The following is a 72,089-nucleotide window of genomic DNA, read 5'->3' on the forward strand; positions in this document are numbered from 1 at the left end:
TCATCGCAAAAAGTTTGGACACCCTGCCTTACACAACACAGGTCAAAGCTGCTTTTGCACGATTATATACTCCAGAAGAACACACTTTATATTAAAGGTCCACATCTTCTGCTCAATCGGACAACACCATCATAAAATGCGATTCCATGCAATCCCAAATACACACATTTCTGCAAGATTAACAAATAACCTGTATAAATTAATTTGGCAGCTACTGACCACTAGAAATAATCTGAGCTGGTGTCTTTTTAATATCAGTGTTGAAATAGGAGTAAACAAATGTAGAGATAATACAAACAATATTACCAACTCAGATTTTTAGATACGGTTCTATTCATCTCTAAATATAAAGTGCACTTAACTATTTGTCCACTCATCTTGCACTAGACCTGCATTCTATATTGAAGAAAAATAAAACTTAAGTATTTTGCATTCTAGGGAGTTAAAATCTATTAGGGTTGAAAAACTAATCTCTTGGTTGCCACCCAGACTACCAGGTTGATATTCATAGTGGGGGCCAGGGATAGTGGCATCCACGAGAGCTCCGTCCAATGTCGGAGCTCCCATCCCTGGTTCTGGACTCTGGGGAGTTCAAGGGAAATTACATATTCAAAATCGTCCAATGTAATGCAGCATACACACAGGGCGATCGTAGCCCTATTTCTAAGTGATCTGACTTCATTTTACCAATTTTCACCTCAAATCGGCAAGAAATCGACTGATCTAAATCAGTAGCACGCTCCTGTGGATCTTTTGCTAAACCTTCTGGTCTTACATGCTGCATGAAAGATCATAAGATTTAGCAAAAAGATCTTAAGATAAATCTTTGGTGAAAACGTGCGTTTGCCTGAACGGACAAAAGAGATTTCAGGGCACATTTATGTGCACATCTTAAGATCGCTAATCTTTCTAGTTGGGCACCTTAATATCTCATTTATTTTATGATACTAGTGCAGTAGAGTAGTGTGACAGCTGAGGTGTGTACGACGCTCGATGAACAACCCACAGGCACATGCATTGGATCGTCCGCATGCCCACACACGGTAAGTTTTTAAATGATTTGTTGTTCCGATCGGGCGGAAACCTCTACTGCAGTAATAAGCTGAAGCAACCTCAATCAAAACAGATATTGCATTTTCAAGTCATAACTGTAATATTTGAATAGTAATGTGTATAATACATTTTAGTTATTTTGGTATTTACTTCCTTTTGTTAATTTTATATATACACACACACACACACACACACACACACACACACACACACACACACACACACAGCAAGTACGTGTAGCTTTGTCATCAAAATTCGTTTTTACTGTATTTATTAACCACACACACAAAAAACCCCACTAAATAAAAGTTGTCAATTATTTTATTAAGTTTAAAGTTCATAAAAAAAAGTATTAAAAATACAACTTGATACACTGGGTTAGTTAATAACAACTGCATAAAGATCATGTGTAGATCATATTCAGCTACAAAACTGTAGCACTGGGGTATTAAAATGTAAATTAGGTTGTGCCGGAAGAGTTAAAACAACCACAAATATCGGAGAGAATGACTCTGTTGGAGAAGAATTACTATTCTATAATCCTGTCTATGACGACACACTATTCATGTTAGTCTTGCCAAGAGTATAAGGTTAAGATGGGATGTTCACTGGACTGCAGATTCATGGCTACGATGTCCTTTGACAATCGTCTCCAAGGTGCAGTCACTATCCACTTCTTCTCTGCATTGCAATTAGCTGTATCAGCTATTCATGACATAGTAAGCGGAACATTGTTGATAACTGCACCATGGAGAAATATCAAGGAACATGGGAAAAAAAAGTAATCAGTAGTACACTGGACTGTATGGAAACACACAATCTCCATATGTTAGGAATGATTCTAGACTGTCTCTCTGATCAATCCATGGGTGACAAAAATACAACAAACTGATTGTTTTCAGTAAAAGGGAGCTCAGTCCTTCCGGTCTCCTTCCTCTGCCACTTGGTCTGTAGGGGGTTCTTCCACTGTTCCACTGTTGCTCTCAGAGCCAGTGTTACTGTCACTTGTTCCTTCATCAAGTGTACTATCCACTGCCTCCTGCCCACTTTCCTTGTCATCAGGTGTGGATGTACCCTCCTCTCCATTCTGCTGGCTCTCACTGGTCTCCTCTGGAGGGGGTATAGATGGAGTGTCCGCTTGAATAAGAAAACATATGTTATATTGTGTGTTGGAGTCAGAAATAAAAGGAGTTTAAAAATGTAATTATTATATCAAATTAGAGCCTGATTCAGTACCACTCGCTAAGCAGAATTCACTGCTTAGTGAGCGGCTTCTTTTTCTTTGAAGACGTCAGGGGCCACAGGGATAACTCTAGTGACCTCACTCTATACCCACTGTTATCCCTGTGGCCCCCGACATCTGCCGCAGAAGAAATATGTAGCAACAACATACAAACCTAACAAGCAGAAAATCAGCAGTAGCATTAAGTCTATGGCTCGTATAGGTATGTTACATTTCCTTACCAAGAATGCATCTGGGTGCACAATTTACACTAAACCAGACAATTGTGTTTTAGAATCACATTTTCAGTATGCAGATAAAAAGTTGGTTACAGTGGGTTAGTGCAAACCTTAAACTTAATGAAAGGTTAGCACTGGGTGATGCAGCGGAAGTTGTAGCTCACATTTATAAAATGAAGTGCCGCTTTGGTAAAAAAATGCAACATTCACTGCTATTTGTTGGCAGTACATTCCATAATGGAACAAACTAGCAAAATAACTGCCCCAAGGCAAGATATTAACCCTTTGAGTGCCAATGCTGCTGAAAAATGTGCTAAATACCTTCTAAAAATACCAGGGCCGTAGTCAAGGAATATGAATCACTTCAATTATTGCCGGCAAATGATCTGAAGTCAATTAATTGAAGTTTAGTTAAAATATTGCGCCCTCCAAAAAAGCCTCACTGAGCGAGGCTGGCACGGCAACATTAGCCCTCAAAGGGTTAAACCCATACCTTGCACACAGACCGAAGCACCCAAATGAAGTCTTAAAATAATAGACTCTAGAATTTGACTGCTCATTATCCCCTTCAGTGACAATCCCAAGAATTTCCCGGGCTGTGCACAGTCTGGCAAGCCCGGAAAATTCTCGGGATTGCCACTGTTTAGAGTCGGGCAGCGCTGCTGAGTTCAATCACTGACAAACTATGACAAGCCGGATGCCGGGGACAGCGGCGCTGCCCGGACCCAGGGAGATCGTGGTGTTTTTTTTTTTTTTTAAAGGAGTGCTCCCCATAAAAAAACTCGCCCAGTGGGGAGCGCTCCCAAAAAAAAAAAAAAAACACCACTGAAGGGGTTAATAGAGAAAATAGTTCTTGAATTAAGAAAATACATACAAACAAGGAAACAGACTGCACAATATTTAAAATTTCAAGATTCCATACTATGTTAAAGATTATTTACAACTACTATGCCAAGTCACACCATGAGTCTTGTCACAGCCTTTTTTTTCTTTTACAAAAATGCCTATTTGTTGCACAATAATTGTGACAAAATGACTCAAAATGCATGGGTTGGACAATGGCATTGCACACAGCAGCTGTGTACAAGTGAGAGGTATATACCTGTGTATAAAGGCATAAGACCACTAAATATACACTGGCTGCATCGTGCTAATGCCGAGCATCAGTACGATTAATCTAAAACTTTATACCAATTTCTTGGTGCTGAAAATACTAATCCTAAACAAAATAATAACACTTTGTATGAATTTTTTGGAAAAAAATATATGAATGTCTTTGAATAGCTAATGGAGCATTTAAGTCCTGCTATGCCGATCATATTGGGTGAAAAAAGGATGGGTGTATGAGGACACAACTGTACTACTGGTACTAAATTCTGACATTTCAGAAGTATAGCAGTATACATTTGGTAATCTGTACTGGATTCTACAACATACCTATTGGTGTGCACACACCTGTCTCCATCGCAATCTCTTCCTCTTCATTTTTCTCCTCAGACTTTGCAGATTCCGGCTCTTCATCAGCCACAGCCGCAGCAGCAGCAGCCGCCGCTGCGGCTGCTGTCTGGTTACGTTCAGCTTGCTCTGCTGCTTCCTTCTCTCGCTCCTCCTGCCGTTTGCGAGCCTGTTCCTCTGCTTGAGCTATTTCTGCTGCTATTTTATCCATGTCAACTTCCACTTTGAGACTGCACAACTTTAATAAGAAAATACAAGCAAAAATTTACAATGACACAAGTTTGCAAGAGTAAAAAACATATCTATCTATCTATCTATACATACACATACATACAACTGTATCTTAATATATTGTTAAGAGATCACAGAATAAAGCTAAAACACAAACTGGGGGAATTCAAATGTTATTGTTTGGGCGATTGTTATTGCTTCCCTTACAGATGGGTGGCCTTCACTTCAACTAATGTTCTTGCACGCTATTCATATGGGTTTTTTGGGGGGGTCATCTTATCACATGGAGGATGGCTTTATTATCCAAGCCTTTCTATCCCTGTTATTTTTAACCCCCTACCTTGAGCCACCCAGCAGGATCAGCGCTAGCCATTTAGCAGCTCCCAGTGCCGGGAGGAGTCAGGCTGAAGAGTTCTCCCTGTACTGACACTATTTTTGACGGGTGCCGTCTGTGCTGTGCCGGGCCTACATACAGCAGCACCAGCAGCACTGTAGAATCCTGCTGCTCTGTCACATCTGCGCTAAAATATCTGACAGACTGAATATAAGACGTGTTATAGACAAAAAAGACATCTAAACCAATATCTGACACCTATGCATCAATTGAAAGCACCATTAAAAATCACTGGGATATAAAAGACGTTTAAAAAAAATAAATAAATAAAGAACCTGACAACTTCGACAAGATGTGAGAATTGAATATAATGAAACATAAATTGGCACAAAAAAGATAGGGAGAATAGTCATGAAAAAGGGAAACTCCCCACACAAGAACTGAATACCCCCCATTTTAGTGAGGCATGTCTAAGAACTACCAATAAATGTAAGTGTACATATACTTTCTCCTCTCATGAACAACAATTACCCTTTTTAGTTCGTTGTTGAAGGACTCCGTACTCTCCAAGAACTTTCTCTTCTTTTCCTGGTGACGATCTTCAATCTGTAGCAGCTCAGCCTCCAACTTGCGCTAATGGAAGATGAACATGGATCAGAAGACGCTAACTTGGTTATTCCTAGTAACACTTTGTCATGGAAGAAACCGCAACCATAAGCACTATACATTCAACAACACCGCATGCAAAGAGAAAGCAACAGCTGATAATAGGACCTAACAGAATGTAAGGGTAGTTATACAGGTGGTATATGAAATGGTTTTCTCTATATAAAGAAACAGTTGCAAACACAGTAGTAATAAACAACCTATTCACAACTATTCAATATTAGATCAGTTTGTATTCTTATATAAAAACATGCACATTTAAATATATGGAGGTGTCCCCATATATCAATGCTGCAGCTGTACCAAACCACCCCTCTTGGCACGCCAGGTCCCATGAGACTAGCACCGAGGAATTTTTTGGGCTAAAATGCATCTTGGTTACAATGCAATGTGACAACTTCATACAAGGAAACTGTGCTGATTAATGGGTACTTATGTATTATCTGGGCTCCCATGTTAAATGCACCCCATTTTTTCATACCCCTACTATCCAACTACGCATGGAGTTGATTTTATATAGTGTGGCGAGCGCAGCGAGCCACCGTGCCCGAAGCGTGGCGAGCGCAGCGAGCCCCGTGAGGGGACGCGGTCTCATAAGAAAAATGGGAGCCCAGATATTACATAAGTACCGATTAATTTAATATACTACACTATTTCATGTGTGTGTGCAACAGAGTGTTTGAATCTGTATACAGTGTGTTAGGATGCAGTGGCTTCTTCCATGCCAAGTTCCTTTTTGTGCTTCATATACAGACTCAGACGCACAAGTGTTACATATAACAATAATCAACCAAGTTTCCTGCTGCATCCGATTTCCATTACATTGCAAAATACATTTTATTGCTGGGAGACGCCCAATGCTATTGCAGCTGCACAGGACCTCCCACTGTGTGGCAGATAGAGACTAGAAGGGGTGATTCTGATTGAATTGGTTCCCCCACACATTTGAACAGGGACTGATTTTCAGTGACTGCGCATATTTATTTATGTGCATGTGCAGCCGCTGTGTGCAAGCGGCCACAGCACTTGCACACAAGTCCGGGCAGGGGCATGGGTCGGGGGAGTCACCCACGGGAATGCCCAGTATTTCATAAGCATTCCCATGATAATGCTGGGCATTCCCATGGAAGTTCCCCAATGACGCAGGTGTGGGGGACGGACAGCTGATGTCAGCTGCCCGTCCGGTTCCCGCACAGGATGTTGGGAGATTCGAGACACCTCTGTGAGCGCTGGAGAAATCATAAGAGGGATTGCGGGTGCGAGGTGGCGGAAGCATCTGGGGAATTCGCAAGCCTGCGAAATTTGCAGCCTTGCGAGTCAACCAGAATAAGGGCCGAGATGTAGTAGGATAAATCTGTAGATGGCCATTGTCGGACCTTGTTTTAATGGAATATAGTTAACCCGTTGAGTGCAACATATCTGCTAAAAAATAACAGCATGTTCTATCGTTTAAATAGAAATATAATAAAAAAAGATGTCCTATATAAAAGGTAAATATTACAGATCATTATGGTGAATAAAAAGGTTTGCTTGGTAATTTTCAAAGCTATTTTGACAAATTCACTTGGCACTCAAAGTAAAAGAAGGCCTGGGGCCTGGAGAGTGGTGGAGACACTTTAGGAGATTTGTTTATATAAAACCAAGAATTTTTTTTTCACATTTAACTCCAAGGGCTGGAGGTTTAATGAAAACTTAATTTTAATTAAGGGAAAAAAAAACAAAAAAAAAAAACAATTTACATGAATACATTTTCAGTTACGATTATGCCAGGAAAAAACTGCCATTTTACAGCGACAGCAGTTGAAAAAGGGAGAGAAGAGATCGCTACGTATAACTTCCACTGCTGCGAAAAAAAAGAGTTCCGTCCTAATTAATTTAGCATTAGAGACTTTCAGATGCACACCCATTCGCCACACCTGTGGATTTGGGCGAGGTTGGTTTCTAGTTAAGCTCATCCTGTTCTGTCTGGATCCCATACCTAAAACAATCACGACAACTAGGAGTCTAGTAGCATCATTCTACCCCTCCTATGTTCCCCTTCTCAACAAAAGACACAGCATCCCCTACCAGCAAAATAGACTGATGCCAAGAAGGGTGTGGATAACTAATGAACCTTAACCACTTAGTGTTATATTTATGCTTGCTCCCTAAAAGCACAGACAACATTATGTTATCAGCTTTATATAATAAGAAGGAAGTGGCTGGGTTGACATATTTGGCTACTTAGTCAACAGAGGCGTTTAACATCTCAGCAAATTCAAAGAACATATTTCCTTCTTCTGCAATTGCTGGACCCCGATTATGGCCAGAGATTGGCTGCAATACTGAAACCTGGACTCTTGTAGTGGGGGTCCTAAAACAATGAAATAGCATCTAAAGCAAAAGCTGCATATTGCAAACACAGCAGGGGAATTATAACGTGCCCATGGAGCAGACAAGAGCTGGATCCCACTATTATCTGTGCAATTAGATTAAACATGTATCCTGCCCATGACTGGGTATTTTTGAAGAAAAAGGGAGACAACAGTGTAAACAACTGAGGGAAAATAGGTTAGAAATATTGTGATCACTTTCCTAGCTAGTTCCAGGTGTATAGTTAAATATAGGGAAAACATCATTTAAGGTTGTATTATTGTCATTTATTTTCATTACATACTAATTAGCATATCTTATGTGTAAATTGTAATGGACTGCAACTGCCAGGTGTAACATTTTGAGTCTTATGGTGTGTACACACGGTGCGATTCCTTTACTATTTGACTTAAGATTCGAGTGCTGTGCCATCTTTGCTATCTCTGTACTTTTTACATACAATCTGCATTCGATTTGCACTATATAGTCATTGCTGCCCTGTCTATCTGGGTTTCGATTTGTGCTGTCACGGGAGCGCAAGGTAAAAAAAACCTGTGCGATCTGTATGAGATTTTGACCATATAGTCAAAATCTAATGTCAAATCTCACCGTGTGTACACAGCATTAGACACGGAATGACCAGACTTTAGTGCAGTTGGTCAGCTTATCAGATCTTGCAATATTTCGAAATTCAATGCTTTTATATATATTAAAGTTTGCAGTGATCTTAATAAACAGTATATGGCAAGTGCAGTGACACTTGCACCCCCTTTCAGATTGCAAACATGTGTCGGATCCTGGATCAATATCCCGAGTCTGACGCATTCAAATTGAACCCGGGTTGTCCATTATAACCCAGGTCAAATTGTCGGGTTGCTCAACCCGGGTTATAAGATGTGCTGCTTTCACACCGCATGTCGACCCTGGTTAACCCAGCATCAACCCGGGTTATTTTGGCGATGTTAAAGGGGTATAAGTGCCCATTATATTCACAGAGCTTTGCAATACAACAGCACTTTATGTGACACCAGTAGAATGGAAGAGAACAATGTACATCTGTTAGAATTTGTCCTCATACTAACCTGATGGACCATGAGAGACTGAACTTGTCTTTTAAGAACCTGCATTCTGGCTGTGGTGACCACCGATCTCACGTCAGGCACCACGCTTTCACTCAAGATCTCACTTATTAAACGGTGGTTCCGCTGAAAACGTGCTGCTGCGCTGTGTTTCATGGAGAATCCATCATCGTAGTCTAGAAGAAAAAAAAAATCACCAAGTTAGGATAATATACTTAATACCTATTTTACAAAGTGTTTGTTTGAAGGCTGTTTTCTTGACAAATACAATATGCCACAATCTCGCCAGTATGCCCCATTAACTCTGTGCACTACTTGAAGATGCTCTACCATGCCCAGATCATTGGTTCCCCTAACATTAGCAATGAAGGATAGTGAACTTGGAGTGGCTATATGCAAATTCTTATACATATCTAAGGCATTCTTGTACAGCAGAATATATAACAAAATTGAGGACTATGGATTCAAAAAACCCTATAAAAATAATTTTAGAACCTAGAACTAGTTTGGGAAATGATCCATGTGAACAAGCATTAAGGGCTGCTGAAAGTACTTACAGACAAAGTTAGCAAAATAAGATTGCGAATGAAAGAAAAGGGGTTTACAATGGAGTTAAGTGAGGACAAATTCACATACATGCCTTTCACAGGGAACCTACAAATCAGACAGTTCTCACAAAATCATGTGTTTATGAACATGTAAATTAGGACAAGAGTCTATTATATAATGCATCAGCATGGTCATGTCCATTCAGCCAGAAGTGGCAGATCATTGAAAGCAGCGTTACAGTGGCTTTTATCAATGCAAATCAGATATGGAAGCACCTTAAACATAGCTCGTCTGTATTTTTACATAATATTTCAACACTCCATATTACAGCCAAAAAATATATTAGTAAATTATTTTATCTTGCTTAAAGGCTTTTAAAAAGTGAAGTTCACTAATGAAAAGAGATCCATGTGAAAACATGCTACAACACATAGCCACCAGGCAAAATTATGGCGCAGTTTACAGAAACAAATTTACATTTATTTTTTTGGTACTTGTTTCCTAGCACGGCCACAATCGCGGGCATCGCGGGTCATTTCTAATGGTATGCGATGCGACCGACGCGATGCCCGCGATTTGCCATTGAAATGCATTAAAAAGGTCAAAATTGCGTCGGTCGCATCGCATGCGGCCAAAAAAAGCATGCGATGCTACCGACGCGATGCCCGCGATTTTACATAGGGAACAATGTAAAATGCCTCAATTGACCCAATTAAACATAGGGAACAATGTTAAATGGCCCACAGACCCCAAAAATCCCCCCTGAAGTGTGAAATGGCCCCCAAAAAAATTGTTAACGCCACCCCACGATCAACCCGAAGCGTGGCGAGCGCAGCGCGCCCGCGAGGGGCGGCGGTACGCGTCCTCCGACAGCGGTATCTGCGTCCCCTCGCCTCGCTCGCCACACTTTCTATTCTCAACTCCACGCTGACGTGGATAGTGGGGGTATGAAAAGGTCGGAGGACGCGTACCGCCGCCGCTCGCCACGCTTCGGGTTGACGTTGATCGTGGGGTGGCGTTAATTTTTTGGGGGGCCATTTCACACTTCAGGGGGGATTTTTGGGGTCTGTGGGCCATTTAACATTGTTCCCTATGTTTAATTGGGTCAATTGAGGCATTTTACATTGTTCCCTATGTAAAATCGCGGGCATCGCGTCGGTTGCATGCGAGATCCAAATCGTTGTGGACGTGCTAGGAAACAAGTACCATTTTTTTATTGGTTGCTAAGGGTCGTCTTTCTTTATATTTATAGTTATCCCACTGCAATCAGCATTATTATGTACGTTATGTAATTCTGCATGATTTGGGACATCGGAAAAAAGATCATCCTTGAATGCAGTATCATACAATGCAGTGTTGGCATGAGCAGAAAAGGAGAATATCGCATGGTATTAAAGTGTAAGCTCTACATGAAGAAATCCCATTTCACTAAGTCGACAGTACATCTCTGTATAGTAGCTTGCATAAGAAGAACATTTTTAGTGTCGGTCCTAATTTAAAGTGCCTTTGTGGAGAACATGATTGCACAAGGGGGGAGGGGGGCGTTGTGGCCTTTTTCCGTGCTGTTAGGGTAGCAGCACTTCTATAGAACCTCGCTGTTAATAGAGGCACAGGGGATAGAAATGGAAAAAGGAGTGAGAGAAAAAGTGCACTCTAACACCTAAAATCAGCAGAAATGACCCTAAACGTTTCGTCATCTTCAGGAGTGGCCAGGATCAAATTTGGATAATGTAAAAAGGACTAGTTCTACTCGGTGGTTAAAGACAAGGTTTGGGAAATACTGACTTCAAACTATGGAGTATAGTATTTTGTCCCCTGCTCTCTGACTGATGACATGATTTGCTTCTAAGTAGCTGAATGTACCATTAAGTACTTGTGCTGTGAAGAAATATCAGTCAGCCAGCTGTTTAATCAGTAGCTAAAGCCTGTCTTGATATCTGGTTGCTAATGGAGCTGCATCATTCTGTATGACAAAATACTATACTCCATAGTTTGATGTTGGTATATTCCATACCTCGTCTTTAACCACCGAGTAGAACTAGTCCTTTTTACATTATCCAAATTTGATTCTGATCACCCCTGAAGATGTCCTCATCGGACGAAACGGTAGGGTAATTTCTGCTGATTTAAGTCGTGTTGGATTAAAATCTTATGAGAATCACTGAATATCTATCTCTCTATATCTACACATACATATCTATATATCCACACACACACAGATATAGCTATGTAAAAAAAAATGACAATAAAAAAAAATATATATATAATAAATGAATGTAATAGGCATTAGTACTTCAGAAATGAGCAGTTAAAGCAATACTATTCTATTCTCAGCAACCTTTTTCACTTTCAGAACACTAGGGGGAGCTAGAGCATATATTAAGGAGCCATGGGTTTACACTCGAGAACAAAAATAGATAAAAAAGGAAAGGAAATGGTGCAGGGTTATGAACAATTACACATGCAAAATATCCAAGCTACAGCAATAGTTGTACGTTTGCTTCTAATCTGTTCTATAAACACATTTGGTTCTTTTATATCCTATTTAAAAAACACAGCCTGTAGCAGCAGGGAATTTCCTTTGTGCTTGTCAAGTTTTCCCAAGACTCTCAAAGTGCTGAATACAATAAAAAGGACAAGGCTGTGCATTAAAAAAAAAAGTGTAACCAACAGGCAAACATTGTGAAAGAGAAACTATGTTAGGAAAGAATAATAGCCCCTACCATATGATCCAGAAAATGTGTAAATAGAATTGTGTTTATCTTGGGGACCAACATATGGAAACACCAAACATTTACAAATGTCCCTACTGGAACACTACGGTATACTGCTAGAACTATAGGTGCATACATACGGTTCAATTCCGTTTTCGATTTCTATTAAATATGGACTATGGACCTGCTCTGAAGTTTTTCTACTCCTTCTCTATTTCCACCGTTTTCTATTTGATGTGCATTCGATTTGCTATTAGATCAACACTGGCTTCAGGCAGGAGATGGACATCGAATCGAACGCTGCAGTGAACACATTAGACTTATTGCATCTACTATTAGATTTCCACTATATAGTCTTGGCTGCCAAGACCATTTTTCTGTTCGATTTACACTACACGGAAGCACACATTGGTATAGAATCTGCATTGATTGTAGACAAACAATTTGATGCCCATTTGATTTTCTATTCAATTATGCTTCTATAAGCAAAATTGAATAGAAAAATAGTGCATATCTCACCATGTGTATGCTCTATATGAACCACAAGGGGATAAATCGCTGAGTGCGCGCTCCAGTTTTCAGCCCCCTAATTGTCGCTGGTCGGAGGAGCTTGCTTCCCCTTTTTTTTAGCGATGAAAGCAGGACACTGAGCAATATGATTGCTGAGCAATATATTGCCAGCGATCATATTGCTCCGTGCGTATAGAGATAGATAAAAATAAAAGGGTTTGAATGGGGCTCTGGATTAACAATTTTCTAATTTGTTAGTAAATATAAAGTATAACACTTTACAGTAAAGTGTTCTAATAACAACATTTCCAAATCTGTAATACCCTCCCAACAAACAAAAAATAAATCCTTGAATTACAATGATAAATAACAGAAGAGTTGAATCAATAATCTGGTAAATCGCTGTGAAAATCACAAAAACATTTGCTTGTATTCTACATTAGTATCTTCTGAATCTTGGCTACATGAAAAAAAATTATAAAAGCTAACTTAATTTAAAATAGACCTAGCAATTCCATCAGTGTCTGAATAGCTGACTTTTCTACAACTAGTCTGTTTTGATACCTTTTTCATAATTTACAATCAATAGTGGATACAAGAAATTAAGGGGATAAAAAAGAAAAAAAAACAAACACTGAGTAGATCTTCATTTAATGCCCTGTACACACGAATCAAGTTGGTCGATTTTTCTATTCAATTTTTGTTATGTAAGCAAAATCAAATAGAATGGACATCGAACAGTTTTCAACAGCATTCGTCATTTTTTCCATCCTGATGCACGGCATCAAAACCGAATAGAAAAAAATTTGACTGTGCAAGAAAGACTATATAGTGCAGATATGTACTATATAGTCCAAGTCGACGTCTGTTGACAAACACAAAACAAAGGTGAAAAACTGATGTCAACCTTTTCCATGTCGAAATAATGTGTCGACATTAGGCACGTCAATCTTATTCATGTGTGGACCTTTGGCCTGTCGATCAATAGTGGTCAATGTACTGACTGTCTCCCTTATTACCGTCAATCTTCTAACCCATACCAAACATGTTGGAACCCCAGGTTGCTGTACTAACCATCAGGATCCTCAGCCGGCTGAATACTCATATATGGTTCTCCCTTATCAATGCGCGACTGGCGCTGGCGACTTTCTTCTTCCAGGGCAGCCTCAGCTCTACTTTTGGCATTGATGTAAGCAAGATAAGCAGGGGAGTTGTGGTAAGTCTTCATGGATTCATTGTACTCTATCTGCAAAGGAAACACAAAAAATAAATCTGCAATTATAATTTTATACAAATAACCCATTATCATTACTAGGATATCTTAAATCAAATTTCTACATCCATTATTCTTATAGAACCGCTATTTTAAAAAGGCACACTATTGGTACAGTACTTTATGCTCATGTCATGAGAAAATTAGACTCCTACACAGAGGTTAAAAGCCAATGCCATGTTACAGCCCTCCTGAGCATTGACAATATATGAACAGGCGCTATGATTTTATAGCATATGTAGAACTAATACATGGAATATCGGTAGTGAAAATCATAATTATGCAAGAACTGTACTCAAAAAGGTGTTTACGCATTGAGATATTATGCTGGCAAATTTAAAAATGGACATGATTTCAGGTTTATATGTAAAAGCACCAATGGGCTACAATCAGGCATTAAAAACAAACCCCCTCCCCCATTAGATTGCAGACATGACCATAAAATACCATGTTTCGTCATGTACAAACATTGCAAAAAAAATAAAAAATAATAATTATATACACACACTCTCTCTCTCTCATGCGACTAGAGCACTCACCACATTGCAGTTAAAATCTTATTTATTTTGATCCAGAACAGGACCTTAATCATGGTGTTGTATACATCTCCTGCACCAGACTCCAGATGCTGTCTGGTGCAGAAGATGTATACAACACCATGATTAAGGTCCTATTCTGGATTGAAATAAATAGGATATCCATCGGTGATTTGATGGATACAAATAAATAAGATTTTATCTGCAATGTGGTGAGTGCTCTAGTTGCTTTCTGAATAAATACCACAGAAAGAATGCTAATTTTGTTGTTGTTTTGATAACAGCACTACTGGGGACAGGATATATAACTGCCACTAAATATGTACAGTATGTAAAAGGATGGTTTGGCATTCAAATTCACTGCCTGAGAAGGTTTAAAAATTTGAAACAAAGTTTGTGTCCTATTTCACTCGCAAATGTAATATATTTGTGTGCATTTCATGGGTTTGATGTGTATAGGCAACATAAATGCATGATACCTCAAAATACCTAATAGAAATAAAAAATATTTTGAAATACGGAATAATCCGTTATCCAAAATTCTTTTGGTCCCGAGCATTTTGGATAAGGGATACTCAACATGTACTGCATTCGGTGTATCAACCGCATTGGATGCAGTTTGATAGCTGGAGATTGCCTGCATGAGTAAGTAGGGATAACATTGCACAAAGTTTGTAGACACTAGCTAACAAGACTTGGAAACTGAACATATCTGATTGGTATAAAGTTTTTGGATTTCCATTTGCAGATGTGTCCTAATATTGTACATCTTTGGTTCAGTTGTGCCAAGCAGCCCCTATTGGCATGGCAGGTCCCGTCCCATGAGTTTTGCTAGCATTGGGCATTTTTTTTGCCTAAGCCACAGGTTCTCAAACTTGGCCCTCGGGAACCCAGACACTGCATTTTTATAAGGTATCCTTAAAGAATCACAAGTGAAATAATTTAGCTCCACCCGTGGATCATTTAAAATGTGTCAATGAGTAATAAGTGCAACTGCCCAGTGACCTGGAAAACGTGAACGGCGTAAGGTCCGGAGGACAGAGTTTGAGAACCCCTGGACTAGGATATACCAAGAGACTGTACTGATTTAAGTGGATATGAGACTCCTGTGCACAACAAACTCTGAATCCGCACTCAAAAGCAGCAGCTTTTTTCCCATGGTAAATTCTGCTGTGCTTTATATAAAGATTCCCTCGCAACACAGGGGGTATGCAGACCTGATCACTGCAGTGCGGATTTGCCGAGCCCTGCGGATCAGATAGTTGCAGCCTAGACAGAGTTAATACCTGCCACGTGCACGTCTGGGAATGTCTGGCAATCAGCAAAATATCACTGATCGCCAGTCTGTGCAAGTGTGCGCAACACTGAACCTTTCACAACTCTGCGATAGGCTTATTGTGGCCGAAGCCATCGTCACACACCAACCCTGAAAAACACTTTGGAACGGCTGTATTTTTGTGTACACTCCCCCAAAAACATCAGGTTATCACCCTGAAACTAAGGGCGTCCTGCAGTCAGGTTGCGCAGGTAATGTGAAATAAATAATCGTTGATTGTGGTCACACATGCACGCTGCACAGTCATTTGATAATCAATTGGCTTGTGAATTCGCACAACAGGGATCAGGTCTGAATAAACCCATCAGTCTCCCTGTGCAACCTTGTCGCATTGCTACCAAGGTGCATTTCTTGGCAAGAAAAGACGCCCAATACTAGCAGAGTTGCACTGGACATGTCAGCACACTCACAATGGGCATCTCCCGCTCTTTGGCGTATTGAAGATTTACATTGTATAATTTTTTGTTTAAAGATCATTAACAAAGAAAAACCAAGGAAACACAAATGGCTCAAAACTGATTGAACTACCAAGTTCAAAACAGGCCAAAATTGAATGACTATGGGCAAGATTCAGATCTGATCGCTGGACTGCAAATGATCAGAGCCTAGGGATCAAGTAAACGCCGGCCCGCCATACTCCTCCAGCCCCTGTGCACGACTATGTTCACAGCTGTGCACACAGGGGAAAACCATTCGCAACCACTCACCACTGAATAGTTTTCCACCTGTTCGCAGGTGCCAAGTCTAGACTAACTCGGCGCTGCGAGAGAGATGGAGGCCGCTGCTGATGTCCGTTGCCCTCCTTCTGCGCGGCCGGTCCAGTCTGCGGGTTATTAGGAGAAACTCCCAGAAAATGCTGGGGTGCCCCCCAGCTGTGACCACCTTGCGAAAAGCCAGCAATGGCTATCCATTTTCAGCTTTGTCCGCATGGATGGACCACGCATGTGCGCTGCAGACTATGCACAAGCATGGTCATTTGATAAACTGGGCTGCAAACTGGCAGCAGAGTGCGGGTCTGATTCAGGCCCTATACGAGCACAGATCTCTCGCAAAATTCACTGTGCCAAGCATTAAAAAAATAATAATAATAATAATCCAGTGGGGAATACCTGAATACTGGGGTACAGAGTGTGATGGCAGGTATTGGAACACTTAAAAATTACTAGTTTCTCTAGAGAGCAGTACAAAGAAGTGTCAACTGCGATAATACAGGCTCTATTTGACAGTTACATCTAAGCCTGCCATGTCTTATTGAAGGTTAATACTCCGCAGTAGGGATGCACAGCATCTGTGCAGTCCATCAAGCCAACCAGAATGCTGAATACTCAGGTCCAAAATGGAGTTCAGTAGCCTTAAAACATTCCAAGAACAATCTACCTCTGGAGATGTACCGCTGCCTAATACTAGAATAACAATCTCATGATTAGATGAAACTTGAAGACCACTGTGGGCTGTTCTTGGGACCAAACCACATTTTTGGTCTTCAGTCCAACCTTTAGAAAAGATGAGAAATTGAGCCTTCAGCTCCAGTACTTTTCTAGCTGTGGAAATAGCAAACATGAAGTCAGGACTTAAGGAAAGGAAACCCAACCAAACCTAAGGCTTCAGAAGACGGTTGCTGCTAGGCTGTCTACTCCAAGTTGAGATTCCAAGGACCTATTGGGGATGGGGGCATCATTTACTGAAAGAATAGTCTGTACATCAGGTTACAAAATAAAAAAAATGATGCAAGACTGGACCACTTAAAATGGAGTTTAAATTAAGTAATGACAGCAGCAACAAGCTTAAATAAAATTAGAGGCAAGAAACCCCTTCGCTTCACACTGGGAGATGGCGCTTTTCCATATTCTTTGATCTTTTTTCAAACAGCGAGTCCAAGATTAAGTCTGGTGAAGAAAGAGCCCCTGATAGATTTAGTTTTGGAGGCAGTCTGGGCCTTCCTCCATGTTGAATATCTCTGTACTAATGGTGTGTACACACTTGTACAATGTGCATGAGATTTTGACTATATAGTCAAAATCTCATCTGGATCTCATACAACTTAGACTATATAGTGCAGATCTGCACTATAAATTCTGTGCAGCCAAGACTTTCTGGCTGCGATACGGGAGTGCGCATCGGGATCGCAAGGGTAAAAACCTGCGATCTGCATGCGATCCAGATGAGATTTTGACTATAAAGTCAAAATCTCATGCACATTGTACAAGTGCATACAGACCATAAGACCTTCCTTGCCAATCCAGTACTACCAGAATCGGCACAATATCCTCTTTTTGCACATTCAAAGTATCATCATTACTGAAGATAAAAGAGGAGATGACAGCGGAAAATTACTGACATGGCTTCAACCAAAAATTGCCTTGGTATCCCATGTCCTAAACCCAAAAAGTGCCACTGCGGTTTAGCAGAGATGCCACCATGGTAAAAATTTGACTGCTACCACCTGCCCATGATCTGCTAGAAGACTTTGGAGACTGCTTCCCAGTTTTCAACAGATATGAAAGTTGAGTCTCAGGGATAGAAGATTTTGTTCTGCATATCACATGATCTTGCAGACCTGGGTACACCGGGCCTCCTGGTTATGTACAATTGCTAAGTTACCACTGTGGCAAGATCTTATTGGATCTGCACAAGAATGGTAATTCGCTGTATAGAGCCATGAAAACAACTATTTGTGGGAAAGCTTTCACTCCTTAAGATCTGAGATAACACATAACTTGAACTGAAGAGCGACACACCAACAGCCTGCTGACTGAGCTTTGCAATAGCCTGGGCCAAAGATTAAATCCCTCTAATCCCGCATCTCCAGGTGAGTGGCAGAGGATCAACGGCGTTTGCAGAAGACATCAAACCGGGACCGGACACATGGAAACAAAGTGTCTTATGAAACAGGGAACAACTACTGTGGGACATCTGTCACTATTTTTCCTCCATATAAAGTACGAAGGGAAAGACAGCAGAAACTGACAATCATAGAAGAAGTTGCAGATTTAGAATAGACATATAGCTCACCACAACTTTCCTACAACTCAACCCACTTGTCGCAGCCACCATGATCTGGGCTACGTACAGATTGCACACACTGGAAAAATCATTATATGGTTAACGGCTTGCGAATGGATTTGCAGCTAATCACAAAATACGGCTATATTTTTGCAAGCCATGCTAAGCAACTTTCAGTATTGCACAGGGCTGAATTTCACTCTGGTGGGGAGGTGTATACCCAATCGCTGGCTCCAAAAATGAGCAGCTGCGTGATCAGGTCTGAATCAGACCCTTTGCCATTTAGTGAGTTTGCAGACTGAGAAGCCCACCAAGGAGTAGATTCTATACACATCTCCCCTCAAGGTCCAGCACTAATGCAAGGCTGGGGCAGCCCCCTCAGCCTTTCAAAGTCTAGTGCGACACTTCTTAAAACAGTGTTAGCGTTATTATACCTGATCATGTAATTATTACTACAGTACTGACTGAAGTTTCACTGTTCAATATAGATTCAAATCAAAAGATGGCTGCCTCCATGTGTTTGGCAGCCAATTCAAAAATAGTTGAACTTGCTAGAAATAGAACTACTTACTATAAGTATAATACTAGAAAATATGCATAACAATATATATTTAAAACGGGGTAAGAAAATGTCAAATTTCAACTCTGATCTCCCTCTAAAGCAATACATTTCTATCTTTAGTTCACGCAATAACATATTATACTAATATGCTAATTTAGGGCACAGATGACTTCGACATCATGTGGTTCTTTTCAAATGAAACTGAACCATTGGTTCTTAGTAGGCCGCAAACAAGAATAATCCAGAAAAAGAAAAAAAATTGGATAGTATCCACTTTCTCAAATGTCAGCAAAAAAATATTAAAAAATACGGTTTAATATAAGCCCATAAAAATGGCTAGCTCTCTCGACTACCAAACATTTTGTTTATTTTAAGGATTTGGATATTTTAGAAGAAGAAAAGCCTGGTTTGCTTGATGGGACGTCCCTTTTGCCGTACTAAAGCATTCATACATTAATAGGATAGTGTTGTCAGGCAGGAGAGACCTGATACTGGTTCCTCCTGAATGGTCCCGATATTGCCTCTTGCTATGTTAGTCAGTCTGACAGGATTCATTGTACAGACAACAAAACAACATATACAATCCAAAGGAAATGCCAATTGTTGCACATTAAGTTAACAACCAAAACAGTCCCTAGCAATTTCGCCTGGGAGAAGGCAGTATAGCCAAATGCCATTTTGGAAAAGGCAATACTAGGCTCACAATTCACCTCTGCACTATTTCTGCAAGAGGTTAAAAAAAAAACCATTGGACCTAATCATGCCTCAATTATCTACATATATTTTAGAATTACTGTCATTTGTAGCTGGGATTAAGCATTACTTTCTGTGGGCAACTATGACTGATCTATTAATGTACTTCCACCTCACCTAAACTGGACATTATCCAGCCTGGGACCTAGTGAACAGCAGTGTCAACCCTCACACTTCAGAGGAAACAGTGGCATAAGCCTGCAGAGTGGCAACTGAGGCTCTATTGGGATTATTAGTTTTTTTTTAAAATAGGGATTTTGTCTGTTTTCTAAATACTAATTCCTCGTACCTTTTCAGCTTCATATTCGTTCAAGTACTCTTGCTTCTCCTCATCGGTTAGGTCTCGCCACATCCCACCAATGATCTTGCCAATCTCCCACAACTTAAGGTCAGGGTTGGAAGCCTTCACTTGGTCCCAGACCTATTCAGAGACATTAAGGGTGGCGGAGAGTATTTTTTGTTTTTATTACTAAAAGGTCTACAGGTTTCTTCTATGTACAATGCTTATTCTAGATTTTTTTTTTTTTTTACTATGGGAATAATGGGGCTTTTAGAAAGCTTTTCGTGGGGAGACAGAAAGCTGCACCTCCCAGTACCCAGGCCCATTACTCACCTTCCTGCTGTATCTCATGTACGGCATCAAGGGCTTATCCGGAGGCTTCGGGGGTTTGGGGATTGTAATCCCAGATGAAGCCTAGAACAGAAGAGAAGAATATAAAATGAAAGTTTAGCATCGTCTGGTCACCTTACATTTTTAGCTGACCTACTGTGTTATTTGCATACTGGCTATCCAATGTGCAGAGGATAGCTTCTTTACTTCCTTATTGTTCCTCACATTAAAAACAACCACAAGCCCCTTGTTTTACTCAAAAGTACTACCACCACCACCTCTGACATTATTCTACCAACACTTAATATTAGATTAGAATGAGAGGGAAGGCTGGGGTGGTGGTAGGGGGGGTTTGAGAACACAATGGGCCACAGAAATAAAGAATATATTCACCCATATGAATACATCTCAAGACGAGATACCAGGTTTGCTACTAGCCATCATCTACTTGCACCAGTCTTATACTAGGTACGAAAGATATGATGCATTTTTGCCAACAGGTCCTCAGTGAGAGTTTGTCTACAGAAGAATGCTCCATAGCGACCCATTTCTGCCTCTTCATTCAAAATACAAACAAAATGCATATAAGTCTAATACTAATTTTATTTATATACTGCTTTTCTCCCATATGACTCAAATACCCCTTTTACATGGTACCTAAATTACTGGGTTCATGTCGGTTTGACCTGGTAATTGGTGCAATGTGAAAGGGGTTACCGGGTCCCGCAAACGGGTAGCAACATGGCAATATGAACCGGTTAAAAAGAAGGGTTCTTACCGGTTTGTTGCTGTGTTGTTTTGCGGTGTGAACAGGTTAATTGGGTTGAGCGACCAGTTTCCTGTTCACACCAATGGAGGAGGCAGTGCTTGAGGCAGTGCCAGCTGGCATTCTGGCCAGTAAAGACAGACAGGACATCCCATGCACATGTTATGGGAGTGTGGCAGGTGTGCTGCTGAAGTGGTAGTGCACATAGGCACTAATTATTTATACTGGGGGCCATACACTAAGGGGGTTATTCTGGTCCACATAAAATGTGCATTTCTGCACGTGTATGCGGCAGGAGTGTGCGGCCACAGTGAACGGACCCAAAAAGGTGGGGGGGGGGGGTATTCATCCATGGGAACACCCAGCGTTTCATGGGCTTTTCCAAGAAAATGCCATGTATTCCCATGCAAATCGCCTAGGTGCACGCATGCGTGTACCTTCGACATCATTCGATGGTCGGCAACCATTGAATGATGTGGGTGGCACTCCATAGACTGTAAATGGATGTTTGCGCAGCCATGCGGGCAGCCTGGCGTGTGAGGGAGGAATACCTGCAAGATGCATTCTAGTCCACACGAGGGGCGGCGGTACGGGTCCTACAACCTTTTCATACCCCCACTATCCACGTCGGCGTGGAGTTGAGAATAGAAAGTGTGGCGAGCCCCGCGAGGGGACGCGGACAGCTGTGAAGCCCGCGAGGGGATGCATATACCTGTGAAGGTGTCCGCTGCACTCGCCACGCTTCGGGCTCGGTGGCTCGCTGCGCTCGCCACACTTTCTATTCTCAACTCCACGCCGACGTGGATAGTGGGGGTATGAAAAGGTCGTAGGACGCGTATCGCTGCGCTCGCCACGCTTCGGGTTGACATTGATCGTGGGGTGGCGTTAACAATTGTGGGAGCCATTTCACACTTCAGGGTGGCTATTTGGCCTCTGTGGGCCATTTAACATTGTTCCCTATGCAAAATCGGGTCAATTGGGACATTGAACAGGAAAATTGGGTCAATTGGGACATTTAACATTGTTCCCTATGGGAAATCGCAGTCATCGCGTCGGTCGCATCGCATGCGATTTTTTAGTGCATGCGATACCCGCCCTTCTAGGTAAAGAGTACCGAAAATACTTTACAAAAAATAAACATTAAATCTTTTCTATAGATCCCTACATTAAAAAAAAAAAAAAAAAAAAAAATACATCCAAAAGGATTTGAGCGAGGCTGAGATAGTGACACTTTGCTTACAGTTCAGTGTACACACACTGTGTGTTCTTCAGGCTCTGTGTATATGAAACAAATGCATTATGTGATTAGATTTAGATGCATTCTATAAAGGAGATATTCCTTAGAGAATACAAATACTCTAAAATTCTGAAAAATCAAAACTACAGTAATCTGGTCTCAAGCACTTCTAATTTGAGGGACTCCCCTGCACCTGGTGAGGTCACTGCCAGGCCCCTCGTTCTAAAGGCACTGCAGGGAATGCAATCTTTATTTGTTTTAGAAGATTTTAGGATTTGAACGCTAATGGGTCCTAAACACGGCGTGATATTCAGTCACTTTCTGAGCGATTTTACATACTCGCTCAGAAAGTGGCTGACTATTTCTGTGCGTGTAGCCCACACAGCAACAGGGATGCGCGGCCCATAGAACAGCCCCGCTTGTTAACCTGAGTGATCAGTCCAGCCGCCTGGAGCCCCCATGATCCCGTCCGAGCCTCTTAATTCTGTGTAGCTGCTGAAGTGGAGAAGGAAGTGCCGCTGAAGACTCCAGACTTTCGGCAAGTGTTTGTTTGGTTCCCACTGTGCCACCAATGCTTAATGTTTTTTTTTTATCCCACCAATGCTTGGGGCAGAGAGCGTTCTGAGCAATGCTAGACAGCTCAGAACGCTCTCAGCACACAATACTCTAGTGAGATACTGGCCATGACCGATTAGTAACCAGCAATGTCCCGAAGCGGGGGAGGGGCACAGTTGGTCCCCCAGTCACAGTGTCTATTCATGCCCCCACAGTGGCGAAAACGGGGGGCCCCAAATTTGAGCTTCCCTCCTCAAAGTTGGGAGGTAAGTATATTTACAATGGAGTATAAAATGACCAGACATGTCAGGGCAATGACCAAATACTAAATGGAAATGCATTCGATTCTGCATTAGCATTCTTAAGAGCAACCTGCTAATTCATCACCTATGCCAGGTGTGCAACATATGCAAACTTCACGTTTTTTTAAACGCTCAATAGATAATAATGGACATATCTAAGAGCAATGACCATGTCATATCTAAATAGCGAAAGGTAGGAGCACAAAATTGGAGATCGTAACAAATCTATTCAATAGGAACCAGACTGATGGATGGTGGGGTGGATCTGGCAAAACACCGTATGACTGCAGTTACAGGTTAACCCAGTGGTTCCAAGACTTTTTTGAATCTCAGGGGCAGATTTATTAAGCTTGGAGAAGAGATAAACTGGAGATAAAGCGGAGAAAAGGTAAAAGGAGATAAAGCACCAGCCAATCAGCTGTGTTTGAAAAAGACAGTTGGGAGTTGATTGGCTGGTGCTTGATCTCCTTTTACCTTTTCTCTGCTTTATCTCCAGTTTATCTCTTCTCCAAGCTTAATAAATCTGCCCCTCAGTGCTCTAAAGAGAATCACTTTTTTTCCATGGCACCACAAGGCCAGAAATTTCTTAATGAAATATTTTACATTTCTCAAAAAGTTAATTGTGTTTTTATGTCATTCTTAGATTAGGTTATGGGGCGATGGACAGAACACACTTTAGTTTGTCCACATTTTATGAATGAAAGGCAGAAGCACTGGTTTGGTTTACCACTTTGACCAAAAATCATTTAAATTGGTCTTGGACCACCAACCAGGAGCACTTCTGCAAGTGTCCCGAGGCAACCCAGGGTGCTACAGTTTGGCAACCACTAGGGTTAACCTGACCTTTAGTAGCACTTGAAAAAAAGATCCTACTGTTTTGAGTTCAGGTTGGGAGTCAGGACCGAACGGTAAGCAGGCATTCATAACCAGACATGTAAAACATTAAAACACAGTATTTGGTTAATTTTGTTGTTAAGAGACTAACAGGGTTCGCAGACACTCGCTATACCACAGGCTCAGTCCGGATTGGCATGCACGCCGTGTTAAGGAGCGGAGGGATCTGCGTTTCCCCCTCAGTTGTGATACAGCCGCAGAGGAGAGAGAGTGGTGTCACATCAGCCGGCTGCCGCCACCGGGGATGGTGAGTACTTTGCACTGCAGTGCCACCTGTACCCCCTGCCCCAGAATATTTGACCGCCAGCCTGGTGAGCAGAGAGGTACAGAAGAGATGTTTTCCAGTAGCTCTGTGGAGTCACTGCCCACCACCGAACAGGGACCGATGTCTCCCAGCATCGTCCGTGCTCAGGCAGCTGGAACAAAGCTGTTTATTCTCGGACATCTAGGATACAGTTCCCGCAGGCTGTGACTGGCCGCACAGTCCCCCTGGCTCTCCAATACAACAAGTACTGCTGCAGCAACAGTCCAGTGTCCGGCAGTGACCACATGTGAAATATCCACCAAGAGGGGAGCAGAAGCATGCTATGTGCTTTGCTCTCCTCCTCTCCCCGTCTGGAGGCTTCTTCAGCAGCACTGAAGCCAAGTTTAAAGTGGCACTTTTGGGAGCATTATTGTAAATGGCACTACTTTGGGCATTGTGTGAGGGACACTACTGGAGGCATCATACAGTAGGTATAAGCAGAAGTACTGGGGCATAAAAATAAATAGGCTCAGGGTATATGCCATGTGGGGGAGAGGAGCATGTGCTGGGAAGGGTAGAGGAGGCTGTATTCTGTTGGGACCCAGAAAAGGTTAAGTACGACCCCAAATATTTGTAAATAAGGGGTTCCCAGGGAGCCACTATTTGGAGTTTTTCGCAATTACTGCTACAGTTAACACAGTTTGGTCATCCTGGTATAGGATTTATAATGCAACGCTTCCTGGCCTAACTGTATATTATCTGTGTTCTCTTGCTACTCCCCAGCTCCATTCAAAGGAAATTTTTACCTAGATTATTGCTACCTCAAAGTCCTATGTGTCCCTTCAGTACAAGAAAGAGAGGGAAAAGTCCCTCTCTTTCTTGTACTGAAGAGACACAAGACTTTTTGAATTAATAATTTTACTTCACACCTGCAACCCATCAAGCCCATGTGAGGATCTTGCTCTTATTGTCCCATTCACCCAGTATGGAGAGACATTCGAGTGGGCTCATCCCCACTCAAATGTCTCTCCATAATAATTATTTTAAGGGTCCTTTTTGTAACCTGCTACCACCTTCACTATGCTTTTCACACTTCACCTATATTACAACTGTACTGAATATTTTCAGTCTTATGCTGCATTTCTCATTTGATGGATCTTTGTACTTTCAATAAATCAATAGGATGCAGAACAGACATGTATTAAGTTTTCAAGACTGCATTAGGGAAAATTGACAAGAAATAAAGAGACTAGGGCTGGCAAGAATTTAGCTATACCAAAATAAAATATAATGCAGTTCATATTCAGAAAAACCTTGCGGTTAAAAAAAACCGAGCAGCCATATAAACAATCTTACAGGGAAACCAAATCTGCAGCAATAAACAGATTAATGCAGAACAGTCCACATTAATCCTTTCACTGTTACAACCTCGAGACACACTCAAGTCTCCACAACAGCACAGATTATCGCGTATATTGGAAATATTAGTTCAATAAGATCTTTTAACCAAGTCTTAACACACGGCACCATGTATAAACTCTGCCAGGAGTCACATTGCTGAGCACCAGCAGAGATATTTATGGGATCTATAAAGGACCACTTATGCGCACAGATATATTAAGACTACACAGATAACTCCACTTGTGAATACAGGCCAGGCACAATCCCCAGATCCGTCTGTTCTGCAACGCCTCAGGTCACACATTATTTCAATCTCCTACCGTTACCCTGCTGTTGCTGCCTGGGTTCCCTCCCAGCCTGTAGTTGTTGTAGGCAAGATGGCTGTATGGATTGTATCCCACAAACCCCGGTGTGCTGGGCAATTGCTGATGGAAACAAATGAGACAAAAACACGAATGAGAAATGAGGTCAAAAGGAAATTAGATTTTAAAATAAATAAAAAATTTCACAAAATGAAAATGAATTGCATATGACATGAAGAAGCAAGAATGGGGAAACGTCAGAGTACTCACTTCACAAAAACAAAGTTAAGTTACTTTTACAATCTTCGAGGTACTGGCTAATTAACCACTTTAATAAATAAGCAGAGGAGAAATGTTTAGGGAACATTGCAGTGGTTGTATGAGAACACAGATGCATCACATATCTGTGAGCATACCACAGTGTACAAATACAATATTTAAAGGGTTTCCCCAATAACTGCATATATTCTGGAACTTTCCAAAGCGGTCATTGCAATTGCACATATGGACTGTATTCAGTATAGATAAAATTAAGTCAGTTCCCGCATATATAAAAAATACATTAGACTTAGGTGTTGATTCTAATCCTCTCGAAACGGGGCAAAATCGGCACCATTCTGATGGTTGGGGGACTATGCATGGTCTTTTATGCGCATGTGCAGGTCGTCTTTGCGAATGGCTTTGGAGATTTATATAGTCGCTGAGCCGTTTGCAGGGAGCAGGGTGGGCCAGACGTCGGCCATGGGAATGCCCAGCGTTTCATGGGCACCCCCATAAACACTGGGCGTTCCCATGGGAATACAGGCAGGCCGATGTGTGCTGGGGCGGGCGGGCGGCTGGCACTCGGTAAGCTGTGATTTTCACAGCTTACAGAGTCAACCAGAATCAGCCCCTTACTAATAAAAGTCATTGATGTAATGACTTACTATTCTAAAGATCAGATCCTAATTATATCCCTTATTCAGATCTGATCGCAGTACAAATTTGTTCTCAAAATGGGCAAACCCATGTGCACTGCAGGTGGGGCAGGGCAAACCCATGTGCACTGCAGGTGGGGCAGATGTAACATGTGCAGAGAGAGTCAGATTTGAGTGGGGTGTATTAAAACTGAAATCTAAATTGCAGTGTAAAAATAATGCAGCCAGTATTTACCCTGCACAGAAACAAAATAACTCCCCCAAATCTAACTCTCTCTGCACATGTTACATCTGCCCCACCTGCAGTGCACATGGTTTTGCCCATTTTGAGAACAAATTTGTACTGCAATCAGATCTGAATAAGGGCCTATATGTCAATTTCCAATCAGCTACTCGTAATCAAAACAAGAGTCGCACAAGCCACCAACTACTACCTATCAAGTGGTGATAATAATCAACTGCATTTCCCAAACAAACAATAAGGCCTTGGTCACTGCTCTAGGGAATAAACCATGTATGGAACAGTAGTTTGTTTCTTAGGACTAACTGTGGGGGTAGAAAATAATGCAATAAGAATAAAGTAAATTTTAAATAAAGATCAACACTATCCAGAAAGCAGGAGACATTGCATATGCACTTTAAAGCACAGTGAAGGGGAACAAGCACACACAAATGCAAGATGACAGCACGTGGCTGACAAACACAGAATTTATGAAAAGCAAGCATGGAGATTGGTTCATTTACAAAGCTGCTGTTCATGGGTAAGGAAGTTGCCCATAATTATAACTAATTTTAACTCACATACAAAATGTGTTTAAAATTAGTGCACACCCATAACTTGTGTTAAGGATCTTATATGAATTTCACACTTCAGTTGTCTCGGGTGCCTCTCAGGAATGATTGTAGCTTCATACGTATGAGAAATCAGGCCAGAGATTTGTTTACCTATAATAAGGCCAATAATGCAAAAACCTTCGAGTTTGTTCAGTAACAGATAATTGAAAACCTAATAAGGATTATATGCTAAAAGAAATGTCATAAGCCACAGCCTACTCTGTATGTCTGAATATATATTTAAAAAAAAATAAAAAAAAAGTTTCATTCGGTCAATGCTTTAAAAATAGTCATTGGCTTTACTTACCGTTGTGGGTGCCGGGGCAGGGGGCGGAGCATAAGATGGCCGCTCTGTTAAAACAAAACAAATTGAAAATTTAGAATAGACAATAATAAAAGCAGAGCATTTCACCCAAATGTATCTCAATCATTCATAACTTATTGTTTAAAATCAGCGACTTCATGTTGATTGTTAGAAAACAAAGTACATGGGCAATTAATGAGTTGATTTTTCTTTTGGTACTTCTTCATCTTTGCAGGCACCGCTTACGCTAGGGAACTTACATTGCATCACCGTTGCGTACCACGCTTCGGGATCGGTGGCTTGCTCCGCTTGTCACATTTTTACTAAAGGTAAGATGGTGGCGGCGTGAGCCCAGGGTGGTGGCGCTGAAAATCCTTATGTACTGGTTATGTAGTGGCTAATGTAACTGGTGTATCGGTGGCCGCAAAGATGAGGAAGTACCTTTTTGTATTCTTACAATTTATTATGATCATGTATGTTGGCAGTCACAAATGCAGCAGTGTTTCCTACATATGAGGGGGTCATGTAAACTATCATTTGCCACCGCCTGGACCTTTTCCCCAGCAACTCATAGCCACGAGCATTATAGATTCTATTTTGCAGCAGACCATAAAATCTGCAGCACTAAGCTGGGGTTACTGTATAGGATGATAGAAAAGGTCTATGATCCCTACAGATGTTTTGAAACTACACATCCCAGCATGCGTTGCAAAAGTTTTAGCATTCTCTAATAGCAAATCTGTGGCAAAGCATGCTGGGATGTGTAGTTTCACAACATCTGGAGGGCCAACGTTGGACATGCCTGGTCTAGGTCGACCACTAATGGTCAACAGTGACTAGGGTGACGCCTAAGAATGGTCAACATACCTTAAGTCGATAATGACAGAAAGTCAACATGTGGTTCACAGTTTATTTATGTCTATGTTGACATCAACACCGTTCCAGCCATGCTTCAGGCATGAGGCCCCTCAGCACACTACTATATTCTCACTCTATAACCACTTGGATAGTATGAAACCCCCCCCCCCCCCCCCAAAAAAAAAAAGGGGGGGGGGGGGGGGGACTCGAACCTAAGCTTTTGTTGACCATAATTAGGTGTCGACCTAGACACTGTTGACTCAGGGACCACATTTATTAAGCTGGGTACACACAGGAGCGATGGTGATTTATTCACACATCGAAAGTCCGACTAGTGACAAACCTAGGGTGGTGGTGATGTTTTAAGCCCTAGCGCAAACAGCATTGCAGCAGGGCACTTTAAGTTGGAAACTGCTGGTACTCAGGACTAAGAACCTGAAAGTACCGGCATTTTCCAATTTAGCAGTGTTCAGAGTAGTGTGATATAAAGCAGCTCTGTTCCAAAGTGGAACCGGATGGTGTAATGGTTAGCATTACTGCCTCACAGCACTGAAGTCATGGGTTCGATTCCCACCATGGCTCTAACTGTGTGGAGTTTCTATATTCTCCCCGTACTTGCGTGGGTTTTCTCCGGGTACTCGGGTTTCCTCCCACAATCCAAAAATATACTGGTAGGTTAATCGGCTCCTAACAAAATTAACACTAGAATGTCTGTGTGTGCATGTGGTACGGAATATAGATTGGGGTAGGGACTGGGGTGAATGTTCAACTATACTCTGTAAAGCGCTGCAGAATATGTATGCGCTATATAAGAAACTGTTAATAAATAAGAGTGGAGAAGCAGTGGAACTGCCAATCAATTCCACAAGTCCTCTCCATTGTTCTATCTTAGCTCCTTTGGCCACACACAGTAGTAATCTGAATGTAAATATGGAAAACCAAATGCTGGGTACACACCTAAAGATTTATCTGGCTGGCAAGAACAAAAACCTGGTAATGTATGGGAGAAAAACGCAATCAACCATTTGCTCCCAAATGTTTGAAAACATAATTGTCATTCAGACAAAATACATTTGATGTAACAAATCCAAACAATAATTTGTCAATTTTAAAGCATTTGGGAGCAAATAGTAATTGTCATTTTGTCCCCTACAAGACCTGATATTCTGTACCCACCAATCACAGTAGTCATCAACAAATGCTAACTAGGAAGTGCAACCTTTAATTTCAATATACATGGTGCAGAGCAGAGGAAAAATTTTATTAACTGGAAACTGAACTTACTTGACATTTCTGCAGATTACTTTTTCCCAGTTCACATTGAACCTTCAAAAACAAAAATAAATCGTTACAAGGGTAATTCTGTACAAGGCGTCTACATACATACAGTAATAACAGACAAAGCAATGTACAACATATTACATTTAAAACTAGTAGCTAAATCTCTTTATAACTAGTGAATAAAACATAAGTGACCTTCCCTTAAATTTGCCATTACAGCATATGGTATGATTGGCATGGCTAGGGTCTGTGACTAATATTCTGCAGACAGACCCGCAAGCTCAGAGCAAATCCTGTAATACAGAGCTCTGTGCTCTAGGAGACAGGTATCTTGGTCACACACAGTGAGCAATACTCGGTTATTAATGACATGTTACCCTCCTTCCATAGAAAGCCCCTAGTGTGACCGGGCGATGCCTCCAGCACCTCGTTATCCAGATAGGCCTCACCCGCCCCTTCTCTGGCATCACTGCAGCGGTAGCCAGTCTTGGGCAACAATAGCATCGAGCGCTCGCCGTTGCCCACCCAGCCGGTCCCGCAACCCGTCGCCCCGTGTGCCCCTGCCCGCACTCACCTAGCAGCTCCCGCACACCCCGGCTCTCTATGCCGCTGCTTCTTTGTCCCAAGCACCGGAAGCGCCTGTCTGCACTTCCGCCGCAGCACTTTCCACACGCAGGGCTCCTGCGGCAGCGGCACGTTCAGCGGAACACATACATAGCGATATAACTAATAATGCCGCAGCGCTTGCTTCAGCTCCCTCGGCAAAAGTGTCTGTAATCCCCGATGCTCGCCTTAAAATTAGCGAGAAAGATATCGCTTGGTAGATTCGTTGGTACACGTTATGCTTCGTTGCATTTCTCATAATTATTACAGCGATGAAAGTATTTTTATTTCTTTTGTAGAGCGGTTGTGCTGTGTGCCGAATCTGCGTCTGTATCTCTGTGGGTGAGCAATTCCCCTCTCTGCCGCACTGCTTCATGCCTGAGGTCAGGTGTAGTAGTAGGCATACACACGATGAGATGTGTGTTAAGCAATTTAGCCTAGGAAACTAGTTCCCGGGGTCTAGATCTCCCATAAGGCATAGGGGCATAGTGATGTGTGCTATGTGATCTGTGGTAACCAATGTTTTGTATGCGCTTGCTAGGAGATCCAACTAGATTTTACCTGCATGTGCTAAAACATACCTTCAACGGGTATGGGTCATCATGAGTTTTTACCTTTTTTTTTACCCAAATGTCGACATAGTCATCATGGACACCATCAAAGTGTACTGCATCCCCTTGCATGGTTCCCTGCGCTCGCCATGATTCGGGCACACTTTTCTATTCTCCTTCCACACCTAGTAGTCTCAAAATAAAACCGTGAAAAACTTGACCTTTTCACTGTCCACTGTGGCTTCCCGATCGTGGATTGCAGAATATATGGAGGTGAGGGGGGTATCCGTGCGCACTATTTTTCCTGCGGAGATATGTGCAGCCCTCTGTTGCCAATTAAGAGTGACACCAACTCTTGGATATACAATTGGGAATAGGGAGATAGGTCAACAGGTTTAGGCGCACATAGCCCGGAGTGGATATGTAAATGATCTGGACCCACAGTGGGGAGTATTTGACCAGATTGCCACAAACCTGCGTCCCCTTTACCAAGACCACGCCCCTTTTTTGGGAAAGTGCATGGCCACACTGGAGTCCCAATTCTAAACCGCAAAATGTTGGGGGGTATGGCTAAAGATCTGAAGCACAAATTTCCCATAGCAATGGCAATGTGCGTTCTCACGCGTCGCCATCACCCGCAGATATGTACTAACTGAGTACCAAGTAAATGAGCAAATCAAAAAAACAATGATTTCCAGAGTTATATAGATAGTACTCTCAGCTGGTACATAGCCTCCAACTGTATCAATTTAGCTATTACAGTACTGTTTTTTTTGACGATCTGTACCAGCTAAAAACCCCTGTACCGATTGTACAATTTTTTCACCATCTTGAGGAAGTCTCCAGTTTCCTAGGAGATGAATCTGGGTGACCGGTGTGGGGAGGCCACTGTGTAGCTGGCCTATGCTCCACTCCAGCAGAGATATTTTCAGGGAACCTGCCTGCATATATATCACACTACTATCTATACATGTCATTGCCTCCCACACCAGGTGCTATTGGGAAGGTCTAAGCAGGATCGGGATCTCTATGGTTCCTCCCTGTGGTTATCTGATACCCCTTTCACACCAGCCAAATTTCCCGGGTTGGGCCTGGGAACAACCCGCGACAAGCGCTGGTGTGAAAGGTTCCCGCGCCAAACTCCAAATTCAACCCTGCTATGGAGCAGGGTTGTTCCTGGGTTCAACCTGGTGACCTGGCCGGTGTGAAAGGGCTGCCCGCCTATTGTGAGGGGCTACCAGGTGAATGAGCAGGGCCTTAGTCAGAGGGGGTGGGACCTAACGCTGTGACCCCTGTTTTTTTACACTGGGGTGACTGAACAGCCCCTGTCTCTCTCCCTGCAATGAAGAGATATGCACGGCATATGTCCCCTGCTCATGGGACACTGCAACCTGTGAAAGGGACAGTCTACAAATCGCTGCACTGTCCCACTGTAATTGGGACAGTTGGGAGGTATGCATCAGCAGTAAGGGTGAGATGTATTGTCATAGCTTAAGTTCAGAACATGGCTGCTGCTAGTTAATTGACTTATCTTTGGTAAATTAGAAATTAAATACTGTGACCACGCCCCCTTTTCCAGTGGCCAGGTCCCTCCCCCAATTTGTACCAATTTTTATGTATGAGATGTTGGATGGTATGCTGGTATATAGCACCCAGAGCCTGCAGTGAATTTACAGGGCTCCCCCGCAGCCGAATCCACTCTGTACCATGCGAGGGGATGTGCATCCATCCGCTAGCAGGAGAAATCATTCGATGGTCACCAATAAAGGAATGATTTCCGAAATAAAAGTCAGTCTCAACTGACTTTTATTTCCTTTGGTGTCCACTGAAGACAGGGTGGGCACTTACGTCCTGTGACTTTGGGGATTATTTTGGTTCACTCTTTTTGGCAAAATCCTTCTTAGATGGACAAAACCATGTGCACTGCAGGGGGGGGGGGGCAGATGTAAAATGTGCAGAGAGAATTAGATATGGGTGAGTTATTTTGTTTCTGTGCAGGGAAAATACTGGCTGCTTTATTTTTACACTGCACTATAGATCTCACTTTGAAGTAAAACCCCACCCAAATCTAATTCTCTCTGCACAAGTAACATCTGCCCCACCTGCAGTGCACATGGTTTTCTCCATCTAAGAAGGATTTTGTCAGAAAGAGTGAACCAAAATAACCCCCTTTATTTGCCCGCCCCTGGCAGGCATCGGCCCGTCTGTGTTCCCATGGGAATGCCCAGGTTTTCATGAGGATGCCCATAAAACTCTGGGCATTCCGATGGGCTAGCCGTGTTTCACAACAAATTAACCCTAGAATGTCTGTGTGCGTGTGTAAATGTAGGGAATATAGATTGTAAGCTCCACTGGGGCAGGGACTTATGTGAATGTTCAAATATTCTCTGTAAAGCGCTGCGGAATATGTATGCGCTATATAAGAAACTGTTAATAAATAAAAGAAACCCCATGTGACAGAAGATTCAATAGAATATCACATCAACTTCTGAAAACTGTGTTTACAAAAATAAATTTTCTGTCATATAGAACACATTGCTATTTAAAAAAAAAAACCTTTGTGTACGCTTACACATCCACTTGCATACGGCCGCACAGAGGAAAAATCATTCTATGGTCGCTCACTATTAAATTAATTTTCTCCATTTGTGGATAAAAGTAAGTCTACACTTACTTTTATCCTGGACGGAGATGGGTGAAAAAGAGGGTGGGCGCTGAATGATTGCAAAAAAGAAAAATTTTTACTAAAAAAATATACACAATAACAACATGAAATCACATAACACATACCAAACATGAAAAAAAAATGTAATTATTAAAAAATGAATACTAGTGTACGGAGGTGACAAAGATGATAGTGCCCCCCAACTACATGCATAAGTGACCCCCAGATCTACAGACAGCACCTGCAACCCCCAGATAACACGATAGCGTCAGTTACCCCCATACACTACCCAGGGGTGCCGAGAGAGGGGGGGAGCAGGTACAATTTACCCGGGCCCGGGCCTGTCAGGGGGGCCCTGGTCTGGACACACAGGTTTTTTTTTTAATTTGGTGGCAAGTACCCCCAGCATGACCCATTCCATTAGGTACAAAATGTTCTGTTCCTGGACTTCCCTGCCCGTGGTAGTTACAGAGGTTGGACTCCAGCACAGTCCAAAATTCAAAGAGGGGCAGTCACAGTGAGTCCAGGACAGTGATGCTTGGGGTGGCAGTATATGTGACCCCCCCCTTTTGAATATTGGACTGCGCTGCAGGCTCACATCTGTAATTGCCACTGGCAAGGAAGTCCAGGAACAGAGCATTTTGTACCTAATGAAATGGGCCATGTTGGAGGGTATGTGTAAATCCTTTGCAAAGAGCATGTAACCCCTGGCAGAGCATGTTAACCCCTGGCAGAGCATGTTAACCCCTGGCAGAGTATGTAAATCAGGGCAGACAGGTTAAACCCTGGCACAGAATGTTAACCCCTTTTAGAGCATGTTAACTTCTTAATATGCAATGAGCATTATGGTGTGTGGCATAACGTGTAATGAGCATTATGGCATGTGGTATAATATGTAATGGGTGTGTGACATGTGTAATAGACATTACAGTGTCAATTTTTGTACGTGTATCCACCTTGGAAGCAGTGGCGTAACACCGGGTCCGCAGAGTGTGCGGGGATCTCCGTCCATGGGGGCCCCAGGAAGTTGTTGTACCGGGGCCCAGGATTTCTCTTGGCGGCCCTGACACTACCATACCTCCCAACATTAGTAGCATACCCATGTTACCCATGCACGCGCTGATGGCTTGAGCCTGAAATTTGGGGGTTTGGTCTAGCGACCAGGGGGCGTGACCTACAAATTGCTTTTGCAGCTAAGGGGCAAGGCCAGCACTCTGTGAGCTGCTGGCCATGCCCCCAGACCCTCTTTCTCCAGGAATAGATGCTATGCGCACAGCATCTATTCACTGCTGAAATTGGGACAGCTAGGAGGTATGCACTAGGCAGTAGCATGTGTGTAACTGTGCACAATATACATCCATAAAATCACACATATATACAGTCACACACATGCATTCATACACACACCTATACATACATAGTCAAACACCTGTATGCATACATATACAGTCACACATACAGTATAATAGTTACACATACACACAGATAAATACATACAGTGCACCTTCCTCTGGAGCCTGCTGCTGGCTGTTTCATAGAAACTCTTGGAAAGTTGGTGAGGGGTGTGAGGAGCTGAAATTACTAGCCCCCTCTTCATCTGGCTGCAGGGCACACTGACAGCATTATAGAGATGACCATCGACCATTGAGGATTCAAAATCATCGATGGTTTATGGCCGAATACTTTCGCAATCGATGGAGGAGAACCAGCTGGTTTCCCTACATCAATGGCACATCAAAACAGCATAGCTCCTCCACAACACCCTTGAAGCCCCGCCCACGTGTTTTGAGTGGCCCATAGGCCAATCACTCAAACATAATAGATGACCATCGATATGTAAAACGATTGATGTCACCCATTGAATAGTTTTACACTATCGATGGACAGTTGCATTTTTGCCATCGATGGCAACCATCAAAGGCACCAATGGCCATCCCTACAGTGAAGAAACTAAAAGTAAATCAAAGCTCCAAGCAGCACTGAGCTTCCGGCAGAAAGGGCTGCTAGGACATGTAGATTACTTTCAGTTTCATCCCAACAGTGCACAATGACCCGGCTGCTGCTGAGTCCTGCAGTAGTGTAGTGGTGCTCACTTTGATCCAGCTTCTACGTCAGATCCTGCCCCCATAGTTGTGACACTGGCTCCTTCTCTTCTGTGACAACTGCAGGTGCCGACTCTTCTGTGCCCCCCTAGTGGTTAAATGTCTCTGTTGGGTCTGGGAGTTACGCCACTGGTGTAATGCCACACCTACAGGACTGGGGTACTAAAGCAACCAAACAGTATAAGAGGATGACGTTTGGATGCATTTCGTTTTTTTCACATAATTAAAGTTTTTTTTATTATTATTTTGGTATGTATATTATTTTATTGTTATTGTGTATATTGTGTATATTTTTTCAGTAGAAAACAACTTTTTAAATCATTCACTTGTTTTATCATTGAAAAGTTAGCGCTGCTATTTCCTATGTCAACTAGAGATGAGCACGTTCGGATCCTAGAGATCCGAACACCCCCGAATTTACCTGTTCCGAAGCTTTCACAAGCTGTCCGCGTCCTTCCAACCAATAAAACAAACCAAAAACGAGGTCAAAACGTCATCATCATGCGTCTGATTCTCACAAGACCGGATCTCTATATAAGTCTCGGCTTCCAGCGCCATCTTCATTCGGCATGTGAAAGTGCTGTCTGCAGAGAGGGGAGAGGGACAAACTACACATGAGCATGCTGCCTCCCCTAGTATAAGGGTGCAGACATTTTGTCACTTTTTTTCATTATAGCAGGAGCTGAGCCAGGAGGAGCTCCGGGACCGGTCCCCGCAGAGAAGTAGATCTGCGTGTCCAGGTTAGAGGCGGCGGCAAGTGGCAACTGGGGTAAGGCAGGCAGCAGCGGAACAATAGCCCCCGCAGACCCCTGGCGCCCACACTTTACTCAGTGCCTCCCCGCCGCCGCGGGGTCTGCGGGGCTATTGTGGGGCTACTGTGAGCCGTACCAGTCCAGGGGTGATGCTAAATGTGCCATATCAGTCCAGAGGAGATGCTACCTGTGCCGTATCAGTACAGGGGTAATGCTAGGTATGCCATATCAGTCTAGGAGTGATGCTAAATGTGTCGTGTCAGTCCAGGGGTGATACTAAATGTGCATATCAGTCCAGGGAGTGATGCTATCTGTGCTATATCAGTCCAGAGGTGATGCTACCTGTGTCGTATCAGTCCAGGGGTGATGCTACCTGTGCCGTATTAGTCCAGAGGTAATGCTACCTGTGCCATATCAGTCCAGGGGTGATGCTAGGTGTGTCATATCAGTCTATTGGTGATGCTAAGTGTGTCATATCAGTCCAGGAGTGATACCAAATGTGCTGTATCAGTCCAGGGGTGATGCTAAATGTGCCATATCAGTCTAGGGGTGATGATACCTGTGCCATATCAGTCCAGGGGTAATGCTAGGTGTGCTGTATCGGACTAGTGGTGTTGCTAAGTCTGTTGTGTCAGTCCAGGGGTGATGCTAAGTGTGCCATATCAGTCCAAGTGTGCTACTAAGTGTGCCATATCAGTCCAGTTTTTGTGCCATCCACTTGTGTGGCTTTGCATAGCCATCCAGCTACCTCGGTGCAACCTTTTACCCTAAAACAATATTGTAAGGTGTTCAGGATAGACTGGAAATGAGTGGAAATGAATGAAATTGAGGTTAATAATAGCGTAGGAGCAAAAAAAATCCCCCAAATTCTGAGATTTTAGCTATTTTCATGTTTTTTGGCAAAAAAAAAAAATGCAGATCCAAAACACAAAACGCGATAATGGGGATGTTTGGGACCAGATCCAGATCCAAAACACTGCCCAAGATACAGACCCAAAACGCATTTCACGAAACACAAAAAGTATGAACAAGTAGGTTTTAAAAAAAAAATCTTGAAGAGATTGCCCATTGTCTCTACCTCAAGCTTTAACATTTTCAGTTTTTATTTTATATCAGCTTCATGATTTACATAAATAGTGGAGCTACTGTACACTATGGGCATGATTCGGACCTGTTAGCAAGGCTGCAATTTTTGCAGATGGACAAAATCAGTCTGCACTGCAGGTGGGGCATATGTGACGTGCAAAGAGATTTTGAGTTATTTTGTTTCCGTGCAGGGTAAATACTGGCTGCTTTATTTTTACACTGCAAAGTAGATTTCAGTTTGAACACACCCCACTCAAATCTAACTCTCTCTGCACATGTTGCAACTGCCCCACCTGCGGTGCAGCATTATTTTGTCCATGTGCAAAAATTGCAGCCTTGCTAACAGGTCTGAATAAGGCCCTATATTACATCTCTCAGAAATAGAATACATGCTTTTGCAGGAAGATTAGTATAATTCCTAAAGGGCACGGTCTCTTCAAGGTCCCAGGTGCCATGCTGTTATCACTGCTGCTGCCACCTCAGGCAGCACAACATCAGTATGAATCTAATTACAATGAGCAGGAGGACATGAGCAGCAGAGAACATGGATGTGCTTATTGTTCCCAGTCCACTACTACATAAGCTCCACACAGTAAACTTTGGAATAACAAATGATTATTAAAATGTAGTAATTTTGTGAAAACATCTAAAGACATATAGGCCTTTATTCAGATCTGATCGCAGTACAAATTTGTTTGGAAAATGGGCAAAACCATGTGCACTGCAGGTAGGGCAGATGTAACATGTGCAGAGAGAGTTAGATTTGTGTGAGTTATTTTGTTTCTGTGCAGGGTAAATACTGGCTGCATTTAGATTTCAGTTTCAATACACCCCACCCAAATCTAACTCTCTCTCTGATCTGAATAAGGGCAATAGGGTGACATTTAGTAAGGTTATGAAATCGCACCTTATCGCATTTTTTCAAATTTAAATATTTTTTAATAAATTTACTACTTAATGGGAATGCGAATTAGCGGCTGAACAATGCGATATGGTGCGATGTGGTGCAATTCTTAGACATGAAAATGTGCGAATTTAAGTTATGAAAATGTGCGAATTAATGCACATGTGCGATTTGTGTAAAAGAAAAAACACAGCTTGGGGTCCTCCTTCCTGAGCATAACCAACCACAGAGAACCTCAAAGAACCAGTCCTAGTTTTAGAAATTCAATCCCTAGGATTTCTAAAAACAGCACCAGGCTCAAGGGCTGGTTCCCAAAATATGGGGTACAAAATGAATAGGGGTTCCCCGTAGTTTGGCAACCAGCACCGAGCTCAAACAGCCAACAGGGTAATGCCACAGCCTTAAAAAGAAACTTTTTATGCAAGTTCCCCCGGCCAAAGCATTCGTCCCCGTGGCTGGTCAGCCCGGGCATGGACCCAGGAGAAGGGACTCGGCAGTGCTGCAGAGCCAGCACGGGCTGTGACGGCTCACTTCAGCACTACAGTATGTGGAGCTGTGCAGCGGCAGCCTGCGACTGTCGTGCAGGCGGTGGCAGGCTGCATGGAGGGAGGAGGGGACAGACCCAGCTGTGGCAACTCATGCGGGAAAGAGGGCAGGAGGAGTATCCTACTTTACCTCCCTCATCTGCCCGCCCACCTGCTGGCCACCACCGCTGCTCGCCTGCTACCTGCGGGCCCCCACTCACCTGCTACCTGCTGGCCTCCCGCATGCCTGTCGGCTGCCTGAAGTTTGGGCAGGAGCCGGGAACCACTATGCTGCCGGAAGCCGGGTGGGGCTGTTGTCCTGGAGCGGGGCAGGATGCAATAGACGCGGCAGGAGGGCAGTGTGCCCAGGATCAGGCCAGCTGTGTGGCCTGCGCAGCGTTACCTCTGACCTCCTCACACTGCGCAGAGCCACACTGCTGGGGACAGGAGAAGCCGAGCAGCATCTGAGCGGGGACTGAGATGTTGCCTGGCATTAGAATGCACATGCGCATTCTAATTCCGAAATCCCGGGATTGGAGTTTCCTATTGAAATCCCGTCGTTTTGGGTGCAAAATCCCAGGATCCCAATGATCTCGGGATTGGCCACCCTACTTGGTATGCTTGTGCAATAACAACAGGCCTGCACTCAGCCAGGTCAGCAGAGCAGGGAGGCATTGGACTAGAGAGGTGCTCTCCTGCACTGCTGCTATAGTATCCGCTGCTGCAGCACTTTTCACACTGACAGGCAGTAGCAGCATCAAGGAGTCTCTTACCTGGCCACCGCTCCCCCCCCGTTGCTGTACACAGGACGTTCTCCTGCTACAACAGCCATCTATTAGCCAAGGCTCCGCCACCCCCTAAAGGCACCATCCCTCCTACTTTTCTGTACTCTCCAGCCTAACCTCTTCATCCACTGTTCCTTGTAACTCTCTACCACCCATTCCCTCTGTGCACAGCTTCCTATTCCACTGCGTTCCCCTCTCTGTGCCTGTAGCGTGGTTTCTCCTACTGTGGGCATTATGTGTAAGGGGCACTATTAATTATGTGTTTAAGGGGTATTGCTATTGTCTGTTGGCTGTGTGTATGAAAGCAAAACTACTACAGTCAGCATTGCGTGTGGAAGCAACACTACTACTGTGGGTATTGTCTAGGCGGCACTACTACTGTGGGGAGTACATACAAATGGCTGTCAAATAGGAATGCCAGCATTCAGAATACCAACGCCAGCATTCCAATGGGGCAAATCCCAACAGGGGTTCGGTAAGTATACATACCTTTTCCCCGTTCAATCCCCAACCCTCCCTTCCTACATCCTAATCCTAACCTCCCCGAAGCCAAACCCCCTGCCCCATTAGTGCCTAAACCTCCTCCCCAAACCTACCCCCCCAACTCTAAATCCCACCCTAGAGCCTAAACCTAAAGCTGGCCATACATCAGAGAGATCGATCTTAAGATCGATTGCACTCATGATTGTGTACAATTTCCCTTGAAATCCCCAGCAGTCCTTGGTGGTTTTTGGACACACAATCTACACACAATCCATCATACAATCAGTCATACAATCCATCTGCTGCATGATTTTGTACACAAGATGTGCACACAATCTGCATACAATCCATCATACAATCAGTCATACAATCCATCTTATGATTGATTGTATGATTGTGTACACAAGATGTGCGCACAATCTGCATACAATCCATCTTACAATCAATTGAGATTGTATGATTGGGTACAATATCTTTCTGATGTATGGCCAGCTTAACCCCCACCCTAATGCTAACCCGCCCTACATACTTACAATTGGGATGCCAGTAGTTGAGATTCCAGTGTCTGCATCTCCATCAATGTCAGATTTGCATCATCAGTATTCTGACTTCCAGCATACCAACAGCACTACTACTGTGGGCACTATGTGTAAGGGCCACTAATGCTGTGGGCATTATGTGGGTGAGGGTCACTACTCCCGTGGGCATTATGTTGGTAAGGGTCACTACTCCTATGGACACTATGAGGCTAAAGGTCACTACTTCTGTGGGCATTATTATGGTAAGGGGTACTACTACTGTGGGCTTTGTGTATATGGGACATTACTGTGGGCATTATGTGTGTAAGTCACGATACTACTGCTGACATTGTGTAAGGGTCACTACTCCTGTGGACATTATAAGGGTGATCCCTCTAAAGGATTGTACACACGCTTCGATTTTGACAGGTTTTCGATTCGATTTTGCTTATATAAGCAAAATCAAATTGAAATTGAATGGTTTTTAAGATGCTTTCGATCTGCATTCGATTCGATGCACGCTCTCATTTTCTCTACATCAAAAAGAAAAATAGACTGTGCAGGCAAGGAAATACCAAATTCGATCCAGCAAATTAAATGTGTAGACTGTACCTTGAATGTAAATCGAATTCGATATCGGACTCGATATCGAATGCAAAAGTACAGATCTAATGCTTGAATGCAAAGATCTAATGCCAAATCTAATGGAAAATCGAATCGGACATCGAATCTAAAGCAAATTGAAGCATGTGTACACACTTTAAGTGAAGGGTTGGGGAGAAAGAGGGACTTAAAGTCCCTCCCTTCCATCACTAAAAGAAAAAGTGACCGCATTGACCCTCAGGACTCCCCACCAGGGATTTATGCATGTAGGGCAAGGCAAGAAAGATGTGTCACATAACTGTTATGTTTAGGAATTTTTATATGCTTCACTAGGATAATGACCACTCAGCTAGTGTCCTATTTTGCAATCCCTGGATTTGAGATTGAAAATCTCCCAATCCAGGAATTCCTGAGATACCTGAGATTGGCCTTCAGATGCCAATCCATGCTGGGAACTGCTGTTTGGCAGTCCTTAAGCAGGCAGGTGGATGTGACTAAAGGGTGCGGCAGGTGCGTTGGTGGGTAATGTGACCTAGTTGCGGATTAAGCACGGGGCAACAGGGGCGGTCTCTCCGGGGCCCCCACACATGGTGCTCCTGTCGCCCCGTGTTTGGGCAGTGGGGTCGGGCAGGGGGTCCCTGCAGTGGTCAGCGCCAGGGTCCCTGCCACGGATGGGAAGTCAGCGGCGGGGTCCCTGCGGTGGATGGGAACTAGTAGCCAATACCACTACTAGTTCCCATCTGCTGCAGGGACCCCGCTGCTGACTTCCCATACGCTACAGGGACCACGGCGCTGACTGCTCAGACCGCTGCAGGGACCCCCTGCCTACCTGCGCTGTCCAGGTACCAACCTCCCCTGCCCGCCTGCGCTGCCCAGGTACCAACCTCCCCTGGGTGGTGTATGGGGGGATGTGTCTGTGGGGGGGTGGGGTAATGTGTCTGTGGGGACCCCCCCAATATTGTTGTCCAGGGCCCCCACAGACCTTAATCCGCCCCTGGTATTAATGCTGCATCGCTATACCGCACAACCACACAACCTGGTTGCCAAGCAGCGTCTGAACCAAGCACTGCTGGTGCTCAGCACTGCCCAGCATAAATAAGTAAATTACTCATGTGCAAACTGATCCCAAAATCCTGGGATTGGAGGCTTCAATCCCTGGACTGAAGTCATAGCAATTTTGGGCCTAAATCCCGGGTTCCAAATGATCTTGGGATTTGCCTTCTTTAACTCAACTGAGCAATTTGTGACTGAGTAAACACACCTAAACAAAGTCTAGGGTACTTCTGTAGTTTCACAGAGCCGGAAGTGCAGAGGCTCGCGTGCCGCTCTAGCTATGAAACTTGGCAGCCTGCCAGAGGCTCTGTTTTACTGTGCGCGTGCCGCTCTAGCTCTGTCTGACTGAGCTTGTGCCGCTCTAGCTGTACGTGGACGTAAACAGCGTAGCGGCCGGCCAGCAGCAGCAGCGGCGCTGCCCAGGCGCTGACAGGTCAATGTCACTGTGGCACTTGTAGTTCCACAGTGAAATAGGCAGCGCCTGGGCACCGCTGACAACGGGGGTATGTTAAAGTGGACACCCCGGCACAGCGATGCCGGGGCTTCTAAACTGTACGCGAGATTCAGACGCAACTGCGTCTGAATCTCGAGTCACATAGATAGCCGCTAAGAAGTTTAGGTGGCCCTAGGGGAACACTATTGAAACCCACCCTCAGTGCTACTAGTGGACGCCACAGCTGTGGACCGTGTAAATCCCACTATCCACGCCCACCCGAAGCGTGGCGAGCGCAGCGAGCCCCGCGAGGGGCGGCGGTACGCGTCCTACGACCTTTTCATACCCCCACTATCCACGTCGGCGTGGAGTTGAGAATAGATTAGTGTGGCGAGCGCAGCGAGCCACCTAGCCCGAAGCGTGGCTTCACTGGTGTCAGTGTCCGCTTGCCACGCACCGAGCCCGAAGCGTGGCGAGCGGACGCTGACACCTGTGAAGCCCGCGAGGGGAAGCGGATAGCTGTGAAGGTATCCGCGTCCCCTCGCGGGGCTCGCTGCGCTCGCCTCGCTTCGGCGCCGACGTGGATAGTGGGGGTATGAAAAGGTCATAGGACGCGTACCGCCGCCGCTCGCCACGCTTCGGGTGGGCGTGGATAGTGGGATTTACACGGTCCACAGCTGTGGCGTCCACTAGTGACACTGAGGGTGGGTTTCAATAGTGTTCCCCTAGGGCCACGTCTGAATCCAGGCTTTCCGGCTTCTTAGCGGCTATCTATGTGACGCGAGATTCAGATGCAGTTGCGTCTGAATCTCGCATACAGTTTAGAAGCCCCGGCATCGCTGTGCCGGGGTGTCCACTTTAACATACCCCCGTTGTCAGCGGTGCCCAGGCGCTGCCTATTTCACTGTGGAACTACAAGTGCCACAGTGACATTGACCTGTCAGCGCCTGGGCAGCGCCGCTGCTGCTGGCCGGCCGCTACGCTGTTTACGTCCAGCTAGAGCGGCACAAGCTCAGTCAGATAGAGCTAAAGCGGCACGCGCACAGTGAAACAGAGCCTCTGGCAGGCTGCCAAGTTTCATAGCTAGAGCAGCACGCGAGCCTCTGCACTTCCTGCGCCGTGAAACTACAGAAGTACCAAGTCTAGTTTAAAAATGCAAATTCAAATTTTGCTCTCCCCCTCCCAAAAAGTTTGTGGCGCCCCCCCCCCGCTCCTCTCCAGTGTGTTTCCCCAGCATGTGACGTGTTGACGTCACACGCATAACAGAGAAGCTGAAGCAGGATGAAGGAAGAGAGACCAGCAGACATTGCTGCTTCCCTTGGCTCCGATGCATCCCAGGCCGCACTAGCAAGCCCACAGTACACAGTAGCCAATAGCTACCTCTGTGAACAGTCAATTGAATCAGTGGGGGGATTTGTCGTCTCTGCTATGGCCGCACCCGCGCTGTGGCTGACTCGCCTCTGGTGCTCAGCCAGTGGGCAGCGGCAGACAGCAGCATGTCAATGCGTCAAGCAGGTGCCGGTGCCCACACAGACCCCGCTGCCTCTTGCTCCCCCAAGCGACAGCTGGGGCTGCCTTACAGTAGTTACGCCACTGGCTGCACATATAAGTGAAAAGGCTGTAAATTAGCAGAGATATACATGTCCATATGTCCTGGGTAAGCAGCATTAATTAGCTTTTCAGAACACAAAATACTTTCCCTTTTAGGTGGACCCCAAACCACTTGCTTATTTTGCTTCATGGTCAAACGAGGTCTGAGGTGACATATGTATAGTGTCTGGTAAAGGTTTCAACAGCACAATATACTAAAGAAATTGACAATACGACCAAACAATGGTATTAAAGAAAAACGACGGACACAATTCCAGATATTCAGTATTATAGTATGAAACCAATAGTTTATTTATGATAAATAAAAGTAGATTTATGTTAAAAACAAATTATTCTCCTAATAATTCTCAATACCAAGTACTGTAATGAGAACTAGTTATATTTTAGCAAGTACATCCTTAAAAGCATTCACATAGTATAATGGACATCAATCAAGGCATTTACATTCATAAGCTGAATATTGCTAATAGGCAAAGCCAAGCAGCCCTGGAGTAGATGAGGACACTGGGAAGCATCTCCAGCAAGGAGTTTAATAACCTGCATACATAATTCATTATTACAGTTCTAGACAGTGGTTAGATAATGCATAATGAATAGGCTACTACTGATTCCAAAAATAATATACACTAATTATACACAGTGATGCTTATTTTCATATAACATTTTTATCAGTCTAAACTATGCAGTTATAAATGCTGAGTACTGATGTCATCACTTCAGTGTTCATTAGGCTGGCTTGTATAATACAAGTAATAATTAAACTCCATTGTAAAATACTATGGACATTTGTAGTAACCTGCATTAACCTTGAGATGTCACAGAACTCCCTGGTGACTTCTACTAGTCAAATCATTTGAGGGCATTATTCTCTCCCTGAAATATATAATTTTACTTAAAGGACCCGTTCACATTCAGAAATGTCATTTAAAAATATCTCCTGATGACAGGATCAGGAAATCCAGCATGTTGGAAATCCCGAATTCACCATTTCTGAGCAAAACATTATCAAGATTGGCAAATTCAAGATTTTTAACATGCTATTTTTGCAGATTCCCCAATAAACTGTCAATTAGCGGAAGTCATGTTACAGATGTATGCCCTGCATTACTTAAACACTCTTTTTTTTATTATGTATTCGTTTTTCTGCAATTCAATACCACCTTCTTTAAAAGGTGACACGTATAGAAAGAAAAATAATTTGAATCTATGTTATTTGTGTGATCAATTCTTTTTATTTGATATTTTACCATTACCAAACATTTTCTTTGGTATTATTTGTTGTCATGTAGACAACAAAATTCACAGAGGTGGTTATGCTCTACAGTAGATCCCTGATGATCCCAACCTTAGTTGCTAATTTTACAGGTGATAGTATAACACAGGAACCCTTGTTTGAAATTTAACGTCCCCTCATTTAAACAGTGTTGCAACTTAGTCGATTTTTTCTGCAGATAATTTGTAGTACCATTTATTTATTAAGATATTTTAGCAAGATATATAAATTGTGGTAACAACTGCTCTCCTGGACAGATTTTGAGAAGTACTCCCAGACTCTTGGAACAGTGGACTGCTCATAACACCCATCATTAGAGCATTGCCACCTACAAAATGATGGTATCAATTTTGGTATTGCACATACAGGGCTGTGTTGCAAGAAGGCAAATGTCAAGTCTCCCAGAGCAATGATATAAAAAGGAAATATAATTACTGTATATACTTGAGTATAAGTCGACCTAAATATAAGCCGAGGCACCTAATTTTACAACAAAAAACTGGGAAAACCTATTGACTCAAGTGGGACCCTCACTCGAGTATAAGCCGAGGGGGGCTTTTTCAGCATAAAAAATGTGCTGAAAAAGTAGGCTTATACTCGAGTATATATGGTAAATGTTCTGAAAAAACAATGTGGTATGGCTTGCGTGGGTTGAGCACAAAAATAAATGCCTATAATGTTGGCAATACTGGTGACAACAAGGTCTCAGTAATGAGAAGGTGAGGAAAATTTTATACAAAAGGTAAAAATGTAGCCTTAAAGTGTGTGCATATAACAAAAAATGTATTTAAAGACATGATTTTCTAGGTGTATTGTTGCAATAGAGTGCACCCATAGACAACCGTGTGTGTGTGTGTGTGTGTGTGTATGTGTGTGTGTGGGGGGAACCCCTCCTCTTGGAAAGTGCCTTAAAATATGACAACAATCGCACTGGTATATAATATGATCAGTAGAGCTATCACCACATCAAGCAGTGTAAGGGACAGAGCAGGGTTGCTGCACATGCCCAGTGTACCAGCTTCTCCTACCACATTCACTGTATAGCCATTATTCAGATCTGATCGCAGTACAAATTTGTTCTCAAAATGGGCAAAACCATGTGCACTGCAGGTGGGGCAGATGTAACATGTATAGAGAAAGTTAGATTTGTGTGAGTCATTTTGTTTCTGTGCAGGGTAAATACTGGCTGCATTATTTTTACACAGCAATTTAGATTTCAGTTTCAACACAGCCCACCCAAATGTAACTCTCTCTGCACATGTTACATCTGCCCCACCTGCAGTGCACATGGTTTTGCCCATTTTGCGAACAAATTTGTACTGCGGTCAGATCTGAATAAGGGCCTATGTGTGGATCTGAGCCCTCAAACATCGCAATGGAGAGCAGCTGCCAGGTGGAAGAGACTGGAGCCTTACCATAAAGTGGGAGATTGTGAGCATAGAAAGTGCAGTAATGGTTCTATTATGTTTGTGTATTTATTTATTATGATATGTTTAACCGGTACTTGTTTCCTAGAACGGCCACAACGATTTAGATCGTTGTGGTCGTAAGATAAAAAATCGGATCGATCGCATCGCATGCGATTTGGTCGCATACGATGCGACCGATCCGATCGACCGATTTTTCACCCGATTTTTTTTTTTTTTCACCAGATTTGTTTAAATTGCCCCCCCAAATGTTAATAAGTGTGCTAGACCCCACGATAGACGTGAACCCGAAGCGTGGCGAGCGCAGCGAGCCCGCGAGGGGCGGCGGTGCGCGTCCTCCGACCTTTTCATTCCCCTACTATCCACTAGGGCGTGGAGTGAGAATATAATAGTGTGGCGAGCGCAGCGAGCCACCGAGCCCGAAGCGTGGCGAGCGCAGCGAGCCCCGCGAGGGGACGCGTCTAACTTCACAGGTATACGCGTCCCCTCGCGGGGCTCGCTGCGCTCGCCACGCTTCGGGCTCGGTGGCTCGCTGCGCTCGCCACACTATTATATTCTCACTCCACGCCCTAGTGGATAGTAGGGGAATGAAAAGGTCGGAGGACGCGCACCGCCGCCCCTCGCGGGCTCGCTGCGCTCGCCACGCTTCGGGTTCACGTCTATCGTGGGGTCATGGCGGGCACATAAAAAATGTGAAATGGGTCATATTGGCCCATTTCACCTTTTTTATCATTTTTCCCTATGTGAGATGGACTTAATCAAGTCCATCTCATCTTGTGCCATTATAATGGCACAAGACCGACCGATTTCAATGTTAAAAGATTTTTTAACATTGAAGTCTATGGAAAAATCGGGTCAATCGGTCGGTCGCATCGCGGCCGATTTTAATTGGTCGCGACCGACCGATTGACCCGATTTCTGTCAATCAAAGTGAAAAATTTGTAAAAAATCGGCCACATCGTGAGGATCGTGTCCCTTAATTAAGAGCCACGATCACTCACGATTGTGGCCGTTCTAGGAAACAAGTACCGTTTAACCTTTTCCTGACAACTTATTTTATTTAAATGTTTGAAACAGCCTATACTATAGACCATTTGTTCTGTTAAATATTAATACTCTTTTTCATACAGTATTCAGTGTATAAAAATACAATTTTTTAGGGCTTTTACCATTCCCCAAATTCCCGTTCTTACTCCAATGCAGAGTGGGAGATTTTGAATGATATTTGGAAACTGCCACTGGCAACCACCTATTGACTGGGGACTTGGACACTGTTGACCTATCAATCAGAAGGAAGTGATAGCGTATGCTGTAGACACAAACTGCACTTCTCCCGTTTCACTCCATTTGTAACATTTACATATGTATCCAAAAATATTTTCCCACAAAAATGTTCCACTCTGTAAACATATATATTGGATGAGAAACTAAATACATTTTTTGGCAACAGTCTGTTGTACTTTGTTTCTCTTTTCTATGTACTGATGAAAAATATATATATATATTTTCACAGATACAGCATAAATATTGAGCTTTTCCCACCAGAAGTTTCTATATTAACATCTGTTCTCCTTTAACTAAGCTGTTATTAACAAAATATGTTCAATTAAGTTGGAGCCATTATATCACTTGCTAATTAAACTGTATTTTAAAATTACATTTAATTATGATTGCTTTTATAAACAGTACATTAAAGGAAGTAATCATCCCCAGTAACATATCAGAACTTAAGTATTTGCCAGGAATTTTAAGTTTTTTTTGCAATGAGTACTGTATGTCTTTTACATTTTCTTTATGTAAGCATGGGAATTTAAAGCACCAATGGGATTTATTTTTTAATTAGAGAAACCTAAGGTACTTACAGTAGAATGTTAGATATTTTATTTTTACCTTCAGTATTAACTGAAAGTTGTCTCAGCTTAAAACACCAACAACTTGCTCTTCTACTAATTGTCAAACTGGCACCCCCCACGACACCCACCCTCTTAATGTTAACTATTTAGTCAACAAGACATGATGCCAGCAGAAGCCGAGTGACATTTTCCTGGGTTTACTGCCTGAATCATTAAGATATCGTAAGTAGAACCTATCTACTAGTGTGTACCGGGTTAAAAGAGAGCACAGCATCTAATTTGGATTAGGTATTTGCATGGTAACAAAGCAGGCCAGTAGATGGGCATAGAACTGCGCTGAACTATAGAGAGATCAGGTAAATTTGACCTTGTATGTGTAACTTTTTAAATAATTGAATCTATCTGATAGAGCATAAACTATAAGACCTCTCCATGGGCGGTATTCAATGCGGCCGACGAGGAGGTTTGTACGGCAAAGATGACTTTTCCTCACCGAAAACAAGCCATCCTCACAGTCAAACCCCCTCGCCATCCCCTCGCCGCATTCAATGTTTGGCCAGAATCCTTGCTGTGAGAGGACGGTGAGGATGCCCTTAATCAGCTGCGTTCACCAAAAATGCAGCGAATCCACTGCATTTTGTGGCAAGCCCCACTGTTTTAATGGCCACACTCACCGTTTCCACCTCGTCTCAGGGAACAGGCAAGGTAGAAACAGTGGGTGAAGGGGAGAGAGTTAAATACTGATGGTGAGCTACTGGCGCTTCTTGCCATCAGGGGCATTGAATATACCCCATAGTATGTGTACAGGGCTAAAAAGCTTTTATAGACTAAGCACGGCTGTCTTAAGATGGACACGTGATGGTATATTTGCTAAAGGCATTAGGGCAGGCATGTCCAACGTTGGCCCTCCAGATGTTTTGAAACTACACATCCCAGCATGCTTTGCAATAGTTTTAGCATTCTCTAATAGCAAAACTGTTACAAAGCATGCTGGGATGTGTAGTTTCACAACATCTAGAGGGCTAACGTTGGACATGTCTGCATTAGGGCTTAAATTAGGGCTCAAATGTCCCTAGCACGACGAGGTGCTTATTGGGTCTTGAAGTCTGGTTTCCACTGACACATTAATTTTCAATGATCCCAAGAAAAAGAACAGGTCATTTAAATAAATTCTCAGAGATTTAAAAGTGTAGTTCCCTCTCAAGCCCTTATCTACCTGTAGTTAGTGATCCTATAGCCTGGTTTCCATTTAAGGTAAGCCAGGGAGTTTGTACCCGTTTGTTCTGTTGTCACCTGTATTGTAATTTGTGCCTTAGCTAAGGTAGTGCCTGATACCCACAGTGTTTATGGTGTAGCTGGTATAAAATTAGTAGCTGTTAGGATCACTTGTTTGTTTTCATTTTGTATTCGGCAGTTATGTAAGTGTGTGGAAAGGCTTAGCTGTGTCTTGTAGGTGATCATCAATCAAGTGTGTAGGCAGCAGAATGCGCCATGAAGAACAACATGTATGCTGTTTTATTTAGAACTACATTCCAGAAATGACAGCAAAATGGAAAGTGTCCTAAAGATAATTGGGCATAAACAGGGCCGGTGTAAGGCTTCTCAGCACCCTAGGCAAAACTTCAACCTACTGCCCCCCCCCTCATGTGCCACCAATACCCATTTCCAACCCCTTAAGAATGGCAGGGAGGCTCCCAAAAATCGGGTGGTCCTCCCAGCCCCACCCCGGAAAGGTGGGAAAGTCCCCTGCTTTCCCTGGAGACCTCCCTTTGTCACCCACAACAGAGTACAAGGAGGAGGGGGCAGCAATGGTAGGGAAGTATGGCTCAAGGGAAATTATTGAGGTGAGGTCTTAGAAGTTCCACTGCAGCCACCTGCATTAACAAGGATCCTCATAGACAGCCTTGATATTTTTGATAGGCAGACTTGGTGGCGCCCCCCAGATCCCGGCGCCCTAGGCAGCTGCCTAATGGTAGAGCCGGCCCTGGGCATAAACAATAACTATTCCTCTCAACTTTTTTAAACGGATGTTTCTGGTACTGGGGCAAGTGGTATCTGTCTCGCTGCTACATGGCAACTCGTTGACATTCACCATTTTGACTGTTTTTCTATATTGGTTATGAATGGGATTAGTCCTAAGCATACAAGAAAAGAAATATGTTCCCTAAAGTGACTATGGATAAAATTGTGGTAATCATGGCTACTTGGGTTGACCCCTTATAGTAGATTTGGTCCTGCCCACATAATGCAACTGATATACTTTTTTGCAGGCATAAGGTTGCAATCTGTTTCTGGACTTGCACATGAAATGAGCATATGTACGCTGTGCAGCCCACCGTAAAATCATTGAAAGGATAATGCTACCTAAATTAGAAATACAGTTTTTAGTGGAGTCCTGTGACCAGCGACCAATGCAGGGCTGGTCGCTGGAGCGTGCTCCTGGTGACAGTCGCCCCGTACGCGCGGTGATATGGTTGCTCGACGACTATATCTCCGGCTATTCTTGCTAGAATTGCACCGTGTGTACGGGGCTTAAGGTTAGACTTTAATTTTGTTGCCTCACAACAGCTCTGAATTGGAAAGTTCACTTTACTGGTTTCATAATACAGATGATTTGTATAACCTCCCACTTACTGTAAATTGTTACTAATATCTTATGGTCAATGTGCTTTATGAACTTCAATTATTATTATTTTTCTTTACATTCATAGACTATTTTAATTCTTCAAAAGTATATCCAATATCTACAAGGTTGCATAGGAAAAAATATATTTATATTCTGAAAGGAGCAATGAGGCAGGAAAATAACAGTTAATTGTTCTATTGCTTACGTAAAAATACAATCCACATATAATTCCTTTGATGTGATATTGCATAGCACACATACATTGCAGTTTTTAGGAAAAATAAATCTATCTGTGAATTATTGTAACAGTTTTAATCTTTTTAGATATGTTCCCAATGCTCAATACATCTAACATGAATGACATGTATATATTAATATCAAATCATGGAATATATATAAAAAAAAAAAAACTAATCAGTTACCATTGCTAAGTACTGTACCTGAACAGCGGGAGTATGGCCTGAATTGATAAAGTTGCCTTACTTGTGAGGCTAATGTCATAACAGAGTTAAAAAAGGACAGTGCCTCATCCTTAGTGATGTCATTGGCTCTTTGTGATGTGACATGCTCAGGAAATTATGTTTTTTTCATGAATATTGATGTGCCCACAAAGTGTCTGCTGGGATGCACTTTACATTTAATAACCAGGAGCACCCAGCAAATACGGTATGCGCTGTACTTTATAAAAACCCACAGAGTAGCATACTAGAGACGTATAATGCATAGTGGCAAAATAAACTAATTTCAGAGCAGTTGTGTTCTTAAATATGAATTGAAAGTTCTATCATTTAAGCTCTGATCACGTGACACATAAGTGGCATCATTTAGTCTAGGGTGATGTTGACTTTTGGGCTTGAACCAATAGTTCAGATCAAGCTGCCTATAAAGGGTTTTGTAAGACCTTCGAAATATTTCATTTTATAACCAAGAATATTAGGTGATGGTTTGCGGCCGGCCATGCGGGGGGCGTCTGACTTGCGAGTCAACCAGAATAAGGACCAATAGCTGTGATCAGTTGTATCAATAAATTGTCATTTCTATGTCATACGAGACTTGTATAATTACTGAGAGTTCACTGCCCAATATCCTCAGACACATAAATACAATATTTTAAAAGTTGTAAAATGAAACATGATTGAGAATGAGAAAAGAATGGAAGTAATGGTTAAAGAGCACCCACGTCCATACTAACAAAATAAATATACAAACAAATTATATTGGAAAGAAAAACTTGAGAGATGGATACGGTTTCATTTGTTTTACAAAGTAACTTATAAGTAGATCCGGCATGATCTGCAATTTTTATATTATTTGTGGTGTTATAACATTTTCATATAATGTTTGAACTGTCCCTTTTGTCTTTGAATTGATGACTGCCAGGTCATGGACTCATGGTGGGAATGCTACACGAACGTCTCATTATTAACCGAACCTCTATGTCAGGTAGATTGTCCTTTTTGGTGGGAGAACATGTCTCATCCGCAGCTGCCAGGTGGAGGTCAAATCTTAAGGACACAGATTTTTTTCTTAGTCGTGGATTGTCCTTAAAGAATGATCCTTCCCACTGTTTGATTATTTCACCCACTTTCTCTGTTCTGCAAAATAGATTACTGCTATAAGTATTTTATACAATAACTTACCATAGTTGCTAATAATAAAACTATGTTGATCATTCAGACATGAGTGCTGCAGCGCGATCTAGCAGTGCCCTGTGATCACCTTACGATTAGATAGCCCCTGCCCAGTCTGAGTAAAATCCCGCCCCATGCAAGCCTGCGAACTGCTTGGCAAGGCTTGCAAAAATTAGCTGGATCTGTGATTAGCTGCAAATCCATATGCAAGCCGCTCTCCATTGAATGATTTTTCCACTGTGTGCAGTCTGTGAGTAGGATTTACTGAATGGCTGCGATAGCAGTCGGATCGGGGCCATAGCTGACGTCACATGACTTCCCCTCAAATGCTTGGCCACGCCTGTGTTTCCCTGACACTTCCAGAAAACATCCAGTTGCCACCCACAAATGCCACTTCCTGTAGATAAAATTGTGTACGGCCAGGGATAGAAAAAGGAAGGCCCTGCACATGTGCGCTATGATCTGTACAGTCTATCAATAATCACTCTATTTCGCAGCTGTGCGATCAGGTCTGAATAACCCCCCTACATTTATAGAGTTCCTCACATGGGGGCTCATACTGTGCACTTTGCTTACCAGTAGCAAAGTAAAATAAAAACAATCCTAGTAAATGTTCTCCTGGACAACTATGTTGTAATGTAAAGGGTCCAAATTATTATTATTTTTTGCATGCATTGTAAATACTTGCTGTTATTATATGTAGTTCACAAATACTTTGCAGCTTTGTTTTTAGACTGAAATTTAGCAGAAGTAGGCTCAAAATAGTGTAATGGAAACGCTAACAGCACAAAATTACAACAATGTGATCTTCAAAATGGAATAGAATGTTAAATAATATAACAAAGAATTATGGTATCTCTTTAACCCTTTGAGTGCCAAGTGAATTTGTCAAAATTGCGTGAAAGTGTGAAAATTGCCAAGCAAAGTTTCCTGTTCATCATAATGACCTGTAGGGGGAAATTTACTAAGATGTGTATTCTACTTGACATGTGATGTTGCTATGGGCAACCAATCAGAATCTGCTTCTTATTTATTTAGCACCTTCTAGAATATAGTAGAAAGGATCTGATTGGTTGCCCATAGCAACATAATATGTGAAGTAGAATACACATCTTAGTAAATTTCCCCCCTAATGTTTACCTTATATAGGAAATATAATCTTTTTTTACATAACATTTTTTATTTGAATTGATATAACTATATATGCTATCTCCACACTCATTACTCGCTTCCACTCGCAGTATTTTTGTCGGGCAGTGCCCACCCTATGGACAGCCCTTCCACACACATTAAGACTCTACTCTAGTGTTCCCTGAAAACTCACCTCTTCAGGCAAGCTTATCATTTTCAGGAACCCCCACACAACCTCCAGTAGCATTCATATCTAATTGCATCCCTCCAGGACTGTCTTGTAATCTGGTGGGACTGCCATGCTATGGAATTCTATCCTTATGTATCCCTCCTATTATAGATTGTAAGCTTGCGAGCAGGGCCCTCCTTCCTCTATGTCGGTTTGTTTCTACCCACTTTGTTTAATCACTGTTGTCTCCAATTGTAAAGCGCAACAGAATATGCCGCGTTAAATAAGAAACTGTAAATAAATAATTTATAAATAAATATAACATATGTGAGCGACGCTGGCATTTTTAACGGATATTTTGCGCATCTCTCACAGAGATTTTGGCACTCAAAGGCTTAATGTTGGAGTAATAGCTGCAGCATTATGTCACTATAAATAGACACATTACAATTGTTTTCTGAGTGTAGACTTTATACAACATGGCTACAAGTATTGGACTCAAGCCCCGTACACACGGGGGAGATATATTGCTCAGCAATATATTGCTAGCAATATATTGCTGAGCAATATATTGCTCTGTGTCTCCTGTTCATCAGCGACCAGAGATGGTCGCTGATGAAAAGGAAACTGCCGGAGGAGCCCGGCAGTGGAAATCAGCTGGTCGCAGGAGCATGTTCCTGCGACCAGCGATCACTACAGGGGTAAAAACGTGAGTGCGCACCCGGCGATATATATCGTTCAGCGACCATATTTCTCGTGATATTACACAATATCGCCCCCGTGTGTATGCACCTTTACTTTTGGTTTGGCAGGCCTGTTATGTATTTTGATCAATGGGAATGTTTGTTGACACAACATTTTATAATAGGTGTTCTACTGATCTGCAATACTTACTGTACTGTGCCAGTGGCCTCTGCACCTTCTTCTGCAATATTTCCATTGAATATTGCTTGCGATTTTGTTGCTTTTTCATAAACCTCATTATAATCTTTAACGGAACCTGTTGTTATAAACATTACATATTTAACAATCTGTTCTATTTTATTGCTTTTGAATTAAAGCATGAAATAATAAAATAAAAACCAAAGCTTAATCTCAATATAAACATGTACAGCTTCACGTGTACAGTATGTCACAAAGAAAATATAAAGGCAGCAAACATGTGAAGTCTAAAGAGGCACAATACAATGGACAAACATAACATAATATACATAAAAATCTTGGACAATATACGTGAATAGCCAGCGCCCAGGTGGTATAAAGATTAAAGGAGGTACCATCAGCCAACCAAAGACAAACAGGGAGGAGGCCTCAAAGCATGTACATATATCAATGTCCCTGATGGAAATGTTCTTGTTTCATACTTACTCTTGGGGACAGGTTTTGGCCACCTCTGTTCTAGACTATCTTCTCTACTAATGCATGTTTCTGGAGTGTTTGTCCTCTTTCACACTGGACAGATGGGCTTGTGCTTATTTCAGACCTAACTGATAGTAAGTGAGCACTCCAAAAGTCTGGCAATCAAGGGTAAATTTACTAAAGCTTCTAAAAATTAAAAGAGGTGATGGTACCCAAATCAACCAATCAGATTATGTCTATCAATTCTCTATTGTGTCCTAGAAAATGATAGACATAATCTGATTGGTTGCTATGACAACTTCACCTCTTTTCATTTTTAGAAGCTTTCGTAGTAAATTTACCCCATAATCTGTTTCTATCAGATGATAATTCAGACTTGTTGAAAATGCGATTGGACAACGACTGCTTTCTGTATTCATAATTCATTGTGTCTCATATAATATGACTGTGTTAGAATAGACTGAGATTTACACACATGTAACACTGTCGTTACCTATTAACAATATTAATTATAATATCAATAGCCATCTTGTTCTACATAAAAAAAAAACTGGTAATTCTCAGGATTTATTGTTCTCTGTGCCTCAATAGGTGTGAATAGCAGATTTGCATTTTCAGAGTTTGTCTTTGAGCTGTATGTGATATACTATAGTGTCCCTTATATTGCTGCTATCACATATTACCAGGTCTGTTCACTGTACAAAAATAAAATAAAATGATGTTAATTACATTATATGACACAGTCTTTTAATGATGTTTTTCACTTTTGTTGTAATTTGTTTAATGCTACTTGTTTCCTTAATATGATTATTTTATATCATGATAGAACTTCTGTCAAAAGTTCAAACTCACCTGAATTTACTATAAAGTCTGTTTTGCTGGTAGATGATTTTTGTTCCTGAATTTGTTCAGTACCATATAACCTATGAATTGAAAAAAAAAAGAAAATAGAAGAAAATTCAATATGATTTCATTTGTGCTATATATCAAGAAATGTAGTATTTCATGTTGTTATTATTATTATTATTATAATTTTATTTATAAGGCGCCACAAGTGTTTCGCAGCGCCGTACAAAGGAACAATACAGGGAGAAAAAGCTTGCCGTAACATTGAATAAATAACAAAAATACAGTACAAATAAAGAGCGCCACAGATCAATACACATTACAGCTTAAATATAAGTAGTGAGGACTCAATCAACATACAACTAGAGGCTTGAGGCCAATGATGGAGATGAGTATGCAGACGAAGATGGCCACTGAGTGTTGGAGTATCGGAGAGCTGTGAGTGAAATGTGAAGAGAAGTGGGCTTTGACAACAGGAGGGAAGAGGGCCCTGCTCGGAGGAGCTAAAAATCTAGTAGGAAGGGGAGACAGATAGATTACAAGAGGTGCAAGCAAGTGGGTGGTGGTTAGATAGCAGGATGTAAACAGGCAAGGGGTCAGAGAACCACCTGGTTTATGCAGTGGAAGGGTACGCTTTGATGAATAGGTGAGTTTTCAGTGCCCGTTTGAAGCTTTGCAAGGTTGAGGAGAGTCTAATGGAGCGAGGGAGTGCGTTCCACTGAAGAGGTGCAGCACGGGCATATTATGAAATAATTGTATGAAATTCTAAATCAGTTACAGGTTTGTCTCAAAGATCTGAACATCTGTTATCAAAAACGAAACGAGAAAATGTAAAAAATTGCATTTTTTCCCCTTATAGTCTTATACAGACATATAGGGCCCACTTATCCATGATCACATATTTAATCTGATCTGTGTGTGATATTAACACCTAGGATTGTATTGTAATATGCAGCCTTATCAGTAGCATAACAATAGCCACGCAGACCTCGCAGTCGCCGGGAGGTGCTCAGTTAACTGTGGGGGTCTGCGGGGCTATCGATACGCTGCACTGCTAGGGATCAGCCTGCCTTACCCCTCTTTTTGCTGCCGCTGGGACCCGCAGATCTACTTGTCTGCGGACCCGGCGCTCCTCCTGGCTCCTGCTAATAAAAATGATCATCACAAAATGGCTGCCCCCATACAACAGACACTTTTTGAGGATGCTAGAGGAGGTGGTGCTCTCCTCTAGCATCCTCAAAAATGCTCCTCAGACACTCTGAAAGCAGGGACAGAGGCTCTGAAAGCAGTCTGACCCTAATGTGCTCATTGAGCTGGTTAGTGTTGCATAAAAGATCTCCCGAGTCACTTTCAGTGGAAGAATCATCAAAGCATGTTCACACAATGCAGAAGACTCCGGCGGAGTTGGTATTGCCAAGTATAAAGAGGTAACTGACGCTGGTTAAGAACTGTTATTCATCACAATAACCTTCTGGGATGGTTGAAGGCTGTAAATAGGAAGGTGGACTGGGTGGATGTGTCCTTTCATGTTCCTGCACTATTAAATATAACCATTTGTGGTGTCTAGTCTTCAGTGTTGCCATTTACTGCTATAAGGTCCTGGTTGGAAAACGTACCTGGTCTCTTCATTATCCAGCAAGCTGCGGTAGGTTGAAATTTCTTGTTCAAGCTTCATGTTGGTATTGAGAAGCACCTGGTGCTTCTGTAGTTGTATTCTGACTCCATCTCTCACCTCCTGCAGCTCTTGCTCTAAGTCTGCAATGACAGCAGACAGGGTCTCAAGCTGCTGCTGGTGCTGCTGTTCTGTGGCATGTAGGGTATATTTTAGACTTCTTTCCTTTGGAACAACAGCAACAATATATTCAGTTTAGCATTTGTATCTAGGGTTTTAATATCACAATGTACACCTGACATAAGCATACCTATCATCACGTGATCCAGTGACATCACTGATACATGAAGTATATTTACAGTACCTGAGACCTACAAGGGGACTCATGTATCTGTGACCTCACTAACTGCTACCAAACTGACAAGCTGCAATTTACTGAATATTGGTTGAGACATAATATAGCTTTAACATCCAGTTATATGTAAACATAAAGATGAGGATTCTTTAGTGCTCAACATCTAATAAAAAAATATACAGTATCTTATCAGTTTAGTAGGAGACAAGGATGTCCTTGATGCAGAAGTGTGTAAAAACAATTGTGGTTACCATGATTATTTGCTTTGTAAACTCCAGTATACAGATGGGTCCAGCGTATAAAATCTGCTGCCACAGGAAATATACGGCAGTCATCATTATCAACTTTATAGTGGTTACTGGCCTATCTGTACAATGTAAACTAAATAAATAATCAATGCCAGCATTATATCTCATAAGGTGTTGTCACTAAAGCAGAGAAACACATAAGCACACTACTGATAAAGGGCCAGATTCTCTAGGCTTCAAAAGTGATAAAATGGAGAGTGATAAACAGCCAGCCAATCAGCTCCTACCTGCTATATTACAGGATGTGTTTGAAAAATGTCAGACAGGAGCTGATTGGCTGGCTGTTTATCACTCTCTATTTTATCACTTTTGAAGCTTAGAGAATCTGTCCCACAGTGTTAACTAGCACCAGTCTAGGACAGGCTGGATCAATCCACTATAACTGGGAATCCTGTAGCACAAAGTCTCCCAGTATTAGTGAGAGAGAATAGATATAAAATGTAATGAGGCAACATAGTGAAGGGTAATGGGGCCTACATACAGGGCAATTTCAGGTCATTGCCATAGCGATAATAGTGCGCGGCCCTGCGTATTGGTATTGCCTGGTGGTTAATATCCAACATGCTGGATAAATCGAGATAATCGCCGGTCAGGGCCAGTGTTCTCACCGGAGATCACTCAGCACACAACACTGACACATTGCTGTGTGCTGAGCGTTCTGAGCAATCTAACATCGCTCAGAACGCTCAGCAAATCTCCCCGTGTGTAGGGCCCTTGATTAGAAAGGATAACGTATTTAAGATTGGTAGGGAAGAGTGAGGGGAGCTTAAGTATATAAGGCACATTAGGTGAAAAAAGGATGAGGGTGATAAGAAGGACATCGACCAAGGAAATTAGGACACAATCAACTACACATATTAAATTAGTTACGCAAAGTACAGTACATGTAATGTTAAGCAATATATGAAATTGGGCAAACTAAAACGTGTGTATATATGCAGTATATATATATATATGTATATAGATATGTATCCATGGGACGTACCGGGCCCTTTAACCAACGTCAGCAATAGCCTTTGTGCCTTTGCAATAGTCAAACAAGCAGCAGATAGGATCCACCAAAGCAATGGGTTCCAATCACGGCACTGACAGGACTTTCCATAAAAATAAAGTGGTCTCATAAGAAAACCGGGAGCCCAGATATTACATAAGTACCAATAAAGTTTATTATCTCAACGTTTCGGGGACTTGAACCCCGTCGTCAGGAGATACAGACAAGACATACATACAACACACTGCTCACCTTATGTAGAAGACGCCCGTGGTGCATTCGCCGCTCACCCGCCTCCAATCACGAGAATCGCCGGCACCTGTCCGCGGCTCACAATGATGACATCAGTGAGCTCAGACCAGGTCCTGTTGCTAAGCAACTCCAGCGTCCCTGACGTGATTAGTGCTGAGAGCACACGTTGGCAATCCACAGGGCACTCTGCATAGGTGCACAGAAAAACAAACTTAAAAACTTTAACACAAGGATTAAGAATTACATACATATATAATAAAAACAACAGAATATCAACAGTCAGAAGATATCACATGTCACATTACAAGCTTCAAGCAGTACACATCTATGATCAGTAATACACATCTACATTAAAGTATTCCAGGCTTTGCACTCATTTAAGCCCTTAGGAGACACAGTATCTAGTCTGTGAATCCAAGAGGCCTCTAAACGCGACAGTTTCTTATTGCGATCACCTTCTCTAATACTCTCAGGCACATGGTCAATCTTTTGGTATTTTAACGAACATAATTGATGACCATGCATTTTGAACTGAACTGCCACAGGCTGGTCGCAGGGTTTTCCCAGCAACAATGCCTTAATGGCAGAACGATGCATGGCCATTCTCTCCTTAAATTTTCGGGATGTTTTACCCACATAATAGTATCCACATGGGCATATGATTATATAGACTACAAACCGAGACTCACATGTCAAAACATGTCTGATTTTGTATTTAAATGCATTGTGGGGGTGCTTGAAGGTGTTACTTGTAATTAGATAGCCACAAGTCACACAATTCGGGCACCTATAACAGCCCGTTTTTTTCACCGACCCCCTGGAGAATGCTTTGTGATCATTGATATCAGAGTGTACCAGAAGATCACAGAGATTTCTCCTACGTCTATAACAAGACAATGGACGGGTGTTCTGAAAACAAGGTAGATCCTTGTCAGAAGCTACAATTAGCCAAAGGGGTCTAGTGGCTATTATCAATACTGGGCTGGATGTATCAAAGGTGGTCACCAATGGGAAAACATCTTCTTTTTTCTTTATGACCGGTTTCAATAAACTATTCCTCTGTAATCCCAGCACTTTGATTTTAGATTGCTCGAGAGATTTAAGGGCATATCCACGTTCATGAAATTTATTGATAATTTTATCTAGTTCACTGGGAAGGGTGGACCAGTCACTACAGATCCTGGCCACCCTTACCATCTGGGAAAAGGGGAGTCCCTTTTTCAGAGGAGGGGGGTGGTGGCTATTTGCCACTAGCAAGGTGTTTCTGTCTGTGCTTTTGGAAAACCCAGATGTAGAAATACGGCCCTCGGCCAAATGTACACTTACATCCAAAAATGCAATTTCTGCCGAACTCCACTTATACATTAATTTGATGGGTAAATCTACATCATTAATTTCTTGCATCATTGTTTCAAAGGTATTCACTCAACCTCCCCCATAACATGAACAGGTCATCTATATACCTGCAGAAATCCGGATGTGTGGGCTGTAGCGGTGTGTGAAAAATATACTTTGCTCAAAACCGAACAGGTATATATTCGCATCAGATGGTGAAACCGCCGCCCCCATTGCACACCTGGATGTCTGCAGGTACATTTTGCCATCAAAAACAAAGTAGTTATGTGTCAAAATTAGTTTAATTAATGACATATAAAGGTCTACATATAACCCAAAATTGGTGACTTTGTGACACAAAAACTCCCTCATTGCCAGCATGCCTTCTTCATGCGGAATCGAGGTGTGTCAGGATCCACAACGCCTATCGCCTCCAACTTATTTAAAAAGCTAGTGGTATCCTTAAGATATGTTGATTGACCAACTACAGTATATGGGGTTGTACCAGCATATCCAACAATTGCGAGACCGGTTGGTATAAACTCCCCCTGGCCGAAATAATTGGTTGGCCAGGGGGGTTAATCAAGCTTTTGTGGATTTTAGGTAATGTGTACAATGTTGGCACTATAGGATATTTCACTTTAATAGCCTCACAACATTTACTATCACTCAATCCACTGTATCTAGTCATTAGTTATTGTATTTTTGTTCCAAACATGATTCACTGAGGTATCAGAACTATAGCATAAATAGCTTTACCAACAGACGATGGGGGTATCGTGAGAATCAGGAAGTTAGAGGTTTCATTTTTAATTGTGGTGGCCACCATATTAAATTACCTTTTATTATTACTAAATAAATATAATTATTTTATTAATTAAAAAGCAGTGTGAGTTCATACATGGTGTGATTGGTTAACTCAGCGCAGTGCTTCCACCTCTTTGTCTTCTTTATTTTTAAAGCTGCAATCTATTTTTAGTGTAAACGAATGCGCTTTAAAAAACCCGGAGAACTCTCACAAAATCTATAACTTCCTGATTCTCACACCCTATTGCATTCCCCCCGATGTGTACAGCTGGGAGGGTTGTCCTTGCTACTTGCAAATAATCTTGAAGTCAATGATTTATTCTGCACACAAACCTCCTAATATTTTAAAATACTTATTATTAAAAAATTATTTTGAAGAAAGATTTTATATTTATGCTCACATACTTGAACATACTGAAATTCCTATTATGCTTTTAAGTCGGCATTTTGTTTTTACTTTTTGGCAGCTGTTAAAAAGTGAAATATTTCTGTTTCTAAATGGCATCTCCAAGACAATATTTTACTTGGCACACTTTGAAACCTCCAAATGCCTGGTACTATCAGATAAAGTATCAGGTGCTGCTGCCAGTGAAAATCTTTCGGCTTTCATATTATTGTTCATTAACTATATTTGTTCCTTGTGACAGAAAGGCTAGAGCACCTTGTAGTAAGGCAGGCTGTCACCGTCATTCTCCATCTGTTATGGAGCAGAATTGTCTGTGGATTTTTTTAATAGGTTAAATACATGTGCCAAGCTCGGCACCATCCTTGGCAGCACTTCCGACAAAAAGCTTCAACTGAAATGCTTGGATGCAATCCCTATCCCCATATTCTCTTTCTGCTAAAATGCTTTGCTGGTGTTCTGCTACCAAGCGCACATTGGGCCTAATTCATGTACGTAATTGCAATTGCAGTTTTGTGGGCTATGGAACTGCTAATGTTAGCAAGTGAAGCTGCTGCCCAGGAAATAAAACAGATACCCACAGAAGCTATCGCAAACTAATTCCCAACTGCGTACACATTCCCAGCCTATCCGCCAACATTTAGAACATCAAGGGGTTGGCCTTTGTCTAGGCAGACTGGACTAGGCAGTAGCGATGCAGTCACCATGTGTTTGTACTTACGAGCTTGCAGCTGATGGCAGATACATGTCTAAATAGTGGCAATGACACACCTGGGTTTTTTGTGACCACTACCCTTTAACGCCCTGCCAAACTGTCACCTCTTGTTAATCACTGTGCCCTTAAATACTCATCGGGCAGAATTGCAGTGGCACATGTGGTTATTGCACGTAAATAGCAGCAAGCAAGTCATATCCTCACTGCACTATCATTGATAAAGCAACGGTGTAGGACATGAAATAAATCCATGTATATCATGATGTTCTACTGAGAAATATGTCCTGAAAGGCTGGTGTGACCATTTCAGGAAGCTTAATCAGGTAATCCTTGATATATTAGCTTGTTAATTGACATGTTTTTTTTCTGTTACAGGATGTGTTGCCTTAAGTAAACTAAATATAAAAAACACATTTTTAGCAAGCACACCCTATCCCCGTAGGATAAGAAAACTAATTCTCATCAGTGTTGCAACATATCTTGTCAAGCATACAAGGTACACAGTACACTAGAAACTGGATTGTTCTGGAAACACAGCTAATTAATTAGCTTCAATGTGCTGTCACTTATTACAGAACCCAGCATTGCAGATTTCCATGTGCACCACTATGAAGTGTCAAGAACATTCTGTGATAATGATAGTTGTGTGAAACTGGTTAAACAATCATTGGGGCAGGTGTATTACGCCTGGAGAAGAGATAAAGTGGAGATAAAGTGAAAGGAGATGCACCAGCCAATCAAATCCCAACTGTCATTTTCAAACACAGCTGATTGGCTGGTGCGGTATCTCCTTTCACTTTATCTCCAGTTTATCTCTTCTCCAGGCTTACTACCAGGGTTGCCGACTTTTACAGTCTCCTCTCCGGGAGAACCCCGGAGAGGAGACTGTCCGCATCACTTCTGGGAGCGGGGCCTGATGGAGACATCATCAGTCCCTGCCCCCAGTGATGCAAATCCCGCAATATGCGGGTCTCCGATGAGGGGCGGAGCTAAATATGCCAGATTTGCATATTTAGCCCTGCCCCTTCACCCGAAATGCTGCGAATCGCTGCAGTTTTGAAGCTTCTGCCCCCAGGTAATCAAGGGGGGAAGGGGACTGCCGGAATCCGGGATGGTTGCCAACCTTTCCTGGGGGCCGGGAGGGGGACTCGATTTTCGGGATCCTCCCGGCCATGTCGGGAGGGTTGGCAACCCTGCTTAATACATCTGTCCCAATTTGTTGTATCCTCGCATCTGTGTGAAATACCCTCATATTTACTGATAATTGATTTTTCAATTAAACATCACTGTTTAATCAATCAGTCTAATCACATAGATTGCAATGGAGAGTGATAAACAACCAACCAATCAGCTCCTGCCTGACAGTTTTCAAACACAGTCTGTGACATGTCATGTAGGAGCTGATTGGCTGGCTGTTTATCACTCTCTATTTTATCACCTTTGAAGCTTAGTGCATCTGGCCCATAGGGGGCACTGTTATTTGGGAACCCACAAACACATTTTATTGTAAAACAATTAATATGGGGAAATAACACTCACATTTATAGATTAAATAAAATAATGAGTTATGCGTCACTGACTACTTTTAGATTACATTAAAAGTACAGGTGTGTACAAACGGTGCAATTCTTGCTCATTGCAAATTTTGACTATGCGATTTTGATCTTCACTTGTGATTTTGACTATGTGCTATTTGGCCTATGACCAAATACACTGTACACATAGACATAGTCAAAATTGTCTTGCCTGCAAAGTCTATTTTGATGTGATCACAATCACAGGCAGGCAATTTTGGCTAACTTACTATATGATATATGTAGACTAGTCAAAATTGTAAGCTAAAATCGCAGCATGTGTACACAGCTTAAAAAAATGCTTGTTTTAATTATAATATTTTGTGTAATATTTACCATTGCCTGTAGAGATTGAATTTCAACTTGAAGGGTTTTCCATTGCTTCCTAGCCTCATAAAGATTGGCTCTAGCAGCACTTAGTTCCTCTTCATCTTTCTGCATCTTCTGTCTTGCTTCTTCCTCTTTCAGCTGGATGCAAAGGAAGTAACAGTTTCTTAATCTATATTGCTTGTGAGTACAGTAGTTTATTATTATTATTATTATTATTATGGTACTTGTGTATTATCACGGCGCCCACTAAGCTATTGGCTTAGTGGGCTATTCTGTGTAGGAAAATCGCATGGCATGGCATGGGCCATTGTAAGTGCCGATGCGTTCCGATTTTCCTATGTAATTTATTCAGTGCTGTTTTATTTATATTGTATAAAATACAGTACAATGCCATTAGGTATACAATAATGACATACAATGAGGTTTTATGCACCCCCCCCCCCACTATCCACGCCACCCCGAAACGTAGCGAGTGCACCGAGCCCCTCGAGGGGTGGCGGAACGCGTCCTCCGACCTTTTCATACCCCTACTATCCACGTCGGCGTGGAGTTGATTTTATATATTGTGGCGTGCGCAGCAAGCCACCGAGCCCGAAGTGTGGCTTGTACAATGTGGGCAGTTTTGGTTCTTTGTTGACACGATCCATGCTGATTTGCATCATCGTGGCCCCCCCACTTTCTCACAGGATACGGTCATTGGGTCTACAGCATATTGGTCGACAAGCATTGGGTCGATACCATTAGGTCGACATGGGTCTAGGTCAACATGGGTTTAGGTCGACAGGTCATTAGGTTGACACAAGCATTAGGTTGACAGTGTTGAGGTCGAAAGGTCGACATGGGTTTTTTCAATGTTTTTTGAGCCGACATGTGCCAACAGGCGGTATTTCATGCCCTACCATCAAAGAATCTTTGTTATGCGCATTGCCACACCACTAGTGTGAGTACCCTGAAAGGGGAAACCCCCCGAATATATATTTTATACATCTATATATATTTATACCATTGAAATGGTGAAACACCATATATAGGGCGGTATTCAATGAGCCTGATTCGCCATGTTTTTATGGCGAATTTGTGCTGTTTGGCGAATTTCTGACTAAAACGGTAAATCACCCTATTCAATGACCACATGGCGAATACATTTCATGGTTTTTTTCACCATGATTCAACGAGTAGCAATCGCTATCTTTTTATGGTGAAGTGGAATGTGAACTTTTAAAATAAAGTGTTTTGTTTTTTACATTTGGTGTAAAAAAATCAGGAATTTTATTCTGAAGAGGGGCATGCTATTTTTTTTAATGTGCTGTAAGCACATGAATATATATTTAATTTAAAAAATATATATATATTTTTTTTACACAGCAGCCAGCAGGGGGCGCCGGAGCCGAGCCGCTCATTACATATTCATATATTCACTGCACCCGATCGTTACGATCGGGTATAGTGAATATACGGTCCCCTGCTGGCACCCCCGGGGGGCAGCCTGTGCTGCCTGGCACCCGGGGAGCCCACCTACCCCCCACAAAGTTCTGGGGCAGGCAGAGAGACTTCCATCTCTTTGCCTGCCACCGTCCTCAGGCTCCCTGCGGCAATCGCTGCAGGAGCTCATATTCGCCAGTCAGGGGCAGCGAGCCCCTGACACGTTGAATACCGGAGCCCGCCGGCTCCGGAACGTGGCAAATGTGCAGCGAATCCTAAAAAGGATTCGCTGCACCTCGCAGGTATTCTCATTGAATACCGCCCATAGAGATAACAGTGTTACACAAGGTTGGAGGCCTTCTTCTCTCTCTTATATTTCATATATTCCAACAAGAGAATTACAGAAGAAATACACCAGACACCACTGTAACCAGGGAAGTAATTTGAAGCGCTTTGTACTAGGTGAAGGGCATCTTTTTCTCTACTACACACATGGGCTGGCCATATGGTTGGTCATAAATCATTAGTATTAAAATTGCATTCCTATTTTACACATTTATCCAATAATATTTTTAGGGAGACATTGTAGTGTATAGTGTATGCGTCCCACATGCCTCCATGCAGGGGTTGATTAACCCTTCAGAGGGCCCGGGTCACTTTAGACAGGGGGTCCCCCTCCCATTTGTCTTTACTGACTGCAAACTGCATGGGAGAATATTACACTGTCAAAACACAGAGTAAAAAAAGTATACACTTGGGCAATGGGTAACGGCAGGGTGGGGGATAAATATATATATATATAAAGGGCTCACGCCCAAAACGTCGATACACAAGCTTTGTGTCTGTTTCATTTTGTTTATTTATGCTGCCGATGTGCAGCAGTGATAAATCTTGGGTGTGCCATCACCTACTTTTTGTTATTTATATATAAATATATATATATATATATATATATATATATATATATATATATACCACATGAAAAGCCTGTGTTTGTCCCTCTGTACATTACTCTTACAGACCTTACAGGCTCAGTGCTGCCTCTGATTAAAAACACTCCCATGATGACGCCACTGCTGCTGCAGTTTTCCAAGGGCCTGAGGAGCATGTGATGAGCTCCATCAATTTTTTTTAAAAATACATGCTGACCACAGGGTGCTTTCGATTGAGGTGGCCCAGGGGTACTGACCCCCTGATCACCCCCTTAATCCTGCCCTGCCTCCATGGCATTGGCCTCACTTCCTCCACGTTTCATAACAGGCCCTTGAACCTTTTCAGCTTCAGGCCCATTAGGCCCTTAATTAGGCCTTGGCTATGACTATTTGACTATAATTTGAATCTGGCCCCTAATATAACATACATCTATAGTATAAAGTAGTACATCCATCGTATTCATTCAGAGTTTACCAAACTCCACTGGTTTAAGTAGTACCTCGGTCCATTTGATTTAACCATATGGACTATAATTTATTTATTTATTATTTATTAACAGTTTCTTATACAGCGCAGCAGATTCCGTAGCGCTTACAATAGTAAATGTAATGGTGGAGTATCGGAAACTCTGCACTAAGATCTGTTCTCTTGTGCTGTATTTAAATATTCCTGGTATTGTTACACTGTAATGACAAGGTCATAAAGATACAATGTATGTTTACATGCTATATTAAAGTCAGCGCATATTACAGAGCACAGCTCTAGTTACTGATACTAACCCAACTTTTTCAGATTATTGCTTTTTCCAGTTTGTTTGGTAGCTGAAGGGTTAAAGAGAAGAAACGAATCAGAGTAAATGATTTAGAGGAGAGAAAAGTGTGGGACTATCTTGCTACCAATCACACTTCACTGAAAGGTTCATGAAGAACAGTGGAAAAGGAAAATACATGTTTAACACTAGAAAATTCTGTGACCAGCATATCATGTCCTAGCATTAACTGTATCAGAGACATGAATTAACCACTATGAAGTATATTAACATTTTTGGGAATAGATGTATCTATTAAAGCTGCCTGTACGGATATGTTAAGCATGAACCAGCTCTGCACCTCAGATGTTAGTAGTTTACATTTTGTGGTTTAAAAGAGTATCAGATTACAAAGGCCTCTCCTGTATTTACATTTAAAAAAAAATAATATCAAGGTCCTTCTGTAATATGGTTTCATCATAAAATATTGCACAGCATGCTGGGAGAATCCTGTGGAGTAATCACACAAATATATATATATATATATATATATATATATATATATATATATATATATATGTACAATATTAAGCTACAATTTATCTGCAGTGCACAAGGCACTCCCTCCCCAGCTTATCCTGCACTGAAGCAATCACAGGACCATGACAGAGAAAAAGAGAGGCTGAGTCAGGCCAGCCATGACTCTGCAGTCCCTTTCCTGGAAGGTGCCCGTCTGTGTGAAACAGTTACCTGGCTCCTGGCTGAAAGGTCGTTGGGGATCTGACTCCTGCTGATGAGCGCCTCATAGTGTGTTCTGATCTCATTGAGAAGCTGGGACAGTTCCATCCTGCTCCCATCCTCCACCTTGACAAACTGAACATCATCGATAGGATGTTTTAACTGCTGCATAGCCTGTACTTTCTGCAGAGAGAGAGAGAGAGAGAGAGAGAGAAAGAGGAGGGAAACAGCGGATGAAACAGATGGATACAAATGGAAAGGGACAAAGGCATATAAACAACACTATGGTTAATGCAGTTCCATTTGGAATCGCTACAATTATATTATAGTTAATACAAGTCGTAATATTTACTTGGCACAATAGGATATAGATTTTTTGTTGTGTTATAGCTTCACTTAGATCTTCCAATGACATAATGGCTCATTGACTAAAAATTATTACGTTGCAATGTTTAAATGCAAAATTGCACTGTAGCACAGCTTGTTATAAGCTCTGTTTAGTGTATAGGCTCCCATACAATTGTTGAGTGCGATGAGATGCGCGCTCCAATCACACATCTCATCACACAGCTCATGTGCAGCACATACTTTTTGTACTAGATCTCATCTCATTGGATTGCATTGCAAAACCTATGGAATGCGATGAGATGCAATATTGTATATAATATTGGGTACTTGTTTAGTTTCACGACGGCAGCGAGTGCCGCTCATTTATGAATCTTGGCAGCTGGCCAAACTGCCTTAAGGTGCCCACAGACGCATCAATTATCGAATGCGTTTTGTACTTTTTAAGCACAAATTGCATCTTATGTACAATTATTGGATGGTGTTTATGGGCTTGTGCGATGCGATAAGTGCTGCACGTACTTTTTAGACTACATCTGAAATTTAACATTACAAACATGGGTTCATCACATGCATCCAAGTGCACATCTCATAGCAAGCTGGAAGAAAAATTGTATAGAACCATTGTACAGTCAAAAACGCATAGCACAGTACAATTGTAGCGTCTGTGGGCACCTTTACTTCTCTAAGCTACGTTATCAGCGTAGTGACTGTTTGAATCCTGGCAGCTTGCCAGCTGCCTTACTTCTGTAATCTACATTATCAGCATCCTACGCTGACTCCACGGCAGCCCAGCGCTGCTTCTGCTAAGCTCCTGTCAAGCCTAGTAAGCGCCTCTCACACAGCGCTGGCACCCGCATGATATCCTCTCTTCTGTGGAGAGGGGATCATGCGGGCGCCTGGAGAGGCACTCCATCTGTGTGATACGTAGGAGCGTCTCAGACGCTACAGCAATCGCTTTGGGCTCGGTGGCTTGCTGCACTTGCCACACTATGTAGAATCAACTGCACGCCGACGTGGATAGTGGGGGTATGAAAAAGTCGTAGGACGTGTACTGCCGCCGCTCGCCATGCTTCGGGGTGGCGTGGATAGTGTGTGTGTGTGTGTGTGTGGGGGGGCGTAAAACAGAATTTTATGACATACAATAATATTATTGTATAGCTAATATTACTTGAAAAAATCGCATCGCATTGCACGGCACTACAATGGCCCATGCGATGCGGTTTCCATACGCAGAATACCCCACTAAGTAAATAGCTTTGGGGGCGCCGTTCTGGAAACAAGTACCATTTTTTTTATAGATACAGTACACACTTGCAGAACAATTCAGTGCTGCACGAAATGCCCACTGCTAATCGGCTGCACATTGTAAACGCGATCAAGCCAGATAGGGTCTTTTTGGGGCCTAGTTTTTCAAACTGCCATCCTGTCTGCCACTGCAATGCCACTCCTAGATGAGCCACGTGTTTGTGCTGCACACCTGTGTGGCTTAGCATAGTTAATCAGCTACCTCGGTGCAACCTTTTGCCCTAAAAACAATATTGTGAGGTGTAAAGTGGTCAAAATTGTCTGGAAAGGGCTGCACATTAATGTTATTGAGGTTAATACAACTCTAGGGACAAAAAAATTAAAAAATTAGGTGATTTGGGCGGTTTTTGACCATTTTTCAAAGAATCCAAATGCAAAGCTTTTCACCACCGCTCGACAAAGCCAAATCCAAATCTCGGCGACAAATCCAAATCCAAATCTTTGGCCCCGGCGCTAATCCCTATTACAGTGGTAGCCAACCCTAGCCCTTGAGAGCTACCAACAGTTCCCATTTTCCAGACAACCTTGCTGCTGCATAGCTGCACTCATTAAT

At 42.5% G+C, this 72,089-nt stretch overlaps 2 protein-coding genes across 8 annotated transcripts; both read right to left on the bottom strand.

Annotated features, from left to right (window-relative positions):
* Positions 1 to 1,356: 1,356 nt before the first annotated feature.
* On the bottom strand, positions 1,357 to 31,093 carry SMARCE1 (SWI/SNF related BAF chromatin remodeling complex subunit E1). 7 transcript variants are annotated; one of them, XM_083147271.1, is made up of 11 exons: positions 30,947 to 31,093; positions 30,376 to 30,417; positions 28,237 to 28,280; positions 26,197 to 26,301; positions 20,481 to 20,561; positions 20,157 to 20,288; positions 13,479 to 13,650; positions 8,635 to 8,807; positions 5,066 to 5,167; positions 3,970 to 4,207; positions 1,357 to 2,190 (listed from the first exon to the last, which is right to left on the bottom strand). In XM_083147271.1, the coding sequence occupies exons 2-11, from the start codon at positions 30,380 to 30,382 to the stop codon at positions 1,967 to 1,969; spliced, it is 1,278 nt and encodes a 425-aa protein (XP_083003397.1). In that variant the 5' UTR covers positions 30,383 to 30,417; positions 30,947 to 31,093; the 3' UTR covers positions 1,357 to 1,966. The 7 variants fall into 7 exon arrangements, with proteins under 7 accessions (XP_083003397.1, XP_083003395.1, XP_083003396.1 ...); XM_083147269.1 differs by having other exon boundaries at positions 3,952 to 4,207; positions 30,947 to 31,091; XM_083147270.1 differs by having other exon boundaries at positions 3,952 to 4,207; positions 26,203 to 26,301; positions 30,947 to 31,090.
* Positions 31,094 to 50,589: 19,496 nt separating this feature from the next.
* KRT222 (keratin 222) lies at positions 50,590 to 70,083 on the bottom strand. Its single transcript, XM_083147276.1, has 6 exons — positions 69,896 to 70,083; positions 66,049 to 66,180; positions 58,977 to 59,197; positions 57,367 to 57,437; positions 56,050 to 56,155; positions 50,590 to 53,819 (listed from the first exon to the last, which is right to left on the bottom strand). Exons 1-6 carry the CDS (start codon positions 70,052 to 70,054, stop codon positions 53,606 to 53,608), a joined length of 903 nt encoding a protein of 300 aa, XP_083003402.1. The 5' UTR covers positions 70,055 to 70,083; the 3' UTR covers positions 50,590 to 53,605.
* Between the last annotated feature and the right edge of the window lie 2,006 nt (positions 70,084 to 72,089).

This window comes from Crinia signifera, chromosome 6, assembly GCF_055691185.1.
Source record: "Crinia signifera chromosome 6, ASM5569118v1, whole genome shotgun sequence".
NCBI classification, from domain to species: Eukaryota; Metazoa; Chordata; class Amphibia; order Anura; family Myobatrachidae; genus Crinia; species Crinia signifera.

Coding starts and splice junctions, on each gene's coding strand:
- SMARCE1 (XM_083147269.1), bottom strand. Junction 8,808..13,478: donor GCCGGCTGAGGATCCTGATG/GTTAGTACAGCA, acceptor TTTTTCTTCTAG/ACTACGATGATGGATTCTCC. Junction 4,208..5,065: donor TCAACAACGAACTAAAAAGG/GTAATTGTTGTT, acceptor TTCTTATTAAAG/TTGTGCAGTCTCAAAGTGGA.
- KRT222 (XM_083147276.1), bottom strand. CDS start 70,054: ATGCAGCAGTTAAAACATCCTATCGATGATGTTCAGTTTGTCAAGGTG. Junction 57,438..58,976: donor CTGGATAATGAAGAGACCAG/GTACGTTTTCCA, acceptor TTCAATTCATAG/GTTATATGGTACTGAACAAA. Junction 53,820..56,049: donor GAGGCCACTGGCACAGTACA/GTAAGTATTGCA, acceptor TCTATTTTGCAG/AACAGAGAAAGTGGGTGAAA.